The 72,089-nt window shown below is 36.5% G+C and overlaps 1 long non-coding RNA gene across 1 annotated transcript; it reads right to left on the bottom strand.

The window, feature by feature from the left end:
• Positions 1–40,169: 40,169 nt before the first annotated feature.
• LOC132687699 (uncharacterized) lies at positions 40,170–48,710 on the bottom strand. The gene is made up of 4 exons (XR_009614228.3): positions 48,611–48,710; positions 45,467–45,573; positions 40,683–40,810; positions 40,170–40,338 (listed from the first exon to the last, which is right to left on the bottom strand). It is a non-coding gene; the product is annotated as an uncharacterized LOC132687699 (long non-coding RNA).
• Between the last annotated feature and the right edge of the window lie 23,379 nt (positions 48,711–72,089).

The raw sequence follows: 72,089 nt of genomic DNA, 5'->3' as shown, positions 1-72,089 counted from the left end.
ATTTGGGAAGTGGAATTCACCCAGCTGGTGATAGATTGTATGTGGGCAGGAGAGAGAGGGACAAAACCAAGGATAAGATCGATACGGTTAGCTTGAGCTAGTGAAAGGATAATGGTGTTATCAATATCCTGTCAAAATCTGTTCTCAGAAAACTATCAGATTAAAATTGCTTTCCATTAATGACATTTTTTGAACTTCCTGCCTCTAGACATTTTGTAAGTGCTGGATGTGTTTTGTGAATATGACCAAGAGAGTACAGTTCATTCAAAGCATTCTGTTTCCCAGAGAGCTCTGTGTTTTAACAGGCAGTGGGGACCTAAGCTATAAGAGTAATATTCTACAAGCAGGAACTTTGACTTACTTGCCCTATATTCACATAAGGTGGGCTCCCACCTATCCTGCTCCCACTTTTAGTAAAGTTCCATTCACCACTCCTTTTCTTGTCTCTGTTGATTAGTAGTGCACACCAACTGACCCCAAACTCCAGAGCACATTTGAAATAGATGTCAGAGAATGAAAGATGAAAACCAGTTGGAGGGGAGGTGGAGGGTAGCTGTGGTATTGAACTTCCTCTTCTACAAAGGAAGGATTTGGCTTGTTTTTATTGGACAGCATTTTTCCACAGGATAGTCAGCATACATAATGAAATTTCAAGATTCCAGCTATGATCAAAACTCAATTCTGTAGAAAATGTAGAGATTTAAGTTGATTAAATTGATTTTTGATCCTGTTTTTCTGATTTACTATAGCTGTCATTTTCTTTTAGAGTATACCTTGTTAGATTCCTTACCTCTTATTTCTACTTAAATTGTGTTATTCTCTCATGTGCCATCTACAGCCACTTCACTTTTTAGTCTAGATTTTTCTCCCAGGAGAATTCCATCCACTTATTGTATTTTAATGATGAGTTATATGCTGACTAATCACAAACCCCTATTTCAAAAGCTCACCCCTATTTCAAAAGCTCACAAACCCCTATTTCAAGCACACACCTAACCACTGGACATTTTATCTAAAAGTATCTCATGAAATACATTTAGAGTAAGCTTTTTATAATTTTTTCTTGCCCAATCTTTTGAATTAATCATAATTTTTGAAACATTAAATCAACTTTATTTCTCTTAGATTACTTATACTCATTGTCATTTTATTTTTTGTAAAAAAATTTTTTAACGTTTATTTATTTTTGAGACAGAGAGAGACAGAGCATGAATGGGGGAGGGTCAGAGAGAGAGGGAGACACAGAATCTGAAACAGGCTCCAGGCTCTGAGCTGTCAGCACAGAGCCCGACGCGGGGCTCGAACTCACGGACCGCGAAATCATGACCTGAGCCGAAGTCAGCCGCTTAACTGACTGAGCCACCCAGGCGCCCCCTCATTGTCATTTTAAAAAGTAGATATTCTTTTAAATGATTCTAAATCATATTTTAATTCATGATACCACTCCATTAATAATAAGATGCAATTATTTCAATAAATTGTACTGTTGTTCAAGATATTTACTGTTCCTCTCTTCAGGATATTAACCTAACTAAAAGATTATTATTCTCATCCTCTTAATGTCAGACTTGGCCATCAAATTTGATATATGCCATTTTTAAGCCAAAGTTTTGACAGTTATTCTGTAGATGGCCATCTTCTGTCTTCCCCCTGACATGAGGACGGTGTACTACAACTAGAGTGCACACATGTGGAATGCAGAGAGTAGGGAGCTAAGTCCTAAATGAACTATGATGGTCAAAAATGAGCAAAAGCAAAACTTGGATTTTGTAAGATACTGAGATTTTGTTGTACTTGTTGCACATGGCATTTAAGAGTTCATTCTTGGGGCGCCTGGGTGGCTCAGTCGGTTAAGCGTCCGACTTCGGCTCAGGTCATGATCTCACAGTCCGTGAGTTCTAGCCCCGCCTCGGGCTCTGTGCTGACAGCTCAGAGCCTGGAACCTGCTTCCGATTCTGTGTCTCCCTCTCTCTCTGACCCTCCCCCATTCGTGCTCTGTCTCTCTCTGTCTCAAAAATAAATAAACTTAAAAAAAAAATTAAAAAAAAAAAAGAGTTCATTCTTAAAGTTAAGAAGAAAGAATTTAGAAAGTTGTGGGAACTTGGTCAAAGTATGACTGTACCCTGATTTGTATGAAATAAAAAATGAAAATAATCACAGTACCCACACAAAAGGTAACTGCGACAACTGAATGAAATTAATTATATAAAGTACTTATCAGAATTCCTGACACACAGTAAATGCTAAGTACATTTTAGCTAAGGAAAGAAATCCTGCATAGCTGTAAGGTGTGAGGTCAATAATACATTCCTCATTCTCAGAATCATCAAGGCCTGAGACTTAGATCCACTATCCACTCTTTGTCATAACTCTAAAAATCAGATGTCATTCTTTTATTTAAAACTTGAGCCATCAGAATTAGAATCTGAATCCTAGTTGGAGTAAGTGTCTCACAGTGGCTTCAAAGATAACTGTACCTCTCTTGGGTCCTCAGATGTTACCAGGGAGAATGATGGCACTGGAGGGATTCAGGATCACAACTTTCCACTTGCATTAATGATACATTTTACCAAAAATAAAGTTTTTTTTTTTTAATTCACACGTTTGAAACTTGCCTCAGTGAGGGCTCACCCTTTCTAAGTCATTATAAATATGAACAGATTTTGAATAACATTGCTATTCGCTTAAGAATAATGTTTAGGTTAGGAACTAACATTATTGGTTTCATACTTTGGAATTTGGAACATTATTGTACTAAGTAATTGATGGAATTTCAGAAGGTAGAAAAGAGAATTCCTCTTCACTTATTGCTACTGACCTCTGTTTTGAATTTTCTGGTCCAATGCTAATTCTTCATTTGATTCATAGTATATTCTGGAGATGTTTCAGAGAGAGGCAGCAGGGGCCATTAATATCTTGTCTTGCCACAGTGAGGACGACTCAGCAACACCACAGTTTCTCATGAAGGATGGGTTTTAAATATGTATAGAGTGAGCTACTATTTGATGGATCACAGCAATGGTTCTTTCAATGAGAAAACAAGCCTATCCCAGAGTTAGACATTCCCCTACAGATGACACTCCAGAACTCTGCTGCCAATACACTTCTACTTAAAATAAAAATTGACTGATGACCAGAACACTCTAGTGTGAAAAATGGAGTTATGCCCTCTGCTAAATTGTGATGCTAGTGGAGTTGGCTTAAGAAAATATTCTTTTCGTTCTGCTCAATCCTGCCTGATGCAAGAAGCCAAATTTGTACTACATGGTAAATGACTAAGGCTAGTGAAATTTATTCCTCCATATAATCACACACACACACACACACACACACACACACACACACACACGTTAAACTTGACTAAGGATAGATAGGAGTATCTTAACAAAAAAGAATATATCAATCTCCATCTCTGGTGTAGTTGGGAATGTTTATTTTCCTCATTTCAGCAGCAATCGGGGACACTGTTTCTTGCCTTTCTTCACAGATTAAAGCTTTCTAACATAGAGAAAATAGGAGAGAAGGATGTGGATGGAGTTCTGCCACCTCCCAAGGGGCTGAGGTTCTACTTCCCTAGGTCTTAGGGAAAATTTTTTGGGCCCTGTGATGGATTGAATTGTATCCCTTCAAAAGACATGTTGAAGCCTTAACCCCCAGTACCTCAGACTGTGAACTTATTTGGAAACAGGGTCATTGCAGATGTAAGCAGTTAAGATAATGTCACTCTGGAGTACAATGGGTACTTGATCCAATAGCATAGGTGCCCATAAAGAAGGAGAGAGACAAGCGAGAAGATGGCTGCGTGAAGACAGAAACAGTGGCTGGAGTTCTTATGTTGCCACAAGCCACAAAATGCTGGGACTAACAGAAGCTGAAGCAGTAAGGATCATCCCTTAGAGGCTTCAGAGAGAGCATGGCTCAGCAGGCACTTTGATTTTAGAATTTCAGCCTCCAGAACTTTGAGAGAAAATTTTCTATTGTTTTAAGCCACCTAATTTGTGGTTCTTTGTTATGGCCACCCTGGGACACTAAGAAAAGCCCCAGTGTACAGACTGAGGCTCCATCAGTCTGCCAACCACTCCTAGCTTAATTCTGCCAGCTTAATTCTTACTCTTTTTCTCATGCTTGCTTGTATCTGTATAAGCCGATGTTCATGTCACATCCTTCCCTGTAATTGCTTGTCTCTTCCTTAGATTTTGGACTGGTTGCTTGCATTGTGACCAAAGTGCTCTTACAGGTTCAAGAAAACTAATGACTCTGCCGTTTGTTTGGTGTGCTGTTATTTTCAGTGTAGAAGCTTTACTCTTCCAGATCTCTAAATCCTGAAGCAGAAGCCAGAAGCAATGCATTTGATCTGTTTTATTTTGTTTTCATTTTTGTTCAGTTCAAAATATTTCAATATATTTTCTAATTTCCTTTGCAGTTTTCCGATGGCTATTTAGAAATATACTTTAAAATTTCCATATATTTGGGGATTTAGAAAATATATATATTTATTTTATTGGTAACCAGTTTAATTCTGAAATATTTTACATGATTTAATTTATGTAAATGTATTGAGATTTGCTTTACAATTCAGAATATGTTCTATATTAGCAAGGGTTCTATGTATACCTGAAACAAATGGTTATTCTGCTGTTACTTATTGAAATGTTCTTAGAACTGTGATTTTATAGTTTTTATCAAGTGTGGTGTTTTTTTCTGTTGTCGTTCTTAGCTAGTAGTTCTTCAAATATGTGTTTCTAAAATTTTTAGTATAGTAGTTGCTATTTGGCCACAGTCACTGAGGTTCTCTTTATTTAATTTTTACCTTACCTTGCAAATTTTCTTTTTTTTTCTATGTTTCAGCTATGTTGTCAGGATCATTGATCATTTCTGAAGTATCTAATTGCTATTAATATAAAATCTAGTAAATTTTTAAAATTAAAGTCCCATTTGGTTCTTTTAATTCCTTGATGACTAACCTAATTATGTTAATCTTTTTCTTTAAATTCTTAAGTATATTTTAAAAAGCTGTTTAAAGTTCTTATTAAAGTCTGCTTAAAGTCTTTATTAAAGTCATTCCATCATCTCTGTCATTTCTGGTTTGTTTCTTCCACCTGATCTTTCTCCTGGGAATAGATCGCATTTCTTGCTCCCTGGAATCTTGCTCCCTGGAATTTTTTTTTTTTTAATTGCCTTCTGGATATTGTGAATCCTATGTTGTTTGAATGCTGGATTTTGATGCCTTCATTTAAGAGTGTTTTGGAAAGCAAGGCTATTAAGTTTCTTGCCAATCAGCTTGATCCCTTTAAGACTTTTAAGTGTTGTTAGGGAAAATCTAGAGTAGGCTTTAGCATAGGACAATGTTTCTCATCCTCAACACCACTAATATTTGGCTCCAGATAATTCTTTGTTTCAGTGGCCTGTCCAGGGAATTGTAGGACATTTAGTACCATCTCAGGTCCCTACTCACCAGATAAGAGTAGTACCCCTGGCCCCATGGTTGAAACACCAAAAATATCTCTAGACATTTCTAAATGTCCACTTGTAGACAATATTGCCCTTTGTTGAAACCCATTGATTTAGGGGAACTTCAGCCCTACTACCATGATTTGATGATTCTAGGTTCTTACTGAATGTCCTGGTTGTTCAAATAGAGTCTTTATTATGTCAATTGAGACCTCAATGTCTTCCATCCTTATATGAGCTATGGGAATATTCGGCATCTAGATCCTGGTTACTCTCTACCTTCATGAAGTGTTAACATTTCTCTAGACAATGATACTTTAAGAACAGGAGGAATTGTGTGAAAATTACATTGAATAGTTTTTCTATTTCGCTGCAGAAAAGAAAATAGAATATTTCAATGAAGTCATTATTTTCTGAAGAATACTAAAACACTGGAACAACATGGAAGAAACCACAGTTTTTAGTTGCATTCATTGGTTCAGTTAACAAGTATTTACTAAAAAAATATACACACACATACACAGCACACAGATATATTTTGAATTCATTATATGTTTTAGGAAAATAATGATAAATAAGACATATTCCTCAAGGTATTTGTATCTCTTATAGTAGGCAGGAAAAAAATCAATTATTACAACACAGTGGTAATGGTGCTATAACAAAATTCACTTTTTTTTCAATGGGATGTTATAGAAGGAGCACAGAAAAGCAATATTTAACTAGTGCTGGCACTATTAATAAACATTTAGAAGATAAAAAGACCATTAGACAGAGTCTTAAAATGGACAAATATGGAAAATAATCAATTCATAAAGAATAATAGGAGCAAAATAAAAAAGGGTGAGAGAAAATGATTAGTCTAGGGAAATGCAAGTAGACTTGTACAGCTAAAAATTAAGGAATTATAAGAGGGAGGTGGTGAGGCTGAAAATGCAGTAGGGATCAAGTGTGTAGGTCCTTCTAGATCATTTTTAAGTTTTCTTCTGAAGGTAATGAGCAACCCCTGAATACCAGTACCTTGGATTAGGGAGAACAACGTGATTAGATTTGAATTTTAGTAACAAATGTTTCAGACCAATTGCCTAGGATAGATAAGAAGGAAGCCTTTGTGGTATATTCATGTTCTTACCCAAAAGACCCACGACTTTTTATTTTCATCAGCTCTAAATGATCTCTAGGCCTGCTGTACAGCTGTCATTCTGGGCCTCACTATTGCTTTTATGGATGGGGCTTATTATTTTGTGAATCACACAATCTGCTCTTGCTCAAGATTGAATCCATTAGCTTCTGGTATTTAGGGAGGCTAAGGAAAAATCTAAACTGGTCTGATTTTTGTTTCTTTTCAAAAGATAACCATTTTTCTGCTTTTAACTCTGAATTCTTGTCAGATAGAATTTTTATAGTATAGCAATTCATTTTATTATCTTTTCTCATTATTCTGTTATTCTATTAAATTGCTTGATCTGAATTTAAACCTTTCTTTGGCCAATAAGTGATTTCTTCCCATTTAAGTTTAGGTATTACTTCCATTTCTTTTACTTTCTTCTCACTTTCCAAGCTCCACTCTTTGCTTTCTGAGTACATTATATTCTCCTCGGCATTATTTTTTTTATTGTGGTAAAAAAAAATACATAACATGAAATCGATCAATTGTTTAAGAGTACAGTACAATATTGCTAACTATGTGTACTTTATTTTACAGCAGTCCTATGCAAATTTTTTATGACTGAAATTATAAACCCATTAAACAGCAGCTCCCCATTTCCTTCTCCCCTAACCTTTGATAACCACCATTCTGTATTCTGCTTCTATGAGTTTGTACTTTAGATACTTCATATAAATTAAATTATACAGTATTTGTCCTTCTGTGATAGGTTTATTTCAATTAGCATAATATCATTAAGATTAATTCATAGCATAGCATATAATGTTATTTCCTTTTTTTTTCAGGCTGCATAACATGTCATTGTATATATATACCACATTTCCGTTACCCATTCACTGTTGTTGAACACTGGGTTGTGTTCACCTCATGGCTGTTGTGAATAATGCTATAATGAACATACTTGTTTTTGTGTTCTTCTAGATAAATGCCCAGAAGTGGGATTGCTGATTACTTTGTTTTTATTTTTTATTTTTTGAGAAACATCTATACTGTTTGCGAGTGGCACCAATTTATATTCCCATCAACAGTGCACAAAGGTTCTCATTTCTCCACATCCTTGCCAACACATTTATTTTCTGTTTTTTGACAATAGCCATCTTAACAATGTGAGGTGATGTATTTTTGTGGTTTATATTTGCATTTCCGTGGTGCCTTAGTCCACTTGGGATGGTATAACAAAATGCCATAGACTGACTGGGCTTATAAACAACATCTTCTATAGGTATTTTTTGTGGTTACTATGGGCTACCTAAAGCATAATTATAACAATCTACTTTAAGCTGATAACTTCAATTAAGTATAAAAACTCTATTATTTTACTTACCTTCCCACACACTTTGATTTTGATGTCACAAACTGTATCTTTTTATATTGTTTATCCATTAATATATTTTATAGTTATAGTTAAAAAAAAACTTGTTTTAAAATTAATTACCACTGTTACAGTATTACAGCTTTCTGTATTTGTCTATATGTTTTCCTTTACCAGTGAGCAACATACTTTTATGTTTCCATGTCAATATCTAGAATTCTTTTGCTCCAAATTGAAGGAGTCTCTGTATCATTTCTTGTAAGGCAGTTCTGTTGGTGATGAACTCTCCTAGCTTTTATTTAAGACTTTGTTTCTCTTTCATTTTTTGAGGGACAATTTTGCTGGTTATTTTATTGTTGGTTGGCAGTTTTTTTTTTCATTTCTCACTTTGCTTTTTATCATCCCATGCCCTCTGGCCTGCAAGGTTTCTTCTGAGAAATCCACTGATGGTCTTTTGGTAGCCATCTTGTATGTCATTTTTTCTCTTGCTGCTTTCAAATATCTTTGTTTTGAATTTTGACAATTTAAATATATTGTATCTCAGTTTGAACTTCCTTCATTCCATCATAGTTATTCCGCTAGTCTTCTTGAATCTGAATGTACATTTTCTTCCTCCAGATTTGGGAAGTTTTTGATAATTATTTTTTCGAATAAGTTTTCTGCCCCATCCTGTCTCTGTTCTTCCTGGATTTGGATAATATAAGTAATGTGGGAATGTTTAATGTTCTATACGTCCCTTAGTCTCTCTTAACTCTTTTCTTTTTACTGCTCTGACAGGATAATTTCAAAGGATCTGTAGTCAAGTTTGCTGATTCTTTCTTCTGCTTGATCAACTTTATTGTTGAACCCTTCTAGTGAATTTTTCAGTTCAGTTATCGCATTGTCCAACTTCAAAATTTCTGTTTCATTATTGTTTTTATCATTTCCATTTATGTTGCTATTCTCATTTTGTTCATTGTTTTCTTTGTTAATGTTCTCTATTTGTTCAATGGTTTTACTGAACGTTTCATCATCTTTATGACGCTTATTTTGAATTATCTTCAGGGAATTCATATTCCTCCATTTCTTTAGGGTTAGTTTCTGAAGAATTATTTTGTTCCTTTGTGCCATGGTTTTCTTTTCTTTCATGTACCTGGTAACTTTGTGTTAGGATCTGCCCACTTGAAAAACAAACAAACAAACAAACAAAACAAAACAAAACCCCAGCTATCTCTACCAGTCTTTACAGACTGGCATCAAATAGGGAAAGAACTTCCCCAATCAGCCCAGCTAGAGACTCTGGGAGCTTTTCAGACATTTCCAGTGTATGAATCTCCACTGGACTTGGGCTTATAAATTCACAATTAGAAAGGTTTGAAAGTTTCTTTTTTCAGGATCTTATGATCTCTTGCTCCCTCTGGTGTCTATAGGCAGTACTGCAGGTTCTCTGGACTTCCACAAACCTCACAACCCTTTTGTTCTAAGCAGCCCTTTTAGCATATGCTGGGTTCTGTCTGTGCCCTGACTCAGATGAGACAGAAACCAGACCTTCAGGCAGGCCACTTAAAAACCCTGAATATTGGACACATTCATTCAATCTTTCTTCCCAAGGAGAATGCAGGTGGTTTTCCTCCCACGTGTTCCATACTGAGCTGGAAGGAAGGATGATAGCATGTGTGTACCAGTCCAAACCATGCTTTTGTCCTCAACAAGCCTCCATCCTAGAGCCTTTTCCTGTGAACATGAGATTCAGGGTAGACAGAAACCAGTCCCTAGAGCAGTCCCTCAAAACATCTGAACATTAAAGATTGTCTTAACGTTTAGCACTTTACTAAACTCTACTTTTAGTACTTTAGAGTTTCAAGTACTTTATAGATTTTACTTTTGATTCCACCTTTGACTCATTATTTAGAATCGTGTTATTTTCTATCCAAGTATTTGGAGATTCTCGGTATTTTTATTTTCTGTTATTGATTTCTACTTTAATTCTATTGTGATAAAAGAACATATCTTGTATGGCTTGAATCCTTTTAAATTTATTTATTGAAAACATTTTACAATACAGAATACGGTCTGTTTTGTGAATGTTCCACGTGCACTTGGAAAAGATGTATATTCTGCTGCTGTTCTTGTTTGGACTAGTCTATAAACCTGAATTAGGCAACATTGGTTGATAGTGTTGTTCAGGTCTTCTATATTTCTTTTTTTTTTTTTTTTTTTTTTTTTTTTTGTTTTTGTTTTTATTTTTTTTTATTTTTTAATATATGAAATTTACTGTCAAATTGGTTTCCATACAACACCCAGTGCTCATCCCAAAAGGTGCCCTCCTCAATACCCATCACCCACCCTGCCCTCCCTCCCACCCCCCATGAACCCTCAGTTTGTTCTCAGTTTTTAACAGTCTCTTATGCTTTGGCTCTCTCCCACTCTAACCTCTTTTTTTTTTTTTTTTCCTTTTCTTTTTTTTTTTTTTTTTTTCCTTCCCCTCCCCCATGGGTTTCTGTTATGTTTCTCAGGATCCACATAAGAGTGAAACCATATGGTATCTGTCTTTCTCTGTATGGCTTATTTCACTTAGCATCACACTCTCCAGTTCCATCCATGTTGCTACAAAAGGCCATATTTCATTTTTTCTCATTGCCACGTAGTATTCCATTGTGTATATAAACCACAATTTCTTTATCCATTCATCAGTTGATGGACATTTAGGCTCTTTCCATAATTTGGCTATTGTTGAGAGTGCCGCTATAAACATTGGGGTACAGGTGCCCCTATGCATCAGTACTCCTGTATCCCTTGGATAAATTCCTAGCAGTGCTATTGCTGGGTCATAGGGTAGGTCTATTTTTAATTTTCTGAGGAACCTCCACACTGCTTTCCAGAGCGGCTGCACCAATTTGCATTCCCACCAACAGTGCAAGAGGGTTCCTGTTTCTCCACATCCTCTCCAGCATCTATAGTCTCCTGATTTCTTCATTTTGGCCACTCTGACTGGCGTGAGGTGGTATCTGAGTGTGGTTTTGATTTGTATTTCCCTGATAAGGAGCGACATTGAACATCTTTTCATGTGCCTGTTGGCCATCCGGATGTCTTCTTTAGAGAAGTGTCTATTCATGTTTTCTGCCCATTTCTTCACTGGGTTATTTGTTTTTCGGGTGTGGAGTTTGATGAGCTCTTTATAGATTTTGGATACTAGCCCTTTGTCCGATGTGTCATTTGCAAATATCTTTTCCCATTCCGTTGGTTGCCTTTTAGTTTTGTTGGTTGTTTCCTTTGCTGTGCAGAAGCTTTTTATCTTCATAAGGTCCCAGTAATTCACTTTTGCTTTTAATTCCCTTGCCTTTGGGGATGTGCCGAGTAAGAGATTGCTACGGCTGAGGTCAGAGAGGTCTTTTCCTGCTTTCTCCTCTAAGGTTTTGATGGTTTCCTGTCTCACATTCAGGTCCTTTATCCATTTTGAGTTTATTTTTGTGAATGGTGTGAGAAAGTGGTCTAGTTTCAACCTTCTGCATGTTGCTGTCCAGTTCTCCCAGCACCATTTGTTAAAGAGACTGTCTTTTTTCCATTGGATGTTCTTTCCTGCTTTGTCAAAGATGAGTTGGCCATACGTTTGTGGGTCTAGTTCTGGGGTTTCTATTCTATTCCATTGGTCTATGTGTCTGTTTTTATGCCAATACCATGCTGTCTTGATGATGACAGCTTTGTAGTAGAGGCTAAAGTCTGGGATTGTGATGCCTCCTGCTTTGGTCTTCTTCTTCAAAATTACTTTGGCTATTCGGGGCCTTTTGTGGTTCCATATGAATTTTAGGATTGCTTGTTCTAGTTTCGAGAAGAATGCTGGTGCAATTTTGATTGGGATTGCATTGAATGTGTAGATAGCTTTGGGTAGTATTGACATTTTGACAATATTTATTCTTCCAATCCATGAGCAGGGAATGTCTTTCCATTTCTTTATATCTTCTTCAATTACCTGCATAAGCTTTCTATAGTTTTCAGCATACAGATCTTTTACATCTTTGGTTAGATTTATTCCTAGGTATTTTATGCTTCTTGGTGCAATTGTGAATGGGATCAGTTTCTTCATTTGTCTTTCTGTTGCTTCATTGTTAGTGTATAAGAATGCAACTGATTTCTGCACATTGATTTTGTATCCTGCAACTTTGCTGAATTCATGTATCAGTTCTAGCAGACTTTTGGTGGAGTCTATCGGATTTTCCATGTATAATATCATGTCATCTGCAAAAAGCAACAGCTTGACTTCATCTTTGCCAATTTTGATGCCTTTGATTTCCTTTTGTTGTCTGATTGCTGATGCTAGAACTTCCAGCACTATATTAAACAGCAGCGGTGACAGTGGGCATCCCTGTCGTGTTCCTGATCTCAGGGAAAAAGCTCTCAGTTTTTCCCCGTTGAGGATGATGTTAGCTGTGGGCTTTTCATAAATGGCCTCTATGATCTTTAAGTATGTTCCTTCTATCCCGACTTTCTCAAGGGTTTTTATTAAGAAAGGGTGCTGGATTTTGTCAAAGGCCTTTTCTGCATCGATTGACAGGATCATATGGTTCTTCTCTTTTTTTTTGTTAATGTGATGTATCACGTTGATCGATTTGCGAATGTTGAACCAGCCCTGCATCCCAGGAATGAATCCCACTTGATCATGGTGAATAATTCTTTTTATATGCTGTTGAATTCGATTAGCTAGTATCTTATTAAGAATTTTTGCATCCATATTCATCAGGGATATTGGCCTGTAGTTCTCTTTTTTTACTGGGTCTCTGTCTGGTTTAGGAATCAAAGTAATACTGGCTTCATAGAATGAGTCTGGAAGTTTTCCTTCCCTTTCTATTTCTTGGAATAGCTTGAGAAGGATAGGTATTATCTCTGCTTTAAATGTCTGGTAGAACTCCCCTGGGAAGCCATCTGGTCCTGGACTCTTCTTTGTTGGGAGATTTTTGATAACCGATTCAATTTCTTCGCTGGTTATGGGTCTGTTCAAGCTTTCTATTTCCTCCTGATTGAGTTTTGGAAGAGTGTGGGTGTTTAGGAATTTGTCCATTTCTTCCAGGTGGTCCAATTTGCTGGCATATAATTTTTCATAGTATTCCCTGATAATTGTTTGTATCTCTGAGGGATTGGTTGTAATCATTCCATTTTCATTCATGATTTTATCTATTTGGGTCATCTCCCTTTTCTTTTTGAGAAGCCTGGCTAGAGGTTTGTCAATTTTGTTTATTTTTTCAAAAAACCAACTCTTGGTTTCGTTGATCTGCTCTACAGTTTTTTTAGATTCTATATTGTTTATTTCTGCTCTGATCTTTATGATTTCTCTTCTTCTGCTGGGTTTAGGCTGCCTTTGCTGTTCTGCTTCTATTTCCTTTAGGTGTGCTGTTAGATTTTGTATTTGGGATTTTTCTTGTTTCTTGAGATAGGCCTGGATTGCAATGTATTTTCCTCTCAGGACTGCCTTCGCTGCATCCCAAAGCGTTTGGATTGTTGTATTTTCATTTTCGTTTGTTTCCATGTATATTTTAATTTCTTCTCTAATTGCCTGGTTGACCCACTCATTCGTTAGTAGGGTGTTCTTTAACCTCCATGCTTTTGGAGGTTTTCCAGACTTTTTCCTGTGGTTGATTTCAAGCTTCATAGCATTGTGGTCTGAAAGTATGCATGGTATAATTTCAATTCTTGTAAACTTATGAAGGGCTGTTTTGTGACCCAGTATATGATCTATCTTGGAGAATGTTCCATGTGCACTCGAGAAGAAAGTATATTCTGTTGCTTTGGGATGCAGAGTTCTAAATATATCTGTCAAGTCCATCTGATCCAATGTATCATTCAGGGCCCTTGTTTCTTTATTGACTGTGTGTCTAGATGATCTATCCATTTCTGTAAGTGGGGTGTTAAAGTCCCCTGCAATGACCACATTCTTATCAATAAGGTTGCTTATGTTTATGAGTAATTGTTTTATATATCTGGGGGCTCGGGTATTTGGCGCATAGACATTTATAATAGTTAGCTCTTCCTGGTGGATAGACCCTGTGATTATTATATAATGCCCTTCTTCATCTCTTGTTACAGCCTTTAATTTAAAGTCTAGTTTGTCTGATATAAGTATGGCTACTCCAGCTTTCTTTTGGCTTCCAGGAGCATGATAGATAGTTCTCCATCCCCTCACTCTCAATCTAAAGGTGTCCTCAGATCTAAAATGAGTCTCTTGTAGACAGCAAATAGATGGGTCTTGTTTTTTTATCCATTCTGATACCCTATGTCTTTTAGTTGGCGCATTTAATCCATTTACATTCAGTGTTATTATAGAAAGATATGGGTTTAGAGTCATTGTGATGTCTGTATGTTTTATGCTTGTAGTGATGTCTCTGGTACTTTGTCTCACAGGATCCCCCTTAGGATCTCTTGTAGGGCTGGTTTCGTGGTGACAAATTCCTTCAGTTTTTGTTTGTTTGGGAAGACCTTTATCTCTCCTTCTATTCTAAATGACAGACTTGCTGGATAAAGGATTCTCGGCTGCATATTTTTTCTGTTTAGCACACTGTAGATATCGTGCCAAGCCTTTCTGGCCTGCCAAGTTTCAAAGGAGAGATCAGTCACGAGTCTTATAGGTCTCCCTTTATATGTGAGGGCACGTTTATCCCTTGCTGCTTTCAGAATTTTCTCTTTATCCTTGTATTTTGCCAGTTTCACTATGATATGTCGTGCAGAAGATCGATTCAAGTTACGTCTGAAGGGAGTTCTCTGTGCCTCTTGGATTTCAATGCCTTTTTCCTTCCCCAGTTCAGGGAAGTTCTCAGCTATAATTTGTTCAAGTACCCCTTCAGCACCTTTCCCTCTCTCTTCCTCCTCTGGGATAACAATTATGCGTATATTATTTTTTTTTTAGTGTATCACTTAGTTCTCTAATTTTCCCCTCATACTCCTGGATTTTTTTATCTCTCTTTCTTTCAGCTTCCTCTTTCTCCATAACTTTATCTTCTAGTTCACCTATTCTCTCCTCTGCCTCTTCAAGCCGAGCCATCGTGGTTTCCATTTTGTTTTGCATTTCGTTTAAAGCGTTTTTCAGCTCCTCGTGACTGTTCCTTAGTCCCTCGATCTTTGTGGCAAGAGATTCTCTGCTGTCCTGTATACTGTTTTCAAGCCCAGCGATTAATTTTATGACTATTATTCTAAATTCACTTTCTGTTATATTATTTAAATCCTTTTTGATCAGTTCATTAGCTGTTGTTATTTCCTGGAGATTCTTCTGAGGGGAATTCTTCCGTTTGGTCATTTTGGAGAGTCCCTGGCGTGGTGAGGACCTGCAGTGCACTTCCCCTGTGCTGTGGTGTATAACTGGAGTTAGTGGGCGGGGCCGCAGTCCGACCGATGTCTGCCCCCAGCCCACTGCTGGGGCCACAGTCAGACTGGTGTGTGCCTTCTCTTCCCCTCTCCTAGGGGCGGGATTCACTGTGGGGTGGCGTGTCCCGTCTGGGCTACTTGCACACTGCCAGGCTTGTGTTGCTGGGGATCTGGCGTATTAGCTGGGGTGGGTAGGCAAGGTGCACGGGGGGTGGAGGGGCAGGCTTAGCTCGCTTCTCCTTAGGTGATCCACTTCAGGAGGAGCCCTGTGGCAGCGGGAGGGAGTCAGATCCGCTGCCGGAGGTTTGGCTCCGCAGAAGCACAGAGTTGGGTGTTTGCGAGGAGCGAGCAAGTTCCCTGGCAGGAACTGGTTCCCTTTGGGATTTTGGCTGGGGGATGGGCGGGGGAGATGGCGCTGGCGCCTTTGTTCCCTGCCAAGCTGAGCTCTGCCGTCCGGGGGCTCAGCAGCTCTCCCTCCCTTTGTCCTCCAGCCTTCCCGCTTTCCGAGCAGAGCTGTTAACTTATGACCTCCCAGACGCTAAGTCGCGCTTGCTGTCGGAACACAGTCCGTCCGGCCCCTCCGCTTTTGCCAGCCAGACTCGGGGGCTCTGCTTGGCCGGCGAGCCGCCCCTCCGCCCCGGCTCCCTCCCGCCAGTCCGTGGAGCGCGCACCGCCTCGCCGCCCTTCCTACCCTCTTCCGTGGGCCTCTAGTCTGCGCTTGACTCCGGAGACTCCCTTCTGCTAATCCTCTGGCGGTTTTCTGGGTTCTTTAGGCAGGTGTAGGTGGAATCTAAGTGATCGGCAGGACGCGCTGTGAGCCCCGCGTCCTCCTACGCCGCCATCTTCCGGAACCCCCAGGTCTTCTATATTTCTATATACTTCTTTATATTTGATATTTTCTCCTTACTTGTACTATTCATTATGAGATAGAAGTACTGAAATCTCTAACTATATTTGAGGATTTCTCTACAATAAGATTTCTCCTTTAAGTTCCATCAGTTCTGCTTTAGACACTTAAAAACTAATGTTATGTGTTAGGTGCATACACAGAATTGTTATATTATCTTTATGAATCGACCCCTTTACCACTATGAAATGATCTTTTTCATCCCTGGTTAGAAAGTTATGCCATGAAGTCTCCTTCATCTGATATTAATATTTTTACTCCAGCTTTCTTTGATCAGTGTTAGTGTTCTATTTTTTTCTAACCTTTTACCTTTATTTGTGTTTTTGTACTTAAATGACTTTTTTAAGGCAGTGTATACAGTTCTTGGGTTTTTTAATTCATTCTGATGATCTCACAGAGAATTCTATTGTCATTCAGTAATGGCCACTACCTGCATCTGAGGAAATACCCAAGAGTAAAGAACCACCCAAAAAGATTAGCAGGAACAATACCCAGAAATCAGACAACAGCAAGAGTAGCAGCTATAATCACTACCCAGACTCAAACCACCACATTGGAGGGAGCATCATGTTGAAATAAACCTCACCAGCAGGAAAAAAATTAAACCTAGATCAATATAGTTCTTGTCTCATCTAGCAAACCTAAAAGCAAGACCTGAAAAGATCAAAAGGGTTTCTACAAAGTTTACTGTATAAAAAAACAAAGTTCAACAATTTTTATGGAATATAAGAATATCCAGCATCCAACAAGGTAAAAATCATGTCTGACATAAAAATCAGAAATTACCAGAAAGATTCAGAAAAAGACCACTCATAATAATAAGAAAAAAAATAAACAAATTAAAACTAACCTATAAGTGGTAACAGCAGAACCAATAAACAAGAACATTAAAAGTTATTACTATATTCCATATATTCAGGAAGCTATAAGAGCTATGCAGATATATGAAATTCCCTCTTTGTGGAGCTTTTTCCTCCTATTTTGCCCTGTGTACTCTAGCCTCCTTAGCTTCTCCAGACTCCAAACTTCTGTCTCCTCAACTGATGAAGACTGTGTTTCCCATCCTGAACTCAACTGGAAATTGCTCCAGACAAGAAGCTAAAATCAATGCAGGATTCAATTCATTTTCCCTATCTCTTAGGGATCACAGTTCTCCATTGCTTGATGTCCAGTGTCTTGGGTTTCATTGTTTCATATATCTCGTTTAGATTTTTAGTTATTTGTCTTCTTTTTTAAAATATCTTTTACCTCATAAGTCTATTTGAATTATGTGGAATTGTGATTCCTAAAGTATTCTTTTATGTATATAGTAAATCATCTTGAAACCATTCTTTTTCTTTGCACTTTGAATTAATGTTTTTGTCTTTCCATTAATAAGTATTTTCATGAGCCATTTTTTTCCTGATGCACTGTCCCTTAAAAAGAAAAAAATGATGTCTAACATGATTGGTACCTGTACATATATGTGGTCAGTTTATTTCCTTTTGGTTTTCTCCTGGTGTAAATGATTGCTGTTAGAATCCTAATCCTGGACGAAAAATGATGTACAAAGTCAGAAGTACAGGCCACCTCAGTCAGGTTTTGCTCTGCACCATGTTTTGCTCTGTTAGGTGAGGTCCCTTCACCAAAGCAAACTGTACGTATTTGTCTTTGTACTTAAACCACCTATGTGCCAACAGTTTCCTATAAATAAACACAGCGCTATTGTCCACTGCTTCAAGGAAAAGCCTATGCTTCCCTGGTGGGTTTAGATGCTATTAAGGCACAGCACCCAAATATATAGTTTGATTAGGTTCTTTATATATCTCCATGAGTTTTTTTTTTATCCCACTTATTTTAGGAGGCACTATGTCTTTCATGGAACGATATTGTGTGATGATATGGGAGAGTATAGTCTCTTCATTTTTATATCTAGAAGAGATTTGCACTGCACCTATCACAGTCTTCACAGCTGATACAGACATTTCTAAGTTATTGGGACTTAAATCTGAATTTCAATTGAAGATTGACTGAGTACACATCCCCCCATTTCCTAGTAACTGTTTAACAAGAATTTAAATGGTTAATTATATTAACACTTCATTAGGAAACAGGCACAGATTTTTTTTTTTTTATTCTTTAAGCCAAGATGGTAAAGCAAAAGGCCTCTGGAAAATAAAAGAGAGTAGCATAATTAAACATCTAGCTTCAATAACAAAATAGTAAAATTATTATTGGAAAAAACAATATTTTGAGCAATATGATAAGAAAATAAAGAATATTAACCTCCAGGCAAATCAGAACTAAGAAATTCTATTTTCATCTGCACACAACAAGAACGGTTCTAAGCAGAGGTGGGAAAATTGAGGAGACATGTGAACTAAGAGCATGTTTGCTTGGCCAAGAGATGGTAGGTAAAGGATACTGAGCAAAACATTACTTTTTTGGCCAATGTCTGTTTCAAGGGCATTACACACAATGAACACTTTGCCCATTAATCTAAACTATCTCAGTTCATCAACTTCATAAAATACAGAGTGATAATAATTTTTTCTCCAAACGGGAATTTCTTGAGAGTGAAAGGTAGCACTATTAAAAGTTACACCAGATATATGTAAAAACCAGATCTTTTCTAAGAAAATCAGTGTATGATCACTATACTAAAACTCTACTTTCACTTGGATTTCTCCTACTCAAGAAACAACTTATCAGGTATATTGCAAACTCTTATTCCTGGTATTCAGAGCTCTCCATAATATGTCTCCACATCAACTATTACTCTATTGCTGTCAGGCTCTCCTGGAAGAGAATTAACATGAGATTTGCAGTGTGACTATCCTAGTAATGAATCATGGAAGTCTTCTCTTCAGCCAATGTCTCAGTGACTATGAATGTTAGGTCATTATCTTCTGTGAAAGGATAATGATAGATGACTTTCTGAATACCCATCAGCATGTAATTTAAGACACTTTTTTTTTTCCTACTAAGTCAGAGGAGTAGAAAGGTGGGATCTTCTTTTCCTAGGTTGAGACAGCTGATATAATGTAGGCATGATCTTGAGCAATGACTGAGAGAGGAATGTGTTACTTATAGGAAATAAGTTTCAGGTCACTTCATTAGCAAAAGCTCAGCAAAATTTTAGGGGAACTCCCATTGGTTTAGGGGCTCAGGCTGATTGAAAATATGTGAGTTACAGGTAGTGAGATCCAAATCTAAACACAATCAGTTAGTATAGAGTGTTTGTGTAATGGAGTAGGTGACAGCAGATTACATGGGAAAGCTTTAGCTAGGATACTACAGGTGCCTTGGGAGCACTCCCTGTGGCAGAACAGGTTTACAATCAGTGGACTAATTCTAGTGATGAGCACACCTGAGGCTATTGACAACCACACTGCTCTGGCTTTGACATTCAAACTAGAATAGATTTGAAACATGTACATTGCTGGGGATAAGGGTGAATGTATAGATCTGAGCAATTAGTGAAGAGGAAACAGAACAGAAGCTAACAGCAGCACAATTTTGAACAGATGGTAGATAGTCAAAACCTAGTTACTCATGCACTAATAGAAATAATTTAGAAAGCTATTTGGACTTTTATTTGAGTACTTGCAAATTCTATTGACAATAGACATTTTAAACCTAGCTGCTGATTCACTGACCTGTTATTATTAGCGCTGGTAGCACTTACCTATGATGAAAGACACATAGATTTAGTCAGACTCTTCTTGTCAGAAATCTTAATGTTGGAATCTCCTAACTCACAACTGGACTGTGAACATTGATTACTCTCACATCCTGCACAGATACGGGAAATCAGCTTGAATTTTTATTGACTGTGTGAAATGGAGAGTTACGCTAATTAACACGACACAAACTTGTACTTTGTGGTTTCCCATTCTTGTGTGTTATAGATCACCTAAACTGATATATCTGCAGTTTTCCAGTATTGCAATTGTGTTTTAGTACAATTACTTACAGACCCATTAATGTAAGAGGAAATGTGTCTACAATTATGAGGATGAGTCTGCTATTCTCGATGTATAGCCTTACACATTTCCTAGTATAATTCTCACATTGACTGTGGTTTACAGTTTTGTTCTATTCTTCTTTGTCCTCTACACTGAATATTTTCTAGACATTGCTTTAAAATCGAAGGATCCTGGGGTGCCTGGGTGGCTCAGTTGGTTAAGCGTCCACCTTTGGCTCAGGTCATGATCTCATGGTTTTAGAGTTCAAGCTCTGCGTCGGGCTCTGTGCTGACAGCTCAGAGCCTGGAGCCTGCTTCAGAGTCTCTCTCCCTGTTTCTCTGCTTCTCTCCCACTCACACTCTGTCTCTTTCTCTCTCTCTCTCTCTCAAAAATAAACATAAAAATAAATAAAATAAATAAAATAAAATTGGAGGATCGTGTCCATCATGGCCTTAGGCTACCCAAATTTCTACTTACACATCAATTAGAAAGTTGTCATTATTTTTACAATCCAGGAAACTGAGGTGGAGTTGGTGGAGTACACTCACTGCACTAATGAAAACAGAATACTTAGCTATTTTCTTCAAAGTATTAACAGTAACGCATTGGGCACCTAACAATGAAATTAGTTGGGACTTGGAGATGGTTAATTTTTTTTTTTCCTTCTCTGGCCATTTGAAGTTGAATTTGTCTTTGAAATGCTTTTTGTCTCACACTAATATTTTGCCTTATTATAATCCAACATTATCAGATAAGTTTCCAAATGCTTCTCTTTTGGAGGCTTTATACGTGCTTGGTAGTTCCAGAATTACCTTACGAACACTGCTTTTATAGGCTAATCCTTACCTTTTTAATATTTCATTGTCTCCTTGTGGAATGTCAAACATCTTCTGGTAAAATTTATTAAGTGTCCTCTATACAGTAGCTAGTTTGCTAGCCAAAATAATTGGCAAGGCAACTATTGAATCTCCATTTTATCTCCATTATATAGATGAGGAAATAGAGACCCAGAAAAAATTAATGACCTGTTCATGTTAAAATGGCTATTATAAGATGAAGTCAGAACACAAACTTAGGGCACAATGGAGCCTCTAATTCACTCATGAATGATGAAATTTGAGTATATGAAAATGTGCCATATTTGCAAATTAATACCAAATAAGTTGAAAACAGCAAATAAAGAACAGTGGAGTGGTTAGGAGCATGCAGTTGGAGTAAGAAATATCTAAACATGAGTTCTTTCTTTGACACTCACCAGTTCAGTCACTAAGCTACCTTAAACATCACACATCTTTAAAATGAGCTTAAATTTCCTTCTGACCTCATAAAATAATTATGAGAATTAAAGAAAACTGCACATTAAGTGTATAAGAAACCAACATCGGTAAACAATGTGTTTTAACTGTTATTAAAGCTTAGATCTAATGTAAATAGATCTGTTGTTATAACTTGTTATTGGTTGTGGGTAGACTAAGATTTGAGTTTTTTTCTTTTCTCTACTGAAATCTCCCTAACTTGGAGGGCTAGCTATGTTGCTCAGCAAATTTTCCAGCATTCTATATTGATAATAATTTTTTTGATACTTGCTGTGAATTCTGTGTTATCTTTTCATATATTACTGTCTTGCCTCCTCTGTTAACTTCTACTTTTGGGGCTATGTTTTATTTCCTCCCATTGATTTTAGTATAAGAGAGGAAAGTTGGCTTCCTGCTACTATATCATCTTATGGTACATCTTATGAGAACCACCTTATAGACAATGAATAAACAACCAGACCTTAGGAACCAAGCGGTAAATGACACATATCCCTGATTATCTTTCTCTGCAGATGGTAAAAATGCTAATTTGGCTCAGTTTAAATCTATATTGACTAAGAATGACTAAGAAAACCTGGAAGTGACTGAATTTTCCTGCAATTAATAGGTTATTTTTTTTTTTTTGCCAGTACGCAAAATGAGAACTTGAGAGAGATAATGTACTTCTGTAAGAGAAAGTTGCGTTTCCCATACCCAGAATTTTTGGCAACACGTTCTCAACAGATCTAACGCATGTGTATTCAGTGCTAACTGGTAGTTCCTAAATATTTGTGGCTCTGTCTTCTGGAATCAGGGCAACATTGTACTTCCTTGTCATTTAGTAGCTGAGTGGAACTAAAAGTCACACTTGGAAGTGACATGGGTATCTTCTGAGATACCCATGGTATCTTGGTTCCTTGTATAAGCGTCACCCGAATTCGTTTTCAAAACTGAGTAATGATTTCTCCATTAGCCTGAATCTCTGAGTGTCCCAATCCAGTATAATCTGGTCAACTCTGACTAATCTAAAAACATAGAGCAGTTAAAATTAAATTTTACTTCAGAGCAAAGCATTTATGTTTACAGTGAAGTGCATTCTGCCTACACTTCCTGACAAAGGGCACAAAGACACTGAAAATGAGTTCTAAGATATGCATGACTGACACATTCTTCCCTGAGGAAAAGTGAAAGCAGAAGTTCTCTGCCTGAATTAAGAGCAGGAAGGTGCACTACTGAGATTTGAAATTAATCTTTTTCCTTCAACAATTACAAGTGTTATCCCTGGTAAAATACATACATACATACATACATACATACATAGACCACACCTAGTACTTGAAGATTACCTTGTTTGGCTATTCATGTTATTCTGTCATTTTATTTTTACCACAAACTTAGAAAGTATGTGTTATTATTGTCATTTTACAAATCACTTTCTTCCCCCTTAATGATGCTAAAAAACTTGCTGTCAATCAAATGCCTAGCAAAATGTTAAGCAACAATTCAACCTAAACCCGACTAAATTCAATAGATGAACACTTTACATCATTCTGTGTGGTCTCTCAAAGAATTGAGAAACCTTTGGAAACAAGGTCTCCAAAATGAGATCAGATCATTCCTTAAAATATGAATCACCATTGGAAAAAAATATTTCAAAGATTATTTATAGTCACCTCTAAACAATATCCACATCTGAAGGCAAATTAACATAATGGAAAAGGGGTGTGGTTAAAAATCTAATAGAGTGGTTTATCTCTGACTTCTATAAGTCCCAGGTCTTATGATATTTTCTTAATTTATTGCCTCAGATTTTTCATTTACTGAAACTTGTTCATTAAATTTTCCACTGCACTATGATAATGATAGAGATAATATAAAGTTCTCTGTTTTAACTTAGGAGTTATCTCTGATCAATCTGTTTCTGTTTAGACAAAACATTGATATTGCTGTTATTTTTGTTTCCAGATGCTAACTAAACTTATTCTATTGCTGGCATGTGATTTCTACTTTGCATAAGGGTGTATTTCATCTTTTTTGGGGAAAAATATACATTCTTTAACAGACCTCTTCTATGTCTTTTCTGAAAATCTAGTGCTCAAAAATGTCTTGACTTTCCTGGATTTATAAATAAACTATGTTATAAAAATTGAGCAATCATTTTTTGTTACTTCAAATTATTCACATCTGTTACTCAAGTTCTCCGTGTTTATCCTAATTTATAAAATCCAAAACTCCTACGTTCTCCAAAGAATGATTCAAGGAAAATAAATTAACTTTGGAAAATAATTAATAGGAAGTCATTAAAAGGTTTTAAAGACTTAAATGACTGAAACTCAAATCTCAATACTCATCTCTTAAAAATGAATATTTCCACTTGGATGTTCCACAGGCCTCTCAGATTTACTGTCTTCAAACAGAACTTCATAATCTTTCCATCCTAACTAAGGGCTACTCCTGTGTTCTCTATGTCAGAGAGTGACATCACCATATCCTAATCTATTCCCTCTGTTTAACTTCCTTCATATCCAATCCATCACTAAGCTCTGTTTTTATTTTTTTATTATATTTGTTAAATTTCTCCTTTTATTTCTATAGTTATGTTCAGGGATGGATCTTAAGTCTTGCCATGAATACTGGAGCTGCCTTCTAACTGGTCCTCCTGTCTCCTTTAGTATCCATAATGTCAAACAAGATGCGTTCACAGGCTGGATAACAGTGGACAGGATACTGAAACTTGGGCTTGTTATTCATTTTTAGTGTTTCTCTAAACTTAAATGTGATAACCTTTCAGGTGTTTTATTGAGCAAGGGTCTTTCTTCTCCCTTGGAAGAACAGAAGTAACCTGTTTCAAAAGTCCTGTCAATATCATTAGAAGTCCACTTTTGCCAATCCAATAAACTACTCTTATATAAGTATAAGAGTGATAATAAGTTCAATTCCTCAACACAATTATAAATGTCTCTTTGGCTTGTTCCCGGAAGATTTCAATATGGACCCCCAGAAGCTAAACTTACATTAACTTGATACTGTGTTTACATTATATGCATGTAAAGGATACATTATTCTATTCATGACCTCAAATTATCTTCAACTTAATACACTCACCAGACAATAATATGCAATGAGTATGAATTGACAGTATTGACTAGAAAAACAATCATGACTTCAATGGCATTTCAAATATTCCATTATGTCATTTCTTTTTATGCAGCAGAAAGCCTGGCAATATTTTTATCTAATGACCTATTATCATTTCTCTGAGTGACTATCTTACACTTCCATGAAGATTTAGCTAGTTGTTTTTAAACTCTAACCTATTTCTTCAGTCGATTTTGCTTCCTTTCTTTCCTTGTATAGTTAGATGGGTGCCCTCATCTCCTCACCCTACCCACCTCCCCTTTTTTCCCACTTTTCCCATGCTTTCTATCTTAAGAGTCTAAACTGGTATCTGTTTGTGAGCATATATTTTATTAGAAGTAGATCTCATTCCAGTTTGGGGAACTTCTCTCTCCTTTCTAATGCATGAGCAACATGTTATTCATCACATACAAAATTCTAAGGGCCACCTTGCTCTTTCTCTGACTCTACAATTTTCAGTGTTAGAGAACATTTCAGACACAGGAAAATTATTTCTGTCATGATCCTGAAATTTGTAAGCCTGTGATTTTTTTCTTTACACACCAAGGAAAGGACACTACATATACACTGTAAGATTTCAATATTTACTCAAAATATGACAATGGGTCAATTATTTAATTATTCTATAATTCACTTTCCTTATCTGAAAAACAGGACTAATATTGTCTACTTATACATTTTGTGTGTGTGTGTGTGTGTAATGTGATCATTTTTTCCTTCTTGGAGGCAAGAGAGGAGTATGAGAAGGGAGAGACAAGGGAGGGGAAGAAGTACTTAAATGTACATTCCAAGAGAGAGCTGTGTTTCTCATTTCCAAAATATATCATTAGGCTATCATACTGATAATTTACCCATACCGGGTAATTTTTTTTTATTTCAACATCACTTCTCTTTCTATGCATGTTTCCATATACTATTTATAAATATTTTCAAAATATATATTTCTATATATTAACTTCTGGGTCAAGTAGTTAAATGCCACCTTGGCAGAAATGTGCTTTATTTTTAATAATAACAACTTTTTATATCTTATATAACTACCTTTGATTTTTAGATTAAGCTAAATTAACTTCATTATGTTCAATAGATACTAACACTGCATTGACATTTAATAGGCTTTGTTTTGTCAGATTTTCTCCCCTAAACATGACATTCATGCCACAGATAATGCTGCAATCTTAAGGAAGTTATCCTATTGATTCCAAAGCAATCTTTCACATCATCCATCACTGACACTTTTGCAGTATCTCTTTTTTGTTCTTCATTTAGTATCTGTGATGGCAAAATCATAACATTCAAGAAATTGCCCTGTATTGAACCCAGTAATCCAGTCAACTTTGGCTTCAAAAACATGCTTATACCTGAAAGAAGTAAATACTTGGAAACAATTGTGTGCTCATAAAAACATAGTATTCAGAGGAAGATAGGGGTGTCAAGATCACAAAAGTAATTTGGGAGACCACTCAGAACAACATCATATTTCAAATAAGCTAGGAAACCAGTCTGAAATATATCTGGCAACAATTATGTTGAGAGCAACCCTAAGCTTTATTGTGTTAAAAACTGTGCTTCGTTTTTGTTTTTCTATTTCTTTAATATAAAGTTTAATCCATAAACATAGTATAAAAACAGATTATAAATGAGGGGGCACCTGGGTGACTCAGTCGGTTGAGTGTCTTAATTCGGCTCAGGTCATGACCTCACAGTTCATGGGTTTCAGCCCCACATTGTGTTCTGTGCTGACAGCTGGGAGCCTGGAGCCTGCATCGGATTCTGTGCCTCTTTCTCTCTCTGTCTCTCCCCCACTTATGTGCTCTCTCTCTCTCAAAAATTAATAAACTTAAAAAAAATTAGATTATAAATGAATTTATTTAATTGCCACTTATATAAGTGGAAAAGCAAGTGGCTGTTATTCAAAATTAAGTTCCAGTTCAAGTTCTATATATAATTAGTTGAATCCTTGGGAAACAATTCAGTTAAAGATTCCTCTATATAGAGGATTACAGCCCCTCTCACAGGTCTGTAGGGAGATTGAAACAACAGAAGTGAAAATGGTGTGTAAATTACTGAATTTAACTCTTTCTTTTAAAGAAATGGTATGAGCCTCTTTTACTCCTAAATTCAATTTTGATTATATGGCTAGGCCAAATCCCTGTATGTAGGGTTTAGATGCTAAGCTAAGGGGTAACAAAGACAAAGCTTACCAAATCTTTTCTTTTTTATTTTTTTTAATGTTTATTCATTTTTGAGAGAGAGAGAGAGAGAGAAGGAGGGGCACAGAGTGAGGGAGAGAGAATCTGAAGCAGGCTTAGCACACTGTCAGAGCAAAGCCCTGACTGGACCTGGAAGTCACAAACCAAACCCTGCGATCATGAGCTGAGCTGGAGACTGATGCTCAACCCATTGAACCACCCAGGTGACCCTTACCAAACCTTTCTGATCAATTCTACATCCTTGATTCCATGTATATGTCAGGGGGTGGGGAAAAGGGGGTGGAATGTTGGATCTTTTGCTTATTGAAGAGTAAACTGAATCAGGTTCTAGCTTACACCCGTCCACAGAAGGACTTAGTGTAGACATTAATTCAAAGGTTATCTTTACTATTTACAAGTCATATGACATTGAGAAAGTAACATAACTTAAAAAAATTTTTTAATGTTTATTCATTTTTGAGAGACAGAGAGTGACAGCATGAGTGGGGGATGGACAGAGAGAGAGGGAGACACAGAATCTGAAACAAGGTCCAGGTTCTGAGCTGTCAGCACAGAGCCCAATGCAGGGCTTGAACCCACGGACTGTAAGATCATGACCTGGGTCGGAGTCAGATGCTTAACTGACTGAGCCAACCAGGAACCCCGAGAAAGTAACATAACTTTTTAAATTTTCTTTCAGTTTCTTAATCAGAAAAAATGGAATAATTTTGAGGTATAAATAACCAAAGTGCATATTAAAACACTTAAAAAACCTGCACTATAGTAGTTATTCATCAGCTATTAGATGTCTTCTTTATTCTTTTTGTCTTATTTATCAATACAAGAAATCAGCTCTTCTCCTATATAATACTTCTAGTAATATCCATTCACATCTTTAAAAACACCTCAAATCATTTCCAGATATTTGCCTCATTTTTCAAGTGTGCTTTTGACTAACAGAAAGTATTTGTGCAATTTATATGATGAGCTTCACCAAATTTATATTTTTTAAATATTTGTCTTCTTAATTTCAGTTTGATGACCAAATATAAGAGGAATAGATTTGGTCCTGAAACACATTTACAATGCATTCCTCATACTCAGACACTTATTTATCCTTTCTTCTTTCAATTACATCATGTTTTATTTTGTCCATTTCTGAAATCTGTTGATGCTCATCTGTGTGTTGTCCTCATTTCATTAATTTGAAATATGTTGATAGGAAGTAAAACACGTATCTTTCATAAAGGGCTTCTACTTTATAAATGTCTTCTATTTTTACTCAAACAGCTTACTCCTCTATTCTCTTACTAGGGAGATATTTTCCACCCATCTATGACTTTTTGTTAGAAAAATAATTACTACTTTGTACCCTTCCCTCTATTTTTAGCATGTGCATTATGGGATATCATTATTCAGTTGAATGGTATGGTCATGTTATATGATTTTGTGTTCTAGCACCATTCCAAATATACTACTCAAAACATGTACCGATTTAAATATTAAATTTGCTATATGTTATCCATAAATTGGACAAACATGACATCTCTATTGCTAACAACATGTTATAAAAGTAGATTAGGCAGAATAATCTCTATGTAAGATCCTGAGGTAACCACAAGAAATCACCCAGCCAGTTGATCAAAATCCAACTCACATTTATGTAAGATTGTCAACTGATTTCTTATCCAATAAATTACTGCTGCATATCATCTTTACTTTCCTTTGCAGTTTCAAATGTCTTATAAGAAATACTACCAAATGCCTTACTGATCTCTACGTCTACTTGATTTTTCTACTATCTACTCATCTCATATTTCCCAAGGAAGTGAGTGGGTTTAATGTGATCCTAAGTGAACTGAAACTTATGTTAATGGTCCTTGATTACAGCACCTTACCTGGGTTCAACATTAAGTGAGCCAGCCCACAGTTTGTTTACTCCATTTTGATAAAAGTCAAATGTTTATAAAAGTCAATATGATATTTGCCCATTTACAAACATTAATCTTCTATCTACAATAATGACTCCATGATGATCACCAATGGCCATTCAGAGATCTTGCTTACTAGTTCTTCACTTCAGTGCCAAATTTGTCTCCTGGGGAAATAGCTAGTTGTTCACATAAAATATCCTGATCCATCATGAACATCACCTTGGGAAACTGCCTCCAGTATTTGCGTTTGTGCTCCTATTTGAGTCTAATGGTCATTTTACTTGACAGAGAAGACAAAAGTCAAATATTGATTAAATGTTCTGGTTTTATACCTAATTCATCATTCAGCAGTTTCAATACCTCCTTGGAAAAAGCTCAGATATTAATAAAATAAGAAAATAATAGCTACACGCTTGGCCCCAGAATGAAGAACTATCTTACCTTGATCTTTTGTGCTAAAAATAAGAAAAAGCAGCATTTATGCTTAACTTAGCAATTTTCCTGCCTCAGCTCATTTGGGGGCATTTTTATTAATATTATATTTATTTACCTTTGCTTTTCTTTTTATCTGTTTATATACCCTTTTGAAATATAAACACATTAGTATGCAAAAGCTCCTTGAAGATTCTACATCCCATTAGATCTGAAGAATACATTCAAATTTCATTGATACATTTTCATTTTTTGATCTTGGAAAAATCAGTAATTCTCTCAGAGCCTTAGTTTTATCATCTGTGAAATGAGTGTAATAAAAACACCTACCTTATCTTTTGATTTTAAGTGGCATTTAGGTCTCCCTTTCAAAGGTGGACAGAGACCATTTAGAAAGACCCTTTCTCTATTCTGAATAAAAAAGGATAATTTTTTACATATATGGCTAAACATGAAATCTAGAATGGCAAGACTTCAAATACCAGAAATTAAGATTTCAAAAGCATAAAAAGAGAGTTTATTGAAGCCCATAAAATTCACAATGCTATTGAAACTGAATATATAACTTAGGGAATTTGGTTTTATACCAGTGAGGGAAGGGGAAGGGAGTGGAAATAAAATAATCATCCTTGCCTTTTCTTTATTAAACATGGAGAAGAGAGTAGGGAGAGTATTTTATTAGGTTAAATATAAGAGTTTAGACTTATGTATTGGGTAATATTTTTTCCCATATACTACTTTGAAACTGACCCTTATCTTATACCATATATAAAAATCAACTCAAACTGAATTAAAGACTTAAATGTAAGCCTTGAAACCATTAAATTCCTAGAGAAAAGCATAGGGGAAAAGTGTCCTTGACTTGGGTCTTGGAAATTTTTTTATACGACACCAAAAGCAAGGCAACAAAAGCAGAAATAAACAAGTGGAACTACATCAAATTAAAAGCTTCTCCACAGTGAAGAAAAAAAAATCAATAAAATGAAAAATCAATCTATAAATAGGAGAATATATTTCCAAACCATACATCTGATAAAGGATTAACATACAAACACAGAAGGAAGTCATACAACTCAGCAGCAAAAACCCAAGTAACCCAATTAGAAAATGGGCAAATTATAAAGCTACAGTAATCAAGATAGTGTGGTACTGATGAAAATGTATACAAATAGGACAATGGTGCAGAATAGAAAGCCCAGAACTGGATCCATGTAAATACATTCAACTGATCTTTGACAGGGGAGCAAAGGTAATACAATAGAGCAAACAAAGTCTTTCCAACAAATGGTGCTGGAACAACTGGATATCTATATGAAAAAAAAAAAAAAAAAGGAATCTAGACAAAAACCTTATAGCCTTCACAGAAATTTGCTCAAAATAGACCATAGACCTAAATGTAAAACACAAAACTACAACATTCCTAGAAAACAGCATAAGAGAAAACCTAGATTAAGTTGGGTCTGGCAATGACTTCTTATACACAACAGAAAAGAAACAATCTATGAAAGAAATAATTCACAAGTTGGACTTTATTACCCTTAAAACCTCTACTCCCTGAAATATCGTGTCAATAGAATGATAAGACAAACCACAGACTGGGAGAAAATGTTTGCAAAAGATAACTGATAAGAGATTGTCACTCAAAATATACAAACTCTTAAAACTCTACAATAAGAAAATAAACAACATAATTAAAAAAATGGGCCAAAGACGTTGAGAGATACCTCACCAAATATGACATACAGATGGTAAGTAATCATATGAAAAGATGAGCAAATCATATGTCATCAGGAAAATGCAAATTAAAACAACAAAGAGATACTACTATATACCTACTAGAATGTCCAAAATCCGGAATACGGACAACACCAAACACTGGCAAAGATGTGAAACAACAGGAACTCTCATTCATTGTTGTTGGGAATACAAAATGGTTCAGCCACTTTGGAAGACAGTTTCACAGTTTCTTACAAAATGTTTTACCATATCATTCAGCAATGATACCCCTTGGTATATTATCAAGGAGTTGAAAACCTATGTCCACACAAAATCCTGCATACAGAAAGAAGTTTATAAGACCTTTATTCATAGTTGTCAAATCTTAGAAGCAAATGAGATGCCTTTCAGTAGGTGAATAAATGAACTACGATATGAAATATTATTCAGTGCTAGAAAGAAATGAGCTAACAAACCATGAAAAGGCACAGAGAAATCTTAAATGCATATTACTAATAAAAGAAACCAATCTGAAAAGGCTATATACTATATGATTCCAAGTATATGACATTCTAGAAAAGACAAAACTATGGATACAATGAAAAGATCAGTGGTTTCCAGGATGGAAGATGGGGGAGAGATGAATAGACATAGCACAGTCAATTTTTAGGGCAATAACAATAGACTATGTGATATTCTAATGATGGATATGTCATTATGCATTTGTCTAAATCCATAGAAGGGGCAACGTTAACAGTGAACCTTAATGTAAATAATAGAGTTTGGATGATTATGATTGTCAATGTTGGTTCATCAATTGTAACAAATAAACCTCTCTGAAGGGAGATGTTGAGAATGGAGGAAGCTATGCATGCATGGGTGAAGGACTGTATGAAAATTCTTTGTACCTTCCTCTCAATTTTGCTTTGAATGAAAACTGCTTTAAAAATTAAGTTTTATTCCATTTTATATATAAACCACATCTTCTTTATCCATTCATCAGTTGATGGACATTTAGGCTCTTTCCATAATTTGGCTATTATTGAAAGTGCTGCTATAGGGGCGCCTGGGTGGCGCAGTCGGTTAAGCGTCCGACTTCAGCCAGGTCACGATCTCACGGTCCGTGAGTTCGAGCCACGCGTCAGGCTCTGGGCTGATGGCTCAGAGCCTGGAGCCTGTTTCCGATTCTGTGTCTCCCTCTCTCTCTGTCCCTCCCCCGTTCATGCTCTGTCTCTCTCTGTCCCAAAAATAAATAAACGTTGGAAAAAAAAAAAAAAGTGCTGCTATAAACATAGGGGTACAAGTGTCCCTATGCACCAGCACTCCTGTATCCCTTGGGTAAATTCCTAGCAGTGCTATTGCTGGGTCATAGGGTAGATCTATTTTCAAATTTTTGAGGAACCTCCACACTGTTGTACAGAGTGGCTGCTTTTGGCTCAGGTCACGATCTCATGGTTCATGAGTTTGAGCCCCACATTGGACTCTGTGCTGACAGCATCAAGCCTGCCTGGGATTCTCTCTCTCCCTCTCTCTCCCTCTCCCCCACTCATTCTCTCTCTCTGTCTCAAAGATAAATACATAAACTTAAATTTTTTAATTAAGTTTTAATTTGAAAATCCAAAGCAAAATATGTGTTTAAAAAAACTTGTATTTCTAATGGGAAATATTAAAAAGCCTATTAAGTGGGCATTTCATACACAATGAAGAGCAATAGAGCATTATGCTTTTATTTTTGAAAAATTAATCTTTTGGGAGGAAGGAGAGATGAATAGGCAAACAATGCTACCTCTCTGTCCACATTTGCCTACTTTGCTCAGGCATAACCATGACCCCTGGCTGGGGAATACACTGTCAATGAAACCATGAAGACAGTTGCCTGGAACTTCTTTTAAAAAGTAATCACAACTTGGGGCGCCTGGGTGGCGCAGTCGGTTAAGCGTCCGACTTCAGCCAGGTCACGATCTCGCGGTCCGTGAGTTCGAGCCCCGCGTCAGGCTCTGGGCTGATGACTCGGAGCCTGGAGCCTGTTTCAGATTCTGTGTCTCCCTCTCTCTCTGCCCCTCCCCCGTTCATGCTCTGTCTCTCTCTGTCCCAAAAATAAATAAAAAACGTTGAAAAAAAAAATTAAAAAAAAAAAAAAAAAAGTAATCACAACTTGCCACCTTTGCCTAGGAGCTGGAAATGGGAGAGGAATGAGAAATCTTCCCACTTATAATTAATCACTCCTTTTAGAATAGATTCAAGAATAGAAAACTTCAGAAGCAAGCCTAGGGCACTTTAGATCATGGCCTGTGTGGAATAGGTATTTGGAAACTACATGAAATCTTTGACCTTGGTCCCCCTACATTTTGCCTATTTGCAAATCTAATAGAATATTATTTCCTCAGACCCACAACAATCCAAATTCTGATGCATTCACATAACAAAATGTGGTTGAGTTCACCCAATGGGTAGTCATCGTATTTTACTGAGCAATATTCTATCTCAGTAATAGCCCTTCCCACCCCCCCCCCACCCCCCCCACCCCCCCCCCCCCCCCCCCCCCCGTCCATGACAGAAACTGCTGGCAACTTCAGCAGCACTGAAAACTAAAGTGTTTCATTGGGAAATTCCATTGAATTGAGGAAGTGTGGCAATGACAAGCACTGTGGCAAAATGCAGTCAGAGTTAAGTGAAGGTGCAGTTGATTTCTCAGTTTTTTCAGAAAACTGTATGAGTTTTCAATTCAACTCTATTGGTGTGGGCAGAACCAATATATTTAATGCAATTATTGGTGATACACTGATCACCATCACTTAAACTATACAGTTGATGAATGAAATCTGTATAAACATTCCAATCACTGAATTAAATATATACATATTTATTGGTTACTACTTATGTGCTAACAACGGTGATGGGTGATTTCACATCCTATATCTTAATTACTCAAGATAGTATTTCCCATTTGTATCGCTGAGCATTCTAAGACAGTTAAGTCATTTTTTTCCATAGGCGTTATGTGCCAGAGCCAGATGAAGCATTATTTAACACTACCAAATCACAGTTGCATGAAAATATAATTCTACAGGTGGAAGATTCCTGAGAGATGACAGAGTCACACCTTCTGTAAGAATAGCAATGTTACTGCATAAACTTCTGAATCTTCCTAAGATTAGTATTCACTGCTTCACAATGTAGTCATTTCTATTGCTGCGTAGCTTTGTTAGCCTGTCTTCTTTACACTACGCTGAAATGGCTCCCTGAAATTTTTACCAAATCAGTCTCAGTTTTGTCTTCCAGAATTACACCAACTTCAAAATCTTCCTCCACAGGGTCTCCATGCTTCTTGTAACTGAAGATGAAATCATAATCTCTCTAAGACTCATCTCCCCTATGGCCTCAGCTGTATTAATTGTTCCTCATTTAAAGAATTTTACTATCTTGTAAAGATATTATTGCTCGTATTTGAATACACTTACCTTGCAACATCCAATACTAATTATATAATTGATTATATATAAAATATACATATAGAAACATATAACATACAGAAACATACATATACATAATTATGCTGTGATTTGAATTTAGTAGTAGTCTATCACTCCCTTATTCTGGATTACATAACCTAATATAGCAGGTTACATTTGTTTTTCTTCCCCAAGTCTTTCGACATGATCTTTTGACTAGTTTATGTCATCCAGAAACTAGTTCTCAGCCTTATTGTTTGAACACACTAGTGTGTCATAATCCATGAAGTACATACTGTCTCAGGCATTTTTTTTTGCAACTCATAACTTCTATAAAATGTGGGTTATTTACTTCGACATTATTTCAGTGACTCAAGGTTTTCCTTAAGGTAACTAATTTACATTCCAGTGTTCTTTATTAAATAACAAAGAAAATATTAAATGGTCTAAATTTTTGAACAGTGAAGGATGTCTATATTGTGACTATCAAATATCATGTGTAACTTGATTAAAAATATAGACAAATAGATATAAAACCACAAATAACATGTGGCATTAGTTTGTAAGTTCTTTTTTATTTTCCCCTAAAACGTTAGAAATTGTTTTATGTGCTTATTTTTGCAAATATGTGTGAGAATTCCTAAATTATGTAACCAGGATAAAAACTCCTGAGTCATAGTGTGTGGCTTTTTTTTTTTCAAATTTACTGAATATTGACAAAATATTTTCCATATTGGTTATAGAAATATGCACATTTTTTAGCAGTATATTAAAATTCTTATAGGTCCATATTCTTTTTTGTCTTGTTCCTTACCTATTTTTCCCAGTCTTATTGAAACATAAAATTGATACATAACATTGCATTCATTAGTTTAAGGTATACAACATAATGATTTGATATAGGTATATATTGTGAAATTACTAACACAGTAAATTCAGTTAACATCTATCACTTAATGTAGTTACATTTCTTCCCCTTGTGGTGACAACTTTTAAGATCTACTATCTTAACAGCTTTCAAATATATGAAAAAGTACTGTTGCCTACAGTCACCATGCTGTACCTTATATTACTAAGACTTACTTATAACTGGAAATTTGTACATTTTGACTCTTTCCTTCCAACTCCCCAATTCCCAATTCTGGCAACCGTCAAACGGTTCTCTGCTTCTATGTGTTAGATTTTTTGAGATTCCAAACCTAAGTGAGATCATGTATCTTTCACTGTCTGACTTATTCACTTACATAATTCCCTCATTCCATACATGTCACAAATAGCAGGATCTCCCTTTTTCTGGCAGAATAATATTCCATAGTATATTTATACCACATTTTCTTTATCCATTAATCCATTGATGGGCATGTAAGTTGTTTCCATTCTTTGTGTGCTTTAAATAATGCTTCAATGAACATGAGGAAGCAGATACTTCTTTAAGATAATGATTTCAGGGGCGCCTGGGTGGCTCAGTCGGTTAAGTGTCCGACTTCGGCTCAGGTCATGATCTCACGGTCCGTGAGTTCGAGCCCCGCGTCAGGCTCTGTGCTGACCGCTCAGAGCCTGGAGCCTGTTTCGGATTCTGTGTCTCCCTCTCTCTCTGCCCCTCTCCTGTTCATGCTCTGTCTCTCTCTGCCTCAAAAATAAATAAACGTTAAAAAAATTTAAAAAAAAGATAATGATTTCATTTCCTTCAAATATATACACAGAAGTGGGACTGCTGGATCATATAGGTAGTTTTTATATTTTCTAACATAAAAACTTCTTAATTTTTTGAGAAACCTCTGAACTGTTTTTCATAGTGACTGAACCAATTTACATTCCCACCACCAGTGTACAATTATAGTTCCCTTTTCTCCACATCTTTGCCAATACCTGTTATTTGGTTTAGCCCAACTAATTAGGAGCTCATAAGAGATGAAGAATCAAATGCTTCTTTCCTATGGGTTATTTTCTCAGTAGATCTTCTTCACATTTATCCCCCCTGTTACCATTATATGCATCATGTTTCTTTTGGTCTGCTTGTCTATTCCTATTCCACCATGTTATTTTTTCTTGACTTAAATGAAGACTGTGATAGAGAACTCTCATCTGACATGACTCTCTTTCCTTTCATATTTCTCTACCAATTTCTAACAGATCACATCAAATCTTTTTTTGTATTGTATTGCAATAGACTTGTAGAATATAGTTGTAGAACAAATAAATAAATATTTTCCCTTTGAAAATTAAGAAGGGAATGGGACTCAGCAACATCAGAGTATTTCCCATAGTATCTAGCAAAGTGTTTACACATTGTCAGTACTTAATTAAAGCTTTATTGTTACAGAAAGAGATAATGCCAGTGAATGCATTAACAAATACATAACATAAAAGCCTTTTAAATAGAAGCTTCTTAAACAGAAACTTCTTGTGGGTGAGGGCTTTCTACTGTTGTTTTTTCTCCCTGTGCATGTAATAGTACAACTAATCTGGAAGATATTTGATTAAAGCTAATGATTTCATTTGGGGTTCACAAGATATGTTTTTGCTGCAGGTAGCAGAATACTGGTCTAAAAGTGTTTTTTTAAAAATAAGAGTTAATAATCTTGCATAATGACATTTCTGGAAGTAGATGGTTTTAGATTTGCTTGATTGAACAGATCAGCAAATGCTAAGGTGCATAAGGATCACCTGTCATTTTTATTTTTATGTTGTTTCTTTTCTTATAGACACATCACACCTATAAGATCTCCAAGTTTGTATCCTCATAACAGCAATGCCCAAAAGTAATAAGAAAAAGCAGGGTTTCTCCTCATGTCATCTCTTTGATCATGCAGTAAATCATGCCTATAAGCTCCCATCTACCTCCTTTCCATGTTTAATGGCTACATGAAGACTCCTATCATTCATTAGCCATGACTAGTTATGATTTATCATCAGGCAGAATCCACTGTACCTGAGCATAATGCTGAAGGGATAGTGGAATAAAACCAAGTTCCTTTTACCAGTGAAAGAGGATGAAATTTCTTCCTGATAGAAAGTCAACAATTTCTGTCACATGAAGTTTCATGTTTTCAAGTCAATAATAGGGGCAACACAGCACACATACTGAAAAGAGTGGTTATTTAATTTTTTTCTTAAAACAGTTTGTCTATAGAACTTTTTAAAAGAAATGGTTGATAATTACTTACGAATATCTTTAAATCTTGATAAAATAAAGTGATTTTTTAAAGGCATTTGTTCCTGATTAGTACTAACAGTTTGTTTTTATCCCCCAGTTATCTTGTCAACATAAGATTGTGCTATTTCTTAATCACTTGATATAAATTTTAGAGAAAAAAACCCACTACCACAGAAAAGTGATGGATTCCCCTAGAACAACCTACAATTCAGGAATCCCAATAAGTAAATACACACACACACACACATTCACACAAAACATTAGTGAGATTTAATTTTCCACAGATAAAGCAGAATTTATATTTCCAAAATATTATTTTTCCACCAAAACTAATACATAATTTATAGTTTATTATAATGATGTTATGCAAATATCTCCTAGGATTTCTATTGAGAGATTGTCTTTCGATTCTATGTCACCTTTTTTTTTTCTCTCTTGATTTTTCTTTTCTTTTTTTCTTTTCTTTTTTTGTGGGAGGAGAGGAAAGAGAGTCCTTGGAACTATGGTTTAATTGATTATCATTATCAAAAATAATTTCTATACCCAGGAGGTTTTTACGGACTAATCTTGTTACAAAGATTTGGGAGTCAAAAATATGGTTTGATTAAAAAAACAGGACCTCTGTCTTTGTTTTCTAAACTACTCCAAATACAGTCTTATAAGTAATTCCAGTAAACTTTCAAGCAATAGTATCATTGCTATAACAGATACATAAGTTTAAATAGTATAAATTAAAAATATTTATTAAGATCTATTTGTTTTGTTCTCATTGTTATTTTTTAATCTGTCTAGTTTCTTTTATTCATCTAGCAATGTATATGTATTTTAAATATCTTATTTCCTGGAATCAATATTCAATAATTTGAATTAGACGTTGATAAGTGATCCTCAAGTGTCTACTCGTCTTTTACATGACTATCATTTTCCCTGATAATTGGAATCAATCCAGTATTGTCTTTCTGATGAGCTTGGCAATCCTAAGATATGAAATATGTGATGGAAAATTTCTCTGAATATCCTTGCTGGCTTCATAAAATAGGCATCTTGGGAAATGCTGAGCTTGTGAAACAGGTAACTAAAGTAGGAAATGGATAAGATTTCTAACTTAAATTGGCCATTATATGAAATGAACAAACTTGCTTCCATTTCCTGAATAAGGAATGATTTCTTCCCTTCTGTGAATTGGATGGCGATCGATATGGCGGGTGGTAGGGAGAAACTAATAGTAATCCTTTGCCTATGAAAAGCAGCACTTCTAAGAATTGGCATGAGATGTTGCAGCTGTGGAGTTGGGGAAAGATCTAAGTTACTTTGTCACAGTATTGAAAATTCACCTCCACAGGATTAAGCTTACATGCCCTTATTTCTAGGAGGTAACTTGTATATGTGAGGTGAGGTCTACATTGTATAAACCAAAATGGAAAAAAACAGTTAAATAGAGAATTAGGACACAGTAATCAGTTATATGGATTTTCTGTTTCCTACCTGCATAGTGCATGGTGGCAAAGTACTTAACACACATGCACACACACACATGTAAACACACACACACACACACACACACACACACACAGACAAATGCATACTTGTTTTCTAGTTTGGAGTTCCCCACATGATTTCCCTGGCTGAGGTGAATTCATTTCCTTTCTTTTTCTTTGGGTCATACCATTCCTTTTGTTGTTTTAATAATGTTTCCTATGAACCCTGTATTTGTCTCCTTGTACTTCTGCCATTAACTACTATTGAAATTTTAATTGCATCTTGTTTTATGTAATTTGCTACTTTGCTTATAAAGATTATGCTTCTCATCTGTTTCATACTAGAAGCTCACTGGGGACATGGAATACATTTTTAATTTCTCTGAATTTTCCACACTGTTTGGCACACAGGGGGCATTCGAGAATAATTGTGTGTTGAGTGTGTTGTGTGTGCTCAGGGCTGAGCACATTGAAAATGTGTAAATGATTATATCCTGACTGATCTATTATCATCATAGACTAACCATTTTTCCCGAGAATGACCAAAAATGTATATTAAAAAGTATATACAGTTATGTACACAGTGGAAATGAAGGCACGATTTAAGAGTCTGGTTATTAAAGTTGGTTTAAAGCTTTATGTCATATATATTCAATATTTCCCTCGTAAAGTCTTCAAATTACTTCAAAAGTACAAAGAAAAGTGAGTTTCATTATATCTCACTAAACAAAAAGTTCTTCGTTCTCTCTCTCTTTTTCAACATGTGTACCACACAGACAACTCATTCACGTTTCTTGGCATTTTTAACCATTTTGCATTTAAAATAGTTAACACATGCCTAGGAGAATAGAAATAGAATTATCATTGGCCATTTTAAACCATTTAGAAATGTTTGTGCTTATCTACAATGTTTAGTAATTCTGTGTTCATATTAAGCCTCAAACTCTGAATATGAATAATAATGGATTTTTTCTTCATAAGGAACAAATGAGATCATATGGTTGTATCTAGTCTGTGAATTTTATGTATTCACTTACAGATTCATTCACATGTTCAACAGATATTGACAGTGCCTACTACGTGTGGGTGGTATTCTAGACAATGGAAACAAGAAAGTTAACACTGATCAAGCAGACAATGTCCCTCCTCCCTTAAAGCTTCAATGTACTAGAGAGACAAAAAATAAATAAATAAATATACAAAGCAAAAAATGTCAAATAGTGTAAATGCTAAGAATTACATTCAATTGGGGGTTGTTCGGACTATAAGTACTACAATGAGTCAGTATTATAAGGATCCTAAGGCAGGAAAGAGCCAGGGATGTTATCTGAGGAGGAAGAAAACTATATGCTGGCACTTGGGAAGTGGAGAGTGGTTCTTGATGGAATCAAAGTGGTAGGCAGGAATCAGGTCATGTGAGGCCCTACAGGCTGAAATAAAGAGTTTGCATGTTATTTAAAATAAAAAAGAAAGCACTACAGTTTCCAATAGGGAAGGAACATGATCAGATTTACATTTTCCCAAAGATGACTCGGGCTACTATGTGGAAAATACATTGCAAAAGAATAAGAGGAGAGTCAGGGCAACTGGTTAGAAGTTCCTGCAGAACTTCAGTCAAGAGATGATCTGGAATAGTCTAGCAAGTTGGAAGCAGAATTGGTGAGAAGCAGACAGATTCAGAATATATTTCAGGTACCAATTCTAAAGTGAGCAAGAGGGTTGAATGTAAATATGGCATGAATATACAGTTTGTATCATGCGTTTTGTTAATTACCTCATCACCATTGGAGGATAACACCAGAATGACTATGGCTTATCATACAGCAGCTTAGCAGAGCAGTAGAAACAGATGGTCTGAATATTAGAGAAGTTGTTTAACCTTCTGTGTTTCAGTGTTCTTATCTATGAAATGGGAAATAATAATATTATATAACACAAAGAGTTGGTGACAGAATTAATACATGCAAAGTACAAACAACAGCGTCCGGTATTAGTAATGCTACATAATATAATAAAAATAATGGTTATTTTTGAATGTCCACTATGCAACATCAGTATGACTTAATGGAAAGAAGATGGCTTGGGAACCTATCCTTAAACTCCTGCTCCATAATGCATCATTTCTTCTTGGCCTTCAACATGTCACTAAACCTATCTGAACCTCAGTTTCCCCACCTATAAAGTGGAGATATTCAATGCCACATCATAAGACTGATAAAGGATTAAATGGGATATTTGTAAATCATTCAAATCTGTGATCGCCAAGAAACTTAAATATTAGTTACTGTGGAAAGTCAACTGTTTCCAATTCTTTATTCCTTCTCCTCTATAAAATTTAAGACGTTGATCTTAGCCATATGAATTTCTTAGCCAAATAGATGTTGCCAACAAGATTCAAGGACAGTATTTATATGTGCAGATTTTGGCTTGTCTTCTTGTGCTTTTGCAACGTGTTGTGAGAATATGGCCCAGGTAGTTGCTGGCCCAAGGAGAATAAGAAAACAAATGGAACAGATCTGAAGCCAGTATGACACCTGGAGCCAAGCTCAGGGAATCCACAGCTAACCCAAAGAACTATGAGTAAGCAAAAAGAAACACTTATTGTTGTAAGATACTTGGATTTTGAAGATAATTGTTATGCAGTTTCACTGCAGTAAAAGTTGACTAATACATTACCTTTTCCCTTTCTTTGTTTTAAATCATGATAATTCCCAATACTTTAAATTATATCCCAAACTTAATTGTTTGACGTAAAGAATTCTCAAGTATAGTTCTCTAAGACTTTGAACTGTAGTTCATATTTATTATCAATAAACTAGGATTGTTCACAGTAATCATGTGATTGGCATTGTAGATTCTCTTGGAAGAAAAAAGGTAAATATGTGAAACTTGATAAAACCAGGATCTCTCACTGAGAACATACTATGAGTCTTCCTGAAGTCCTATGTCCCAGGCATGCTTATGAGCTCTGAGATGGAGGGACTGGAGTAGGCAGGCAAGATTTCCTAAATGATGTTGGTATTGAGTTGGACATGAAGGACAGGTGTATTTCAACAGTGCCACCTGAATTCTGAAGCATTTTGGCCCTACAAATACTGGCTATGAAAAACATAGGAGTCATTAGTCAATCCCTGACTTTTGTTTTTTCTGAGGAATAAGGAAAGGCAGTCCTCTCTCCCAGCTCCAGGGTCAGAGCCTCCTGACTGTGTATTTATCTACCTGCCTAATGGTACCTGATTTCCTCAGAGGCTATTGGCAAGACAACATTTTGGTTTGATCAAATTCATCTTCTGACTATTGTTTTTGTCTTTAATAAGCCAAAGTGACACTTTACATTGAAAGTTAAAAGGAGAAGAGATAGGGGAAGTCCATTGATTTACTGTTTTATTAGAGGAAACAAAGATGTGCTGTGGCCTCACATGTAAAATCACCCATCTTTCACCTCTGAAGGTTTCAGATTTGAACTAGGTGTATTATTCATCCTAACTCTGTCAGGTGCTGTAATCACAGATACAGAGCATCCAGGGGGAGAGGGAGGCAATTGCTGGAAGAGGAATTTTGAGTAGATGCTATCAAGGTATCATCTTTCCCAATGTGTTAACTATACACCTCAACAGTGAAGGAAAAAGGAAGGAATAGAGAACGAAGAAAGGAAGAGTGGGGGAAAGGAGGAAAGAAGAAAGTGGAATAGGTATCTGTTAAGCAAGTAGTATAAACCAAGCACAGATTAGATACTTCATGATATATGAGGTATATATAGTTATATACTTGGTTAATTGTTCATGTTGTCCCCCAAAGCTATACATTAATAGATCCATTTTACAGATGATGAGTTTAAATAAATTGCTTAATATCCTGCAGCTAATAAGAACCTGTATTTAAATGTGAATGGAATAATTTAATTATATAATGATATCAAGAATAATCATCTCATTTAAACTTTATAACAACTGTCTGAACATATTTTATTATTGTTCAGTTTTAGAGAAAACAGGCTAATGAATGTTTAACAACATGCGAAAAGTCATACAGCTTTGGCAGAGCTCAGCTCACACTTGAAGTTACCTAACTACAAAGCTCCTGCTTTTCTTCTTCTAATTAATGAGTATAGTTATTCATTAATGAGATTTAATGAGATGATAAGAACAAAATTCACTTGTTTTCCAAATATGTTTGAAAGAGAAGGGCAGTTGGTGATTACGACAGACCTTGAGTAGTGCAGTTTCTGTGCTGCTTCATGCATCTTGCCTAATTTAAATAATTTCCAAGTCCTTTTTCTTCCAGTTGTTACAAAGTAAAATCTCTCTTTCCCACCTCTCAAGTCACCACTAATTGCATTTCTCCTATTTAGCAGATATGCACTTCTGTCAACTAAACCGGTTTCCCCCTTCTGCTAAAGAAGCCAAGGATTCAGCAGCAATTAGGAATAATTGTTGTGATTTCTCCACCTACCTAACTCTGGCTTCCAACAGAGCAGCACATCCCATTAGCCTTTGAAGACAAGAATGTTGAAAGAAAAATGTATCTTTTGAAAACCAAACACCATTGAATTTAGCATCCAGTAATCTTTATTAAGTCCTTCTCTGGGCAAAACAAAATAGATGATGTGTGAAAACACAGAAAAAGTGGAATACAAGGTTGTTTTCTTTAGACAAGTGTCAAACATTAGAAGAATTAGGTGGAGGAGGGCAAGGTAGCAACTATAAATTATAAACTGAGACGTGAGCCCATAGTATTCTTCAGGTTTTACCCAACTTAAAATTCCAAGATTGGGTCATTCCTTTGAGTTATCAATTCATGAAGAATCCCTGTTAAAATGAAAATTCTCTTTGAAGTGATGAAATGTACAGCTGTGTATGTGTGTATAAGTATGTGACGGCGGGGGGGGGGGGGATGGGTAGCTGTATGTATTTGTGGTAGAGAAAGTGTTGACATCTCCCCAACACTAATCCTATTGAGACATTTAATGCCTTTACAACCTTAATGCCTGGCTATTTGGAATGCAGAGAGTAGGCCTTGGGGAGATAACTTAAACTGAGATGTTTTTAAGTTCCAGGCAACCTGTCTGTCTGGACGGCTTTCACCTAAGTTTTTTTCTTACCTGTGCTCCCCACTTGTAGAGAATTTCACTAGTTGGCTTGGGATGTATCTAAATTTGTTTGTATCTATTTGCGGTGGACTTATAATGTAGTACAAAGTAGAAAAAATTTTAAAAAAGTCACTCAAAAACCCAGATTTGCAAGAACTGGTCTGGAACATATGAAAAAAAAATCGTTTGGAAATAAAAACAAACACTTCACTTACTCTATCAAAACATTATTCTGATGCTGTTTAAGTAGTCATCCATAAACAAACACATGTACAATTTGCTTACCAAGCTTTTATTTCAGCCCATTTTTAGCTATACATATAGACCTTGGCATTTAATCATAAGGCAAAATGAACAGTTATCCCAGTGGCTAGCAAGAGGTCTTCTCATTCTAAAATATTCCCTACCCTCCCTTCTTACAGCCCCACTATTCAAGACACCAGATCATTAGAAAATATAAGGATCTTGTCTCCTGGTAAAATATGTCATTGTTACAGCCCTGTCCAGTTGGAATGTGATCATAGATTAGTTTAACCTGATCATGAAATTAGGGAGCTCAATTCATCGCCCTGACCAAATAAAAATAGGATGGGAGGTAAGAGTCATGGTCAGAGAGCTGCTAGGACTTTGAACCTTGGCTTATTGAGAAAAACAACAACAACAAAAGAAACACACTTAGAGGTGGTAGTGGGTATGGCTCAAAACCACAACCCTTATGAAGAGTCAGATCCAAGGGGTCTGCATTGTCAACGTTTATGCAGATACCAAACAAGTGGGTTGCTGCCTTTTTGATATCAATTTCAAGTATCAGAAATTCCACTCTCTCCCCACTCCTTGTATCTTTCCTTAATAACATACATAATATGAATTTTTGAAATATTGGCACAATTCCCCTGTAGGAGTAAAGTTACTCCATATTAAATCCTCTCAAACTTCAGCTGTGAATTTCAAGTTCAGCATTCAGGGAGTTGGTTTCTCATCTCACCGTCTTTGCTGTTTTTTCACTTCAATCATAACTTCAAGTTCGACTTCATTTTCTCTTCTCCCTAGCACTAACCTTATCAGTTATCTTCATGTAAAGCCTTCCACTACCTCATGCTAATCATGTGGACATTTTATTTGGAAGTATGTGGACCTGCTTGAATCTCTTCTGCACATCCAGATACTAGACATGAGGACAGGTGTTCTAGGAGCAGTCTCCTGCAGCCAGAGGTGGGGGCAGGGTACTGCTCATGTGAGATCAGGAAGACCTTGCTGTGTTCACTCTGCCTTGGGCTGTTCTGTTGGATTATTCTCCAGCAGTGAAATTTATTAAATACTGTTGTTTGCAACCTGATATTTGGGGGTGCTGTACTGAGAGAGAGAGAGAGAGAGAGAGAGAGAGAGAGAGAGAGGAATAGAATCAAACTGAGTTTTCATTGACGTACGCTTCATTTTTCCCTTGCAATTACTTCAAAAACAAGTCTTACCAATGGATCCCCAAGTACTTCCTAGGAGAACATTGCAACACAGAAAATAAGTGCAGATATTCTGTGTACAGGTGAAGAATCAACTTCCCAAGGCAGTCTCTCTTGCCCTAATTAAGAGAAAATGTTAGAACCAAGCAGAAAAACATACACTTTCACAGCTGGATCTGACTTCAGTGATCAAAGATTTCCTCTTGGGGAGGAACCCTAATCATTTCTAAGCCAATGGCTATCAGCTGGTAAAACTAAAGCATAGTGAATTTTCAGGCAGAATATCTTGAATGGGGTAAACAGAAGCTGATACCAAGATAAAAGAGGAAAAGAGGCAGTGTGCTCAAGGAGTGTACTGTGGTACAGCATGCAATAATAAAAGGACAACTGGAAGATGACTTCAGAGACCAGAGGGCCAACCCTGGTTCCCTTCTGTATCATTAGGGAATCACAATTAGAGGGACTAGTGTTTACCTGGTGTGTCTGATAAATATCTAGTGTATATGATACCTAAGGTATTATATACTATTTGTCAAACCTTCCCCATGGGGTGGTTCTAAATCTCATAAATTTGCTTTCAAAGGCAGCAGATTTTTATTAAATTCCTGATTATTAATGTTCTTACTAGATAGGGCTTAAACCAAGGTTTAACACTGCTCTTGGAAAATATTCTAAACATACTATGGTGGCTATTCTCCACGTGGCTCACTGCTTCAATACAGGCTCACCCTGCTGTATTCCTTGGGAGGCTTGGATTGCCTCACCCTTATCTTCTGGGTTGAATTCAAGACTGCATCAATGGGAGGTACTCTCAGTAGATTGTAAGCCAGGGTGAAAGAGTCTGAAGTACTTATTTTCCTCACTCATTTCCTGCCTCAGCACTGTGGTTCTGCCAATAGCTGGTTCTGATGCCTGACAGAAGACCTTTCCCTGGATTTGAACTCTCATCAGACGGGGACGAGGTTTCCCACACCTCTGTCACATCCCTTTCATTAAGCTACCCTTGTTTCACCCTTTTGAGTGTGAATTTTGTTCCTTCTAGAACTATGACATTTTTTGTTCCCATTGGGATTGTAAGAGCTGGTGGTTACATGGGGATCCCAGAGAAGCCAAGGCAGAAAAAAACTGTTGGCCTTTGTATAGGCTATGTACACATTAATCCTCATTGTGTGCCCCCTACATTCCTCCTTCAGCTTTACATGAAATCCTCAACATAGATATGTTGTCTTTGCCTTAACTTTCAGGGCATCTGCCAAACTACAACTTGGAAAAATGCAGCAAATTAAGCATTTGGCTTGGCTTAATGTGTCAAAGTAGCTTCTGTAAATCATGAGGAAGCAGGGATTATTCATTAATTTATTCATCCATTTGACTGTTCATAAATTCATTCAATGAGTATATGTCTTTGTGCCAGTCTCATGACCGGTGGTAAACAAAAGGTACACTCCACTGGTACAGCAAAGAGAGTCTAATGGAAGTTATCATTACCTCTAAGCCTAAAGGTGCAAGGAAAGGGTGCCCAGGGAGTATTGGTGCTATGGAATCAGTCTATCAGGAAGGAGTTATTGTTGTAAAAGAATATAGACATTGCCATATGAACAGTACCCAGGTAGAGACAGCAAGGCAAGCTGCTTCTTCCTTTGTCTTTCCTCTCTCAAATTTCCAGAGAGTGACTGCTGTGAATCCAGCCCAATATAAATCCACAAGGCAAGGTAGTCTAGGTGAGTCAGTTTATAGGGGGTAGTCCCTTGAAGGACAAAACTGGGGAAGGAGGATAGCTCTGTTTGTGTGACAAATGGAAAATCACTTATATAGACTATAAATGATGTAGAAGGTGAATATATAAGTCCTGACGAAGAAGATAGTGATTCTTGCTCACAAGAAGCTCAAAATATAAAGGTACAGATTCCAGAGCAAGACCAATAGTAGTATTTAATGATGTTGACTCCGCCAGTCAAAATCATCTCCTTGGGAAAGTGTGATTCTTTTATGTACCAATAAATTATTGCTTAGACTCAATAAAAAGTCTAAACTATTTTGCAACTAGTTGCTACTGATAGCCAAACAGTTTCTTCCACTTTAGTCTGGAGAGGTAAGAAGTTATGTTGGAATATTAAATAGGCCATTTCAGTTACATCAGCATATGTATCCCTTGTCAGCGGAGATAGGCTTCCTGTCACTTCCTTGAAATTATATTGTATGAGGAATTTAGAAACTGGAGGTCTCCCCATTGGACGCTCTACCACTGGTCAGACTGGCTAACAGTTGCATTTATAAAAGACATTTTCACTGGAGGTATTCATGACCACCCTCAGGCCAATGATTCACTCAGAGGACTCCGAAGTTATTCTCACCACTATGGCTTATTATAGCAAAAAAATACAGAGTAAACTCAACAAAGGGAAAAAACCACATGGGGTAAAGTCTGGAAGAAAACAGTATCAAGTCTCCAATAGTCCCTTCTCACTAGTGTCAAAAAAATGTACTTAATTTTTTTACATGAGACAACACATGGGAAGGGTTGCCAACATGGGACACTTTTCTGAGCCTGGTTGTCCAGGATTTTTATTGGGTATTGGTCACATAAGCATACCGCCACCTATGTGACTGACCTCAGTCATTCAAGCTCCAGACCCTTAGTGGGAAAGCAGCTGTTCAGCATACATCACAGTTAGAATCAACTATCTGGACAAACTGGGCACTATGGTTCAAGGTCTCAGGCATGCAAAAGGCACTCTTATCAGATAGAACATTTTAAGAGCTCAGTTCTCAGGATCCCACTAAAGGCCAGTCATGAAAACAAGCCTTTCTTTGAAAAGGTTTGAGCAACCCAAACCTGCTGAGTTAATCCTTTTTTTCACCCACTTGTAAAAGTGCTATATTAAATTTTCTTGTTCCTCTCTCAATGTGAGCAGCATTTCTGGAAAAATAAAATAAAGAGCCCATGTCCATACTTTCTCTGATTTGAAGCTAGCCACCAGCAAAATTGTCAGACTAATCATATTGACTCTTATGTCCCCATTTGCTTCTTTGTATCTATTTTCTCCACCTTTAGGGTTTACTCAGTCTCTTTTTGCAAGCTCTCACCATCCCCGTGCTTTCTCTTCTTCCCTCATCAAACCCCATTTTTAGAAAGGCTTGGAGATTGCCACTTACTGCTTACAGTGAGCCTCAGTTTCTGCTTCTCTCAGAGAGAGTTTACAACTCAATGTCCAGCTTTTTCCGTCAAATGAAAAGATGTGGCCCCTGAGGAATGGAGAAGGAACCCTCCAGGAAATGATTACATTGTGATGTCACTAAACCCAGCCCTAGGCATTAGCTCTTTGACATTTCACTTTTAGAACCTTATTTTACACTACCCAGACATTGTAATTTTGACTCCTAAATACCTGATCATTAGTTATCAGTTCACTGCTATTCACATGATAATTATACCTCACTAAACAGTCCACAATGATATCCCTCATCTATTTATTGGAGGCCACATATTCAGCTGTCATTCTCTGTTAGAAAATACCGTTTCTCAAGTAATAACTTGAACAAAATATGGTGAGGCCCTTTATGTATTCATAAGTAACACAGGACATTTCCCCACTTTAAGAATCAGTATTTCTCAGATATTCACCTTTAATTGACAAATTGTCATTTTAAAATGAAAACATCATCAAGAGAACAGATTTCATGTATTTCACATTTTGTTCTTTCTTCTATCCCTGGCTGAATTTCAACCAAGAACAAGTATTGAGACCACAAAGTGACATGATTGGAAGCAGGATGGAAAACCATCCATGAAATTTCAATAGTCAGCTTCATATTATGTCTTCCCTTTCTCCCAACAAAGTCTGAGAAAACACAAAACCATTTGTTATTTGGAGATAAGCAGCTGTGTTTGGGACAATGCAATTACTAAAACACTCTATACTCTAGGAAAAGAAATGTGCATGTGAACGTTTGTATCAACGCATATGCTTATTGGAATGGCTGCTTGTTGCAGGATGTTTGTCGGTCTGTATATGCACGTAAGGCTATTTACCATACAGTGTTTCTGTCTATACCAATGGTCTCTTGTTTCTAAAAAGAATTTCTAGAAAACACATAAGAATGAGGAAAATAAATCTAAGCTTAGTTGTGCAGGAATTCATCTAACAGCCCAGAAGTTTGTAATAGTAGAGCCCTGTTCGGAGCATATATTTTTCTATGATGACATGAGAAAGGAAAACAAGACCCCTCAAGACTTGCTAGCCTTGAATATTCGTAGACCTAGAGAAACATACACAGCAGAAGGGACAGGATCTGCATAAACCAGGTGTGTATTCACCTCATTGTGGTGACAGCCCAGGGCTTTTTTTTTTTTCTCCCACTTCCTAAACAAAACCAACAGCATATCAGTAAGTTACAGATTCAAGACTATTGCTTCTGGCATATTTCTAAGATAAAAAATTAAAAGTAGAGATGTTTACACTGTCATTTTTTTCCTTTGTAGCAAAATAAACACGGCAGAAGTTTAGAAGGAATAAAACATAGGTTGACCAATTTCCCTGACCTTGGGGTACCATAGTACTAATTTAGTAAGATAAAGGAAAACTTCAACTTGTCTTTCTAATTTTCAGTCACTGTATTGCAGCCTGTACCCAGGATTTTTCTCCTCCAGTGCACTCTACACAGTAGCCAGAGTGACCTTTATAAAACACAAATTGAATCATGCCATCCCTGCTTAACATTTTTCAGTGGCTTCCCATTGTGTTTAAAATCCAAAAATCATACCATAGCCTTCAAAACTCTAGGTGATCTCACCCTTAGGCTTAATTCCTAACTTTCCCTGCCACTGTCCCTTTTACTCAACATGTTTCAGGCTATAAGAACACCTTCTTGTCGTTTCTAACACACCAATCACTTCCCTGCCTTTAGGCCTTTTGGAATCACTGCTCCCTCTGCCTGGAATGCTATTTGCTTCTCTTGGCATGGCTGCTTTCTTCTTCTTCTTCTTCTTCTTCTTCTTCTTCTTCTTCTTCTTCTTCTTCTTTTTCAGGTAGGGACTAAGATGTTAATGTCTAAAAGAAGCATTCTCTAAGAACCCTTTTATTTTCCAACTGAGCACCTGGATTGCTTTCCTAATTTTATTTACTTTTAATTACACACACACACACACACACACACACACACACACACACACACATATCCTGTGCTCACTGGGGCTTCCTCTCTCCTCTTCTAATGCATCTATTGTCAGAACACTACTTGTTTATTCACCGACTGACTAAACCCCACCATGTCACAGTCACTGTTCTTGTCCCTGGAACACTATGATGAAAAAGCACCATGTCTGTCCTCTAACAACTACTGAATTACATATTCTAGGTTTTAAAAAATTCCATTAATTTATTCACACTATTCATTGAATCTAAGATGCATTAAACTCTGTGCTGGGTTCTTGGGCTACACATTTAAGCTAAACAAATTCTGGCTTCCGTGAAAAGTTTATTCTGTAATAAAAAACACAAATAATTACCTAAATTGCTAAGCAATTCCAATTATGATAAGTGCTTCAAAAGTTCAGAGTTCTAGGATTGCATATAAACCCGTCCTAGTCCTGAAGGATGGGAAGGACATAGTTAAGCAAGGGAGAGAGTGTTCTAGAACAGATGGTGGGAAAGCTCTGAAATAGGCAGAAGCTTAGTGTAGTAAGGGTAAGGAAGAGGGTAGTGGGACTAAAACACAAAGAGCAGAGGATGAACTCTGCAAAGTGAGCTGAAAATAAAGCAAGTATTAGATACTGCAATCCTGAGGCGGCTACTCCAAAGAATTGGAATACATTAAAAAAGCAAGAGTAGATCACAAAAGTGAGTGACTAGACTTTTTATTTCTAAAAGATTAAAAATTCTTTTAGTATTAGAGTTGGTCAAGTGAAAAATATCTTAAGTATCTCTGTACCTTTGCTCAGTGCCTGAAACATGGCAGACACACAAAACATATTTACTTAATAAATGGCTAAACAATAAAAGGAGAAAATACACTTCCTATTAAGACTGTAAGTTTCTTGAGGATAGGAAATACGATTTTTTTTGGCATATTTAACATTCTTCCTCTTGACTTCCAACAAAACATATGAGACAAAGCAGATGCTTACTAATATTGTGACTTCTACTCTCTTTCCTTCTCCTATCTGTGCCAATATATCTCCAAGCAATTAGGTCACAAAAGTAGCTACCAGTCTATGTGTTTCCTCCTGTTCTTGCTGCTCCTGGAACTTGAAAATTAATTCATAAGGGGACGTGCCAAAAAGAAGATAAAATATTCCCTCACTCCCAACAGCCACACAGATGCGCAGGTATACACTCATCGATTCCTATGCAAAGCAGAAAACGGAAGAAAGAGAATGTTTTAGGAAATCTGTCCTATGCATTTTGCCTGGTTTTGATGATCCTTATCTTCATTTGCTGTAATCATTGGAATTGCACATTTGCTTAAATGTGTGTGCGATGGCATATGACAAGCAGATGAAAATTGGCAGTCTGGTCATTTCCACTCCAATCAATATTTCCTTCCACTCAATTAGCATGTGCTCTATGGTTTTAAGGCCTCCTTATTGGTTCTGCCATTTTGCTATAAAACTTAAGTGTTGCACTTCCAGGCTGCATCATAATCACTTTATTAGTAGTTGAAACAATTTGTAAAATGTTGAGGGAATATTCTTGCCAAAAGCCCTGGTGTGAGACTGATGTAATGAAACATTCTCACCCTCATAGACTTAAAGACCGTGATGCCTTTTGTTTCTCATACTTAAAATCTTTTTTTTTAACCAGAAGACAACAACTATTATAAAAAGTTGTATTATTTTTGTCTCCTTACATACTTTTGCCTTTTATATTGCTGTGACTATCATTTGGTTTATCTTTTCCTCCCTGTCCTCCTTTGCTACTGCATTTTTTGCATTTTACGAAAACCTCATGATGTATGTTTTTATTGAGTAAAGTGCAACCTACTGTTTTCAAAGAGCCTCCACTAACTGGGTTTGTGATGGGAGTACAATCACTGAGTATAGGGGAGAAAAAGGAAATTAATTTAGTCTTTGAAGTCTTAGCAGAAAAACCTTTTTCTTTCTTTCTTTCTTTCTTTCTTTCTTTCTTTCTTTCTTTCTTTCTTTTTGTTGAAAGAGAGAGAGTGTGTGCATGTGGGGGAAAGGGGCAGAGAAAGAGACTCTTAAGCCTGCTTCACACTCAGTGGAGTCCAACACATTGCTTGATCCCACAACTTTGGGATCATGACCTCAGCCAAAATCAAGAGCCAGATGCTCAACCAACCAAGCTACTCAGGGACCTCTGAAGTCTTACAAGAAAAACTTAACTACAAGTTTTCACTTTTCTAAGATTACCTTGGTCTGGCACAAAATCTTCCTCTCTATCTTCTGATGTTAATGTCTACTCAGTGGTCAGATGCTTTAGCTTTGTGTTCTATATAGTTTCTTGATCTAGACTGGCTTTCCTGTAATCTGGAGTTTTGAATTAGTCATCCTTCTTCTACCTTGTGGACCTCCTCATTCTCAAAGCCACCAATGCTGATAGGGGGAGGGGTTTTCATCCTAATTGTATTACAAACTCTTAGTAGTCTACTAAAGGGAAGGCCTCTCTTACAATTTTTCTTACAGTTCTCTTTTTCAAGAAATTTCAAGGAAATTGGTGTCATCTCCTCCCTAGATTGGGATAGAACAAGTGACACCACATATTTATGCACCCAACTTATATTTTTTTTTTCTGCCAAGAATCAACTTGATTCTAAGATAAAGGGTGAATGAATTCTCCTCTCCCACTTCAAGTAATCTCTGCTTAGTTGGGGCTGATGTTTTTTGAGAGGTCTCCTCTGAGTACTTTTATAGGCCCCATTTGGAGTTCTATTATTTATGCAATAGGACCCACCACTCAACTTGAAAACTGAACCTCTAAAGAGCCCTTCTGGTATGCTAGAGGTTACTGGACCACATATAGATAACAAATTCATACTTCTATGAGATTCTTATAGAAGTCTCATATGTCTTTCTACTAAACTAAAATAAATAAATAGGTGTGTATGTTTAGCTGATTATATCTGCAATTCCAAAAGAAAATCACACAAAATACTTTTTACTATAGTTATTTTCTTTGACAATAAATTAATATTTGCATCATTGTACTGAAAACCCTTAAGAGAACACCCACAGGGGGAAAAAACATTCCTAAGATTGTTTTAAAGAATCCAGTTCTCTTGCAGTTCAAGTGCTTGGTGAATATCAACCATATGAAAACCTAAACCAGAAAAGGACAGTGTCTATATTCGAAATAAAATTGTACATTTATATAAACAGAATGAATTTACTAGATTTTCATATAACACTTTGTTCCCTAATTTGAAAGGAGAAAATAATACCAAAGTGTACATGGTTCTGTCTGTAAGTTAGTGTTTTCCTCCATATATTCATTTTTATTCAGATTTTTTTATAATAGCCTTATAATGTAAAATTTTTAATTGTAGATAGCATGACCAAACACAAGGGAGGCCCCAAGGATTACTTTGGAAAACCTGCTGAATAGACATATTAAAATAAGACAATATATGTAAGTAGAAGTATTTACAGTAAAACAATTTTGTTTCAATTTATGGACTTCTTTACATCCACTCTGTCTCTTTCCACAAAGTAATAACGCAGGATATAAACTAGAGGAAAAAAAAAAGAAAAAGCAAACAAAGTATGGGAAATATATCTTGGTTTCATTTGTGTCAAAACAGCAATAAACTGGAAAAATATATTCAGCTAAGGTGCTATTTGGATTTTATTTATAAAGGCTACCATCTCCAGCCTAATGTTCATTAGCTTTGTCCTTGTTGCCTAGTTACAGATTTATAATTTTTGTCTCTCTTGTTATTGACGACTCTAATGGAGACAGCAGTAACTGAGGGCCTGATGAAAACACTTTTCATCTCAATTCAGAGATGTTAACATTTTTTTGTATGTCCAGTGCTGCTGATTACAATGATCTGGGAAAAGAATGGTCCTAAAAAAATCAGTGAGAAGGACCTCAGGGGTGGTCTGAGATGGCCTGTCTTTGTTTGGTTACGTAAGTGTACTATTAAAAAGTTTTATAAACAGGATTTGCTTGTGAAAAAGGTATTGAACAAGGTTAGCGATTCTGCCCTAATGTGCCACAGATAGTTAGGTGTGGTGGTTACATTATTAAACGTACTTCTTACCAGAATAATGTCAGGAATCACCTGTAGATCAAATAAATACAATTATAAATGTTACATTGAGGTTAGTGAAATATTTGAAATCAAAATTGTGGCCCTATAGTTGAATACCAATACTGACAATGAAGACGGATAACTTATCAGGTTCTGAAAAAGCCTAATTTTACAAGTTTAGGGTGCTCTGGTCTATGAATGTTTTCAAGCTCCCAGTAGTATCCCGTATTATATTTAAATTTCCATATCCTGATGAACTTTATTTCTAGTAAAGCAGAGACAGAAGCATTAGATGACAAATGAGACGCAACCTCTAGATCAATGCTTCTGAAAATGTAGTTTGGGGATCAGCTGTATCAAGATCACCAGAACTTGTTAGAAATGCATATTCTTTGGCTGTTTCCTAGACCTACTAGGTAAGCTCTGGGGTGAGGCCCAGCAATCTACATTTTACAATCCAGGTGATCATGTTACCCTTTAAGCTTTGAGAACCACTACTCTAGAATAAGGTGTCCCAACCTCTGCACTCTGGACATTTTGGACTGGATAATTATTGTGAAGGGCTGTTGCCCACATTGGCATATTAGGAGGTATATAAGCATTCCTGGATTCTACCTACTAGATATCAGCAACATGCACCCCAGTTGTGACAACTAAAAATTTCTCCAGACATTATCAAATGAATCCTGAGGGGAAAAATCATCGAGTTCAGAACTACTGCTCTAGATCAGTAACTTTAAACTTTATTTGGATCTTGTTAAAATGAGTATTTCTGTGTCCAAACTCTGCAGCTGATTTAGGAAATGTATAGAAGGACTCTATGATCTATATCTTCAAGAGGGATCACCAGTGGCCCATGAGCTATACTGTAAAAAACAAAGCCTCTGAATCAATGGTTCTCAAATTTTGCTATGTTAAAAAAAAAAAAAAAACCTCTATCTATCTTTCTAAATATCTATTTATCTATTATCTGTCATCTATCCATCCATCCATCCATCCACCCACCCATATCTTTGTGTGGGTGATTCCAATAGGCTACCATATTTAAACAACTTCTCTAACTCAGTTGTTTTCTGTGTTGAATGGATATTGGAATCCATGTATTGGATTCTGGACCTTATAAAATTCTTCATGCCCATGCCTTGCCTCAGACAATTACATCACAAACTCTGGGATGGGTCTCTGACATTAGAAAAGTGATTTTCAAATTTTGCCACACACTGGAATCATCTGAGGATCTTTTAAAAGCAATGAGACCTGGCTCTCAGCCCCATTCTGATATAATCAGTATCAGGTTTGAACTTCTGGTTTCAGGAGATTTTAATGTGCCATAAAATTAGGGCACCATTACATTAGAATATCTCAGAAGCTTTTCATAAGTTCCTAATGGGAAAAAGGGGTTGAAAAACTGCCATGAGCTGTTCCCAAGTCTAAAGCTTAAGTGGCTAGTTTAACTTGTTCTTTCTTTAAAAAAAAATTAACATTTATTTATTTTTGAGACAGAGAGAGACAGAGCATGAACGGGGGAGGGTCAGAGAGAGAGAGGGAGACACAGAATCTGAAACAGGCTCCAGGCTCTGAGCTGTCAGCACAGAACCCGATGCGGGGCTTGAACTCATGAACCACGAGATCATGACCTGAGCCAAAGTCAAACGCCTAACCAACTGAGCCACCCAGGTGCCCCAACTTGTTCTTTCTAATAGTGAAAGAAAAGTAAATGATCCCATTGAACACTATGAATTGCTCATAGCTGATGATGCCTGAATGAAATTTAGAGCATCAAATATGAAGAAGTCTTCATGTTTCAGCCTTGGCAGAGACTTAATAATAACAGAGAATTTGGTATTCTTTAGAAAAGGGTGTCTTATGGTCTATGAAGAACCAGTAATGCTCAAGTTGTACTCCATATATCTACACATAATTGGGGATGATGACTAGGCATCATTATTTTCTAAAGAATCCCAAGTGATTCCAATAGTACAGCAGCGTTTGGGAAACACTGTTGCTTTTTTAGTACCATCAGCAGTCAACCATTTGTCAACAATTGCCTGCGGATCCAAATTCTTTGAGAGCAAGAATCAGGCCTGTGACTTCTTCATATATTCTCTGATTTTTTAAAGAGTGTCTCTTGCCCTTTGAACAGGTATTTAATGGGTTGATTAATTCAATTAGGCAGTTGAGGCTATTCAATACTCCACAATTATGTCATTTGCCTGCATATAACTCAGGATGTTTAGATAGATTCCTGATAGATTCCTTCAGGAGCAAAGGATCAAGAAATAGATTTATTTATCTACTCAGCATTTTACACTTGAATACATGTTATGTGTGTTTACACATTCATATGTAAAAATACATATACATGCACACACACAAGCAAGCAACATATTGTGCTATATTTGATTGGAGTTATAAGAAGGAAAAATAGAACTCTCTGCTTTAAACAAGTTTTCAATGGGGAAAAAAAGATGGAAATCAGTTTTTCCAAAGAGCTCCTCCTGTAAATCCATTATGTCCTCCCAATAAACTAATACAAAGTACCAACCTTTCTTTTAAAGTTCAAAGAAGTCTTTGCCTGAATGATACACTTTTGAGATCTTCTCTTTCCTCTTAGCCACTAATCAAATGAAGACTAAAAGGTTATCTATACACCAGGCAAGGAGCAACATATGGAGTGCAAGAACTTGCAGCAACATAACGAGTGAAATGGACCTCACTCTTACTTCACTTCAGTCAAGTTTTCTAGCAAAAGTCCTCTATTTTATAGTCATGATGGGATTTTCTGGTTTTGTTGTTTCCTGTCTTGTTTCCTTGGACTTGGTTTAACACTAGCAATTTAACTCAATTTCTGTTTAGGTCTCTTTTACATAAAGTCCCCCTCTTGTGAAATAAATAACTTGAACTCAGTAGTCCTGTACTGTTACTTATTTTAAATAAATGAATCTTAATTTTTCACAGAATTTCACTGAAAGATTTAACATATGTAACATTCCCAAGCATAGCTTGTCTGCTTGAGCAAAGAAGGCTACCCACAGCATTCCTCATATAGCTTCCTCTGCCCCTGAGGTGATATCCCGAATGCCTGGTCTCTGGAGAACACAATTTGAAGAGCATCAAGTTAGATCTTTCTCTAATTACTTTCAACTCTAGGAACTTTGGTTAATTTTTGTTGGCTAATATGAGCAATTCTAGACCTGTACCAAATAGAGAATTTACGTAGATCCAGTTGAGGTACCATGCAGAGGGTGTAAACACTGAGACACATCCATCACGCACAGAGATTTCAATGCAGATCACATGTAGAGATATGAATTTTTCTCTATCTGCCAGAAACATAACAGAAACTCCTCTGTGCACCAAAAGAAATTGTGCCCTTTCAAATATTAAATGTCATCTATAGAAATGCCAGGCACCATTAAATATGGAGAGAAAAAATTGGAAAAGATTGCAGAGTTTTATTGCCCTCTTTTTTGCAAGTCACTTGTACACACATCTTACTTTAAAAGAAAACCCTAAACCTCTATACAAGAGTTATTCCCTCTGCAGCTGTTGTAGAGATATGACAGGCTGGAATACAGTGTTGATTGAAGAGTGGGATTTTAGTACAGTGAGATTTGTTTGTGCTTTGGACTGCATGCTTTGCAGTTTTATGGAAGGATGTACTATTTCTCTGAACATTGTCCAGCAAGCTGCAGCACAATGCATCTTAACAAACTCTATTTCGTGGGGAATAAATAGCATGCTGGGACTTCCATTAGGACCCAATGCAAAAACATTTTGTGATGAGGTTGCCAAAGCATCTCAGAACATACATATAAATAAGCAGATGAAGTTCAGAAAACACCTTATGGAATGAGCTAACCGCCTTCAGTGGAAGAGGCAGGAGAGCTGAGGCTAGTCTCCCATTGTTTACTGCTGGTGGTGAGAATTAATAATGGATATTCTAAGCATATATTATTTATCAGACCTGATCTTGGACCACACAAATCTACTGAGGTCACCAAAGCTATCTTTTATTTAAAATCCAGGGCCCAGAAACTAGAAAACAAAGAGGAACAAAGTAAGTTAACTGATACTAGATAGGAAAGATATCATTATAAATGTCTCTTTTCTACGACAGAATTTTTCTCAGCCCGAAGTATTATTGAGTTTTCTTGCAGGGGGCAGGAGTGGGGGATAAAAAGTACCCCTTGGTTTAGAAATGGCCATCTGAGATCTTTTAAATAATGAAATGCTAGGCGTGTGATACCATCAGAAGATGATATAAATTTCTAAATAGATTATAACCTAACTTTTGGGGCTTCTCTACATGAAATATCAGTAAGCAATTTCACTTACCTTGCACTAAAATGCCTGGTTCATTTGCTCCCTGATGTGGAGACCTTTTAGCATGAGAAAGCACGGTTCAAATTGATTCCTTTCTCTACTCCCTTATCTGTCTGCACAAACATAAAAAAAATTGCTCTTTCTTCAGGACTCTCTTTGCATTTCATTTACATCCCTTTACTTACCCCTAGATTGATGCCAACTTCAGGGCAGGGCCATACCTTTCATTTCTCTGCAAATCCAACAAACATTCATCAGTTTTCCATGTAATAAATCCTGTTGGATAAATGAAAAAAATGATTAATAAATAAAAATATGAAAAAAGTGCCAAGTATGAGTAAAAATAGAATATTCTTATAAAACAAATGTGATTCTCTAATAAAATCTATTTTGAAAAGAGTTCTCATTTCTGTGCAAAATTCCATCTTAGAATTTTAAAGGCTCTGGGAGAAACAACTTATTATGTATATAAATATTTTTTTAGGTCACTGGGTATGGCCTGGGATGGGTTCTGACAGACTCTCATTTGCTTTCCTGAGGGTGGTGCTGAATGCTCAAGTCTGTGCAGTTTCTCCCAATCTGCCCAACTTTCTCCCAGTCTGTCCAACTTTCTGCATTTGCTCACCTGCTGTCTACAAAGTCTCACTCTCACTGCTCTCAGAAGCAAGCACAGAGTAATGCCCATGGAGCTGGGGCAATGTGTGTCAGTGAGGTGCATGGAGTTTGGGGGTACCCATCAGCCACGTGGCAGGGGTCTGCAGGTGATGCATCTCCAGCAGCTCTCAGACATGCATCCTGATGGAATCTGCAAAGTGATTAATAGGATCTGGGTCTCTATGCTGCTTTCTGAGAGCCCTGACTATGGCTTTCCTAGCCTTCCTCTGTCTCCAATTCATGTAGCACACCTCAGTATTTTGGATGGGGCAAGGAGTGGATCTCTGACAGTGTTTGCATTGCTGGGAAGGCTGGTTCTCACAGACGTGTTCCCACTTTCCCCTGTGGGAGAAATTATGGGTTGAGAAGATTACTCTTGGAACTGAGCTGTGTCACCTTGAAGGTGGAGTGACACAGGTAAAGTAAAGGTGGTCCTCTTACATTCTTCAATGCTTCCAATCTGGGATTTTTTTTCTCTAATGGAGTGCTGTAAGTTATTTGCTTGACTCCCGACTTCCATAAAGGGACTCTTGTCCATGGGTGATTGTCAATATCAGTGTTCTTTGAAAAGAAAATGGTAGAAAGCTATTTCAACTTTTTGATGACATCACGATACCACATTTTCTTTATCCATTCATCTGTTGATGGACATTTAGGTTGCAATGAACATGGGAGTGTAGATACCTTGTCAAGATAGTGATTTAATTTCCTTTGGATATAAATCAGTCAACAAAACTGATTCCTTCTGATATATATCATGATATATATATATATATCCTTCTGATATATATCATGATATATATATATATATATGTATATGTACATATATATATATATATAGTTAACAAATTGTAATACATTTAAAGTGTTTAACATGATGATCTGATATATGTATACATCATGAAATGATTCCCACAATCCAGTTAATCAACACATCCATCACCTCACACATTTACTTTTTTTGATGAGAACACTTCAGATATACCCTCTTAGTAAATTTCAATTATAAAATACTAATTATAGTCATCATTAGATTCTCAGACCTTGTTCATCTTATCACTGAAAGTTTGTACCCTTTTACCAACCTCTCCCCATTCCCACCACCCACCAGCCCCTGACAACCATGATTCTACTCTCTGTTCCTATGAGATTGACTTTTGTTTGTTTGTTTGTTTGTTTGTTTCCACATATAAGTAATATTATGCAGTGTTTGTCCTTCTCTGTCTGGCTTGTTTTACTTAGCATTATTCCCATGAACTTCATCTATTTGTTGCAAATGGCAAGACTTCCTTCTTTGGTAAGGCCAAATAATATTCCATTGTGTATGTCACACTCTCTTTGTCCATTCCTTTATTGATATCACTTTAAATTGTTTCCATACCTTGGATATTGTGCATATGCTGCAATGAACATGGGGGTACACATATCTCTTCAAAAGAATGATTTTATTTCCTTGAGATATATACCCAGAAATGGGATTGTTGGATCATATGGTAGTTCTAGTTTTATTTTTGAGGAATCTCCATAATTTTTTCCATGGTTGCTGGACCGACTTATATTTCTATCAACATCATACAAAGTTCCCTTTTCTCCACATCCTCCTCAGCATTTGCTGTCTCTTGCCTTTTTTGATAACACTCATTCTAATAGCTATAAGGTGATACCTCATTATGGTTTTAGCTTGCATTTACTTGATGAGTAGTGATGTTGAGCACCTGTTCATGTACCTGTTGGCCATGTCCATGTTTTCTATGGGAAAATGCTTATTGAGATCCTCTGCCCATTTTTTAATTGAATAGCTTGACTTATTTTTTCTGTCGAGTTGTGTGAGTTTCTTCTATATTTTAGATATTCCTATCAACCATTAGGTTAGCAAATACTTTCTCTCATTTCATAGATTGACTTTTTATTTTGTTGATTGTTTCTTTTGCTGTGCAGAAACTAAAAAAAAGCCATTTTTCTTATTTCATGTTCCATCTTCAGACCTAAGACGTTGTCTACAATTGAATAAATGCCCAGAAATTTTTAATTTTAATAAATACATACCTAACATGAGTAAATATCAAATAGGTCATTATATATTGAAATGCTTATGAAAAAGATTCAAGTGGAGTTTAATTTTAATCTCGGTCTCAAAAGACGTGTATGAGCTGATTAGAAAGGACAAGGGAAGGCTTTCTAAATTTGGGAAAAGGATACAGAAACATGTGTTGGATTATGAGACACATGTGGGAGATGTTGAGAGCCTAGATTGTCATATTTGTGGTGGATCAATTTAATAGAGTAACACTTAACAGCAATCAATTTCTTACTTTCTATGTATCTGGCATAGTTACTCATTTCACAAATATTTACCAAATGCTTAATTTATGTTGGGAAATGTTCTAAACACTAAGGAAATATAGTGGAAAAAAGATCTGAAGTTTCTGTCCCTGGAGACAAAAAGAAAAAGGACACAAATACAATAATTTGTGTATACTAAATGCCATGAAGGAAATAAATAGGGACATGTGATAGGCATTGAGGTGAAAAGGCTGAAGAAGACATCCTGCTCAAACAGGGTAGTTCATGATTTATTGATTTAAGTGGTGAAGCAAAACAAACAAAACTGAAAAAAAAGCAAAAGATAATGAAGTAAGTGCTATGATAGAAGTCTACATAAAGTGCAGTCTCATTAGGGGGCATTATGGTCAGGAATTTGACTCTGAGGTCAGAGCAATAGTTGTGATATCTGGGCAAGATATTTCAACTCTCTGAATCTCAGAATCTTTATTTGTGAAAGGTGCATTATTGTAGTTGAATTTTCAGGATAATCCAATAAAGTAAGTCATGTGAAGCTTCTTCTAGTATATACATAGTACTCAAAAAATTATCTCTTATCATTATTATAGATTTACTTTATTTAATTGTTATTAGAGCCATGGCCTGTATCAATTAATTCTTATGGTTCACAATTCACTTATGCCTTCTCGCCACAATATGGAGCTGAAGCCCCAAGAGATTATATACTTTTTACAAAGTCATATGGCTGGGAGTAGGTTGCAGTTCAGGTCCCTGTGTACTTAATGACTATGTTACTCAGCTTTCTAAGCTTAGAAGTGGAGGCAAAGTGTGAACTTGACCCTGAATGACGACCAAGATTTTATTAGGCAAAGATAGGAAGGGCATGATTGATTCAACATTGGCAAGGACACAGAAACTTGAAAACACTCAGCATATTAGGAAAATAGAGACACTTCTTCATGGCTAGAGTTTGTTTATGCTGCAAAGGTAAGAAAATGTTGGAAAGTGAAATTAAAAGTTAGGATGGAGCAGTGGTTCTCAACATTTTTAGTCTAAGGACCCCTTAACACAGTTAAAACAGTGAAAATTCCCAGAGAGCTTTTGTCTATGTTGGATTTACTGATACTTTTTGCATTAGAAATTAAAATCAGGGGCACCTGGACAGCTCAGTCTGTTAAGCGTCTGACTCTTGATTTTGGCTCAGGTCATGATCTCACAGTTTGTGCATTCAAGGCCAGCATTTAGCTCTGTGCTGACAGCACAGAGCCTGCTTGGGATTCTCACTCTCCCTTCCCCACTCATGCTCTCTGTCTCTCTCTCTCTCAAAATAAATAAGTAAACTTAAAAAAAAATAAGTTAAAAATTTTTTAAATGTCTTAAAAGTTTATTCACTTGTGTGTAAGAATAATGGGCTCATTACATGTTCAGAAGAAAACTATATTTTTTACAGATCTCTTTAATGTGTGGTACATTAGTTTCCTATGCAGCCTAAAAAATTACCACTAACTCTGAGGATTAAAACAACAAGTATTCATTACCTCACAGTTGCTGTGGGCGAGAAGTCCAGGGCTCACCGCACTGCGTCCTCTGCTTAGGATCTCACAGCATTGCACTGAGGGTGTTGCCAAGCTATGTTCCCACCTGGAGGCCCAAGCAGGGAAGACCACTTGAGTTGCTGGCAGAACTCATTTCCTTGCCATTGTAGGGCAGAAGTTCCTATTTTCTTGTAGACTGTTGGCTAGGGGCCACTCAGCTTTTAGAGCTCGACAGCAATTCTTTGCCATGTCATTCTCTTAAAACCTGGCAGCTTCCTTCTTCAAAATTAGCAAAGGGGTCTCTCTCTCCAGTCTAAGATGAAGTCTTGCATCATGAAATACAATCGTGGCCATGATATCCCATCACCATTTCCATGGTCTATTTGGTAGGAGAAAGTTGCAGATTCCAAAGGGTACAGGATGATACAAGGGCATGGATACACAGTATGGTGTGTCTGACACATGGCTGAATAAAAAGCAGCTAAATTTTTACATAGGTTTTTGTATTCAACTTGTGACTATTTTGATAATCATTCAGGTAATTGCAGACATTCTTTAACATTACATAAAAAGTCAACAAATGGTAGTTTCTTGGAGATTAGTTGCAAAACAGAAAGTGAAACGCTGTCAATGAGCTTTTCAAAGTGTTACATTAAAATTCATTGGTTTTTCCTGCTTGCATTATTTTGACCTCATAGACCCTCTGAAAGGTCTCAGGGATTCCTGAATCCCCAGAGCAATAGTCTAAGAACCACTGGGAAAGAGAATTCTAAATAAGTGTAAAAAGTTAGGAAAACCTTCTCTTTTTGTATATAGACAGAACAACATAGAGATTAAGGGCATGGCCTCTGGAGTCAGCCTTCTTGCAGCTAAATCCCTGTGCCACCACTTATGAACTGTGTGAGTTTCAGCAAATGAAAACACCTTGAACTTTAAATTACTAATATGTGAACACTACTAGAAATTATTTGATGAGATCATTGTGAGACTTAAAGAGAACGCACATAGAGTGGTAGGTTCAGTGCCCAATAAACAGTGAGTGTTAAGTAGGTAAATGTATCAGCATGCGCTAGTAGATATTTTCAAGTATGGGAGGTAGAGGAACTGTCCCACAGGACTGAAGTAATCACATGACTGATCTACTATAGAAGTCACACATTCAAGCCAAGCTGATGCTCTTTTAGGAGCTCAGAAATAATGTTTTCCACAAAATCTTGGACCTTCTGCTAGCTGTGTTTTATTACTTGCTTTTCTTCCTCCAAGGAGACTTCTGTTTAGTTACCACCTAAGAGGACTCATTATCTTTTTCGTGCTCATCTCTAACCTTTAAGACAAGCTCAGTAGCATGGAGAGACACTAGAGGGGTGGGTATTTTGGCACCTGCAACCTTGTCTATATCTGGAACAGAAATGTGTGGCTTTTCCCATATAATTTTTCTTGTTTTCACATCATCATGAAATTTGATGTATTCATCAACAAAGATTATATGTTGTTGTATGATCTCTTGGGCTTACATTAATGAATAATTAGACCCCATCCTCAGAAGGGTTACCAGTTGTGGTGATAACAAAGCTAGACAATTTATCTCGCCCTTTAACATGGCTACACTCTTCCGGAAATTCACATTCTGTTTATCCTACCCCTGTCTTTACCAATAGTAAACCAACTCAGTTAGGCCAGAATTGTAGGAGGCCATGGCTTGGGAGAATACTTGCTTAAGTGACCTCCATCTCCACGTCAGAAAACTGACTGCAGAAAAAGGTAACTACTTTGGAAACAGAATCAGCTGATTATTAGTTATGCCTTTGTGGCATACTAATAAGGGCAAAACTACCCATCTGGAACACCTCAGGCTGATGCAAGACTACACCCCATGCCGCATAAACTGTGGGGCATTCTTAGAGTTGAGTGTATCATAATTTAAGAGTGAAAAGTGGAGGCAGGATATTTTTAGAGAATCCAGTCCTTAGCTTAATCAGATAAAGTATCTGGATTAGGCAGCAGGGAGGGTTGATATGCTTCTGCATTTTGAAGAAGCCAAGATTTAGGTTTATCAAAGGCACCCCAGGTAACAATGAAGGCTAAGGTCATCTAGTCTAAAGGATGGACAATTGAACTGTATTTAGGTTGGGTATGTCCTCGCCCATGGTCATGATGCCAAACTGGCCTTCACCATGTTTTAGGTGAAAGCCTTGAAAAAGGGCTCATGATGGTCCCATGGCATAGTTCAGTATGTTGGCATCTGACAACTTTGTCCAAGGAAAGGGACACCTTAGAAATTCAGGAGATAGTAATGCACATAAGGTTTCTATTTTGATTATCACTTTCCCACAATAATGATACCAACCTTGTGGTGATGGAAGCCTTAAGATTAGCACGGTCCTTTTGTGTCAGCCCCGACTTGCTTTAGCCATCACTATGTTCTACATCACGGTTTTTCAACAACACCACTATTGACATTTTGGGCCAAATGATCTTTTGAGATTTGTGTGGGTGCGGGTGGTGTACATCAGAGAATGTTTAGCAGCTTCCCTGACTTATAGTCATAAGATGCCAATAGCACGCTTCCCTCCCCAAAGCTGTGGCAACCAGAAATGTCTCCAGACATTGCTAAATTGCCAAAAGTCTCCTGGGGTCAAAATCATCCCTAACTGAATTCCAGTGATAATGCTATATTAATAGCATTATCTGCTCCAAGCATATGCATCTGTAACCCAAAGTTTGTATCACAGTTTTGGATGGGGCTGTTCAAGTTTTATTATAAAAAATCAACATATTTAGTGTCCCAAACCCAAAAATAAATACTCAAAAAGACATATCATTAAGATATTAGCTTAAAAAAACCCCTCAACTTTCATACATTTATACAAACTTTTATACTAACTACTAATAACATGATTTGTGTACCTGATTCACCTTGGTTGATTTTGCCTAAAGCAACTGACTACTTCCCTTTTCTCTGTAACAACCTATTTCAGAGCAATTTTGTCTTCCAACCCTGATATTTTCTTACAATCCTCAGCACTACAAATAACCTCCAAGTAGGCTAGTATCTGGAGTAAGGATAAATAACTCAGAGATTCCCTCAAAGATATCTTTTGTCAAACCAATGAGCAGGATATGGAATATATCAGACCACCGGAACAAGCAGCTGAATGAAAGCTATGTTCTGGTTCTCTTGTAGACACATTCTTACTACTTATTTTTACTTAAATGAAGAGAACCTGTTCTTGGGACTCTCATTATGATGTTGGTTATTAGTGTTATGACTTCTGACCTTAATTTCCCACCATTCATAAGCATTATTACTATGTTCCAATGCCTTCTGTTATAATAAAACAAGCTTTTCAATCTCTCCTTTACAGTAGGTTATGATATCAGACAGAAAAAAAAGATTTTATGTTACAGAAATTGATGGACTCCTGATGGTGCGACTGCCTTTCCAGGTCCAAGGTTGCAAAAACCATTTTCCACATACCAAATGTACCAGAGCACTTAGACCCCCTTTGCTTCAGGGAAGAGGGACTGGAGAGATGGTATAGGATGGGATTACATCTGTACAATCAGCTTACTGATTTGTTCCCAGGACAAACACCCCAGAGGGTGAAGCTATTATATAAGGCATTGCAACAAAGTCAACCAACTCTCAGATAATATTTCTGGGTTCACATTCTTTTGGTTATTATGTATTTCCTTATTCATTTCCTTCCCTTGCCTTCTTAAAAATATTTTTATGATGTATTTTAAACATACTGGAGAGAACAGGGAATAATAAGACAACTCCTATACAGATAAATCTCAAAAACACACAGTGAGTTAATATAGTAAGTTGAAGAATAATATATTGAGCATGATATATAAAGCTTGAGAACCTGCAAAAGTATAATGCAATGTTTATCAATATTGAATATTAATATTTTGACATGCTAAATCAATATATTTTTTTAAAAAAAGAGTTAAAAAGGTTGCAGTACAGTTGAAATCCTCATGCTTCCCCCCCTTCAGAAAATAACCCTATAATTATATTGGAGTTTATGTTTCTCTCATGTTTTTATGATATTTTTGCATATGTAGATACCCATATAAAATATGTTGCACAGTTCTCTATGTCTTCAGATTATAAATAATTGGCATTTTAAATGATGTATCATGCATATCATCATCATTGAGATTTTCCATGTCGTTGTATATAATCAATCCTAGTGTATCAATTTCACTGAATAACCTTTGATAATTGTATTAAAATTTATCTGCTTATCTTTGTCTTTTTGATAGTCTTTAAGATTTTTCCCTCTAATATTTTGAAATTAGAAACACTGTTATAATTGGCATTCTTATTCATACCTCTTGCGAACACCCTCTAAGAGTTTTTGACATTAGCCACAGAATGGACTTACCAATTCTGTAGGATCATATAACCTCAGGTTTTAGCATACAAACTTAGTACTGGCGGCGCTGTAGTCCTATTTTCTGATCAGGACCAAGGACACTACTGCAGGGGGTTTCAATATCCCCAACCATATCTTCACATCTGGTAAGGGAGGTCTGATATCCCTTTTCTCACTTCCTCAACAATAGTCATTTTCAGGACTTCAAATACTATCCCTATGCTGACATCACCCAATTTGGTAGTCCCAGCTCTGAAAAAGGGCAGAAACCTGAACCTAGCCCTAAATAGCTACTTCATTCATTCATTCATCCATTCATTCAAACAAAACACATTTATTAAACCTCTACCAGAAATATCAAAATCAAGATTTCACTGAATCCATCTTTTATATTTCTTTTTGACCTCCATTCTGAGTCTACTTTGTCCAATTCTTACTTCTCACTGCAGATAGAACAGTCTTTTTAATTTGAAAATTTGATTATGTAACTACCCTATTAAATGACCTTCAATAGCTCTCCATTGGTTTCATGACCTCAAGGTTAATGTAGCAGACGTATTTTTCTCTTCAGTCACCATTACTCTGTAAACTCCAATTTACAGATGAAACTTCTAGTCTTCAACTCCAGTTTACAGATGAAACTATATTAACAGCTACTTACAGTTTGTTGTGCATTCTCTCACTGCTTGTATTTTCACTGCCTAAAATTCCTCTCTCCCCTTCTTCACTAGGCTAACTCTTCTGGGTGAGGGTCCAGTGCTTTATTTGGACTTCCTGTAGCATACTCTGGGGATTTATTTCATATTACATATCATGCCACGCTTACATTGGCAGCCTGTTTACTTGTCTCTCACTTTACTCAGGATTCCTTGAAGGCAGGGTCAGTGCCTTACATCACTACCTTCCTGTCACCTAAAATTGAGGTGATACATAGCCAATTCTAATCAAATTATGGGACAAGCACATTGAAATGAATTCCTCAAGATCATGCAGTTAGACCTGGGTGTGGAATTCAAGCCTACTTATTTTCAGTACAGGCCTGGTTTCCATCACCAATTAGACAATGTGTCATTTTTTAAAAGTAATGTCAAAATATACTAGTGTCATACAACATTAAGGTTGCCAAGGGAACATTTCTGTGCCCAAAATGTCATTTTTCTTTACTGACTGAATCCTAAAATTCCATCAGCAAGAATATATAAAGAGTAAATATTTCAATGCAAATACTCTAAAGAAAGGGAATAATGATTTACATTTACTCTATAGTTTATCCATTTGTACTGAAGTAAAAATGATGATATAAGAATCTCTCTTGGTAGTAGATAAAGAAGCAGAATTGAGGACCTAAAATGCTACAAACATGGAAGAAGAGGCAAAATGCCAGAGATGCTGAAATTAAGTTCCATTCGCCTCATCTTGGGCTGATACTTTTTAAAACCACATTTACCAGTGTGGTACCTCAATTACTCTACTTGCTCCTGCTTGTTTTTTGCCATTCACATTCAAAGTAACTTATTTAACACTCAATCTGTTCTTTTCAGAACAACTGTGACAGTCAAAACCATTAAAGATGTACATCTAATATAGTAACAAAGATAGACTATAAAAGCAATTACACAATTTATGGTAATTAGATCATCATTACAAAAGTTTGGGTGGTGGGTACTTTTGGGAGAAGATGATTGGTGTTGGGACGGAACACAGGAAATGCCATGGTGGCAGCAGTGGTTTCTTCAACTTTTCCTCTTTTCCATTTTAAACTGGGGATTATGTGTTCCCATTAAGCTTCACATTTATGTTTTGTGTACTTTTCCATATGTGTGCTTTATTTCAAAATTTAAAAATTACGAAAAGGAAAAAAAAACAAAAGTGAAACGAAGATAGATATTTAAAATAAAAGAAATACGAGAGAAAATTTATGAGTCCAGTATAAATATTAGCAAACTAAGAGGTAAAATGAGAAGGATTTTTAAAGAATATAATCATGGGATGAGGCTGAAATGTATTGATTTCTAGCTAACTGAGAAAAAGAAAGAGATAGAAAGATTCTATTAGGCAAGTATTCTTATATCAATAATTCTTATTGATATCATTCTTATTCCCCTATTTTATATGAAGAAAACTAAAGACAAGGGAATTGAGCAACTACTTGTCTAAAGTGGGAACAAAGAAAGCAGTTTCTGACAGATGGGGTCTGGAACCATCAGCTGTGTTTTGGTGCTCACCTGTAGAACATAAATAATTCCACCACCATCAACATTAGACAAGGCCCAGCCACTCTGTAATCATGACGGATCATGACAAAACCAGAATTCTTTGAAATGATACCTGAGCATGCTCACAAAAACAAGAACATTATCCAAATCACAAAGTGACCAAACACACTCGTTTCCTGGCTAATGAGTGATTGCTACTTCTTTACCAATTATAATTTTAGCTTTAGCCTATGCTTCCTTGCTTCTAGATAAGGGTTAGTGCGATAAACAGGCATAAAATTAACCATACTTCATAACAGTATCCAAGCCAGAGCAAAGCCTCACTTTGCTTAAACTCTTTTCAAAATAACTAACACAACACCAACTCCTAAAACAATTCTTGTCTAACACCTTCTTACTAGAAGTCCCATGGTATGTTTTCCCTCATTGCAAAAAGCAGGATACCCAACCCATTCAATTACAGGTATGTTACTGGTTTACTATTGATATAGGAGTTTTGTTTACAGGTAAAGAGGAGAAAATAATAGAGCAGGTTTTGAGATAGAAATGAAGAAATTTGTACATACAACAGTCTTCCTTCCCATACTGCCAAATATCTTGGTTCCTGAATCTTTGCTTCCTCATGCTGAAGCGGACATGTTACATTTAACACCTATGTTACACAATAGTTTGAATATCTTAAGAAAATCCTATAACTCCATTTTAATAGGCTTGTAGTGAATTTAAAATTTATTTCTTAATGATACATTTTTTACTTTTGCTTAGGGCACACTGGCAATTTGCAGAAGTCAAATTTGCTCACAGTGAATGCAATGCTGTTTGTAGTTACACAGGAAGTAGTGTTCCCTTTTTTTTTTTCTTTCTTCATTTATGAGCTCTGAAAGCCTTCTGGATATGAATTTGTAAGCCCTTGTTTACAGACACATGCTGTGTCTTTAAGACTTCCCCCCAGTTCACTGACACATTAGATCTGTGAGATAAGGAGGAGTAATGAGGAGGAGCAAGATGAGATAAATGTAAGCCTGAAAATGATGAAAGAGAAGCATGGAAACTTAAAGGTATGATGGCCTCAGTTAATGGTCTGTCATGCTTTGAACTCTGCATTTCGCTGTGACTAGGCAATTTGGAAGCCAGCGCCAAGAAACAATTTGAGAAACATTTGCAAAACTGAAGGACGGTGAAGAAAATATAAAGAACTCTTAAAAAGTATAGCTAAATTAGTGTAAAGGAGAGGAGTATGGAAAAGGAACCAAGGTGATACATGGGAAAGAGAATAGGGAGAGAGAAAAACAGGATTTGCTGACATTTTCTTATATTTATAGTAATAACCTAATTGAGCATGGTGTGGTGGTTTTAAACCACAACACTATACAATATTCTTCCTTTGAAGAAGTGTTTTTTTATGTTCCCTGTCCTTGCACTTAGTAGAGCCTTTGTGACTGTCCCAATGTATAGATTTCCTTAAATCTGATTAGAAAAGGCCACAATAGCTTCTGCTGACTTATCTTAGAACATTCACTCTTGGAGCCTTCACCAACCATTCAAGGAGCCTGACTATCTCGAGTAAGCCATGCAGAAAGCCTACAAAGAGAGACAACTAAGATACAGAAAGATGTCCCTCCTGTTTGGGCTCCAGCTGTTTCAGACTGCCCAGCTCAGGCTCTAGAACAGAAGAATGACGACTCCATCTCTAGGTAACATTGGACTGCCAATGCTCAAGAGACTCAAAGCAAGAACTTCCTCATGAGCTTATTCAATTCCCAAATCTGTGAGGAAAATAAATACATGTCCTTATTGTATACCACAGTTGTAGAGTGGTTTGTTGCAGAACTATAGACAACTGGAACATAAGGTGTGCTGAGGACCAATCCACAAGCCCATCTTCAGGTAATATGGGGACCAATGGTTGTTTATATAGCACATTTTCCCTATTTCTTCCAACATTTTCCTTGGAAACTTTTCCACTGAAACTCAGGATCAGATATCCAATTAGTTTGTAATAATTAACATTTTGCACATT

This window comes from Panthera onca, chromosome A3 (genome assembly GCF_046562875.1).
Source record: "Panthera onca isolate mPanOnc1 chromosome A3, mPanOnc1 haplotype 2, whole genome shotgun sequence".
Classification (NCBI taxonomy): Eukaryota; Metazoa; Chordata; class Mammalia; order Carnivora; family Felidae; genus Panthera; species Panthera onca.
Note: the sequence above shows the minus strand (reverse complement) of the source record. Positions and strands in the feature narration are given on the sequence as shown.